General features: G+C 38.2%; 1 protein-coding gene across 1 annotated transcript; it reads left to right on the plus strand.

The window, feature by feature from the left end:
- The first annotated feature begins 27,554 nt into the window (after positions 1 to 27,554).
- Positions 27,555 to 60,197, plus strand: znf507 (zinc finger protein 507). The gene is made up of 7 exons (XM_055010771.1): positions 27,555 to 27,691; positions 35,070 to 37,466; positions 39,734 to 39,851; positions 40,009 to 40,117; positions 47,051 to 47,155; positions 49,801 to 49,935; positions 51,797 to 60,197. The coding sequence occupies exons 2-7, from the start codon at positions 35,073 to 35,075 to the stop codon at positions 52,254 to 52,256; spliced, it is 3,321 nt and encodes a 1,106-aa protein (XP_054866746.1). The 5' UTR covers positions 27,555 to 27,691; positions 35,070 to 35,072; the 3' UTR covers positions 52,257 to 60,197.
- The last annotated feature ends 3,289 nt before the right edge of the window (positions 60,198 to 63,486 follow it).

Below are 63,486 nucleotides of genomic sequence, written 5' to 3' on the forward strand. Positions count from 1 at the left end.
TTTTAGATGGCGACACAGTGAATTGATCTTGTATCTCAGCCTTGTATCGTGAAAAGGTGTGTGAATAACACGGCAAGTCACCTCACTTGTTATCAGAAGGCATTTCGTGTGTCATTGCACGCCATGTAGCTGCATCGGAGGACCCCCTCCCCCTGACCTTAACCCCAACCTTAAGCAGTTTGAACACACGAAATGTGCCTGGAGTGGCATCGTGTTTATACACAACACATTGTATTGTGTTATGTATCTTGTTTTGATATTAACAGCTATAGTGAGCCTGTCTTGACACCTTTGACACGGATATATGACGAAGAGTGACAGTAGCATGGGCTTCTATCTACACATTACTAATCTTAGTAAGAAAGAAAATGGAGTGCAGGGGTCAGAAAACACATAAACCTAACCATGGATGTCAGAGTGGTTTTATTTGGGTGCACAGCTTACCTCATTTTCTAATGTGACTTTTTTTTTTTTTTTTTTGCCACATTACATCATTGTCCAGTAGTATGAAAACCTATCAAATGAAATATATTGGTGGTAATTTGGCTTAGATAATGAATGCTTATTATAGCTACTTGCCAGTACTTCATCAAAATTTTTTCTTTAGATTTTTAGCCTATGCTTTGATTTATATTTATGTAAAAGGAAAAAAAAAGACAGAATTCAATAGCTAGTATAGTTCCTTTTCCTTAAAGACACCAATACAATTAACAAAATACACTAAACTGTCTGTTTGGACTGCTGATTGACAAATAAATAAATCCAACTGAAACAGAAATAAAGGATTTTGGAGTCTTGGATGGCAGAAGTTGGCAGCATTTACTATTATGTAACGTTAAGTAGCTCAGTATATGTTTTCAAAAATATTTACTAAAAGATAAAGGTAAAACATTATATATATATATATATATATATACACATATACATGGTTGCCATGCTAGCTATGTTTACCCAATGATGGACGTAGCCTTCAAGTCTGAAAAATGTAACCAAAACGGAAATGCTTCATAGCTCTAATAGCCAGCAGGAGGCAACTCTTCTGATTACATAAAATTGTATAGACGTCTATGAGAAAGTGACCCAAATTCTCACTTGGTGTATTACCTCAGTAAATATTTTCTTAATAAGTTTATGGTCTTAACTACTACTTTCAAGTTCAGATTGCACATTCTGTAAATGGCAGAATGCAGTCCTTGCTGTGCAGAAATCTGATGGTGCAGGTTGAAGGAAACCGGTTGCTCCTGTGTTGTCTGTGTAGAGTTAGCAACTTGGTGCAAACTTGTTTTGTTGTCCCTGTTGCTTTGTAGAGTATGCAGGTAGAATTTGTGTCATAGCTGCTAGTGCTAAGCTTACTTAGCACATCGGAAGCTTAGCTGATTATGTGGTGTGTACCTAACTAATGAGGAATCTTCATGAAGGTACTTGGGTCGCTGCAAAAAGAGTTTGGTCCATCAGCAAACCTGAGTCCTAAGAACAAGGTAAGAGCTTGTAAGCAGTAGGAGAGAATGATTGGACATCAGGGTTTTGTTGACCCACTCTGAGGGGCTGTCCAGGTGATATTAGATTACAGTTAAAGCCAGTTACTGGAGGATAGGTGTGGCTGTTTACCTTTCAAAGTTAGTCTTTCAGTTCAGCTTAAATGACACAACTGAACAAATTCTTCTGTGGAGTTCCTTATGATACCTACACCATTCAAAAATATTTTGTATGGATCAGAGTGTTTGACTGTGAGCCATACCACTATTATTCTATAAAAATTACTACAATCATAGTTTTAACTTATTTTGTCCATAAAGTCAGCCAGAGAAAAAATTGTAGAAATGATTTTTATTTATTTTTTTTTTTTGTACTCAAGAGGATGTAGGAGAATTGTTGGGAGATGGTCAGTGTGGTCTGATAAACAGTCCTAACCTGGTCTAAGTATGTGCCCAATGATTCTTCAGCTTTTGAACTTGTGACACATAATCATGCAGTCTTATTGGACCATTCATTCAAAAATTGTCATATAACCTGCAACATAAAAGCCTGGGCCCCTGACCTGCACAACTATGGGTCCATTCCCAGCTTTCACAGAAATATCAAATGCATATTTCACATTTCTGCGCTATGACCAGCTAAAAAGCAGCAACACACTACATCTAAAGCTGTTATTGCTTATACTAAATCACATTGCTGTACAGACAAATTGGTCCAACCAGGATGGACTAGAGTGTGAGGAAGAAATAGTCTACTCATTTCCATGCTCGACAAACAGGCCACACAAGAGGATATACAGTTACACACACACACACACACAAGTCTGTTTAAAATGCCAATATGAGCTGGCTGTAGAGGTGCAGAGGGTATATTTCTGAATCCTAATAGAGTGTTTACTACTATGTTTACTAGTCTTAAACCTGTCATAAACAACACTAATAGGGTCAGCTCTGCATGTCTGGGGTCAGTGCCAACATCAGCGAGCACAAGCTAGGAGGAGAATCACAGCTTGGTATGATAAAATCTTCACCACGTCAGAGCTTTTGCATTTATTGTCCTCAGTTTAAGCTTTGTACATATCGTATATCACATACAATATAAACTGTGAGGTAGAAAATATTGACTGTATGTCACCTGGTAAATGTCAAATACTGACATTTACAAGGGCAATTATGAGAATAGAGGCAGAGATATTTCTTACAAGTGTCGCACTGCAGTAACATTCAAGGTCAAGGTTCAGATCCGCAACTCTGTAGATGGAAGGCTGGTAAAAAAAAAAGGGAGAAAAAAATGGATTCCTTATTCACTTTCAAATATTACAATTGTTATACAAGCAGGGTAAGGATTATCCACATTTCTTATACACGAGATCTCAAACTTCTTTTCTTGAATTGTTATTAGTCTTACATTTGACTGTGTGTCCATGCGCTGTATGTGCATGCGTATGTCTGCACATGCATTTTCCTCTGGCTTGTGTGGTGCGTCTAGACATGAATCCAAGTGGCCAGCATGTACGTCAGCGTGCCTGACTCATTAGGACACATTAACAGTGTTTTCATTGGGGCTGACGCCAACGTCTCTGTCTCATCCCAAATGAGAAGAGACGCGATGACAGCATGCACACACACGAGAGAGGGATAGCTCCTCTGAAAGATGGAAAAAATAGTCCAAGCTGAAGAAACAAGATTGTGTGGGTGTGTGGGTGCCTTTTTTTTTCCTTTTTTCATCTCCAGATAACAGAATGGCAGTGTGACAAACTCAAAACCCCTCACTTTCTGCCCAAGGCCATGTTAATTGCATTAATTTGCTCTGACAATTGCACAACAGAAAAAGAAAAGAAAAGGGAGTGGGAGTGTGCCTGGGTCTGAGCGCGTGTATGTGTGTGTTTGTTGCAGAACACTTCTTGTCATTTTTCAGTGATGATTAAATTAGCAACAAGAGTTCTGTCTAGCTATAATCAATCATTACCCTCACTGCCGTGCCACCCAATATCACCAAAACCATATTTTCCCCACTTGAGGACAAAATGTTTCTTGATTGTGTAGCACACTTGTCTATAAATATATCAGACAGACTGGTCGCTCCCTGCAGTATTGAGTTTGAGCTTTTTTTTTTTCTCTTTCTCACAATATGATTGTGTGTGTGTTAGGAGTGTGTGTGCACAGGGGTTCTATAAAGAGTAAACATTTGTTTCTGCCTTTCCAGAGAAAGATTTGTGACCTGAATACAGTGAGGCATTGGCAGGCCAGGAGAGCATAGTTTATCACAAAAAATGATCAAGATGCACCACAGAATATTCATACAATTCACTTCAAAACAGTTTATTTTCAAAGGCCACAATCACAAGTTCATATTTATCTTCTAGCAAAGCATTTGAATAAGAAAAACTCCTGAGAATAACTGTTTAATGGAGAAAAGAGGGGGGTCCTGAGGAACAGCTACAATGTATGGGGTACAAAGGAGAGAAACAGAATTAAGTAAAAAGAAAGAAGAGAATAAACTGAAGTATAAAAATATAAAGTATAAAACATTGTGTCTTAGGCTCACTACTTGTTTCTATCCATCCCTTTTGTTGAATAATACTATATCAGTTTAAACAGACAGTTTAATTAATTTTTTCATGTTTATATTTTGGATGATTTCTCAAGGATGGCCTCAATTGAGGTATAATATGAATCTGCATGGAGCAGTAAAATGATAAACATAATCTGTAAACTGAAAAAAATAAGCAACCCTGTCTTATAGAGATTACATTTAGCTCATTTCAGCAAGTACATTTTGAAGGAAATGCACTTCTGAATGAATTATATTTCTTTTACATAATGAGGAAATTTTGTTAATTTGCATAGTTATCCAGATTAATATTTTTTTTAAAAGTTTTTTATGATCAGAGAAAATGTGAAGTCCACATTGACTTCTTTATTTGATCCTTTGTTTAGATTAACCAAAGTACTTTTGTTTGCTTGTTTTCTTTGATTTTTAAGGTCAATCATTGTTTCTCGTGTGAGAATTAAGTGCATAGTACGCCCAGCATCGACCCCAATCACCTCCCAGCAAGAGGACAACAGTACTTATTTTGTCATTCTTTACTTTTTTAATAATCTTGTGTTTGTCATGCTGTATTGGAAAAATAACTAAATATGCTGTTTGTGAGCATTAGGGAAATATGTATATTCAAATGGAATCAAATTACTTTGAAAATAAATATTTTCTGCTGCAGCATCATTTGTCAAAAACAGGATTGTGCAATCCCAGATACATGAATAAGAAAATTATCACACAGAAATTTTTTTGAGACAAAATTTTTAACAAAAATGGAGAAAATTTAACCATCAAGGAGGCTCAAATCTGAATTGTTTTGGAGCAAAGTAAATCCTTTTTGCATGTGACAACAAATCTATTACTACAGCTTATCTATTTACTGTATTTTTTTTTTAAATGTAACATTAGGACATTGAGGTTCAAACTCCTGTTTAGATCATGTACAGTGTATTCAGTCTGCTGATTTTATGATTCAAATCAATCTTTAGAGCTTCACTCTTATTTTGTCCACATGAATGCCAAATATTTAGCGCAACTAGTGCATCCCAGTCAGCTGCATGGAGCTCCTTCCTCCTGAACCTGTACATAATGTCACGTTAGAGCCTGTCTCAACTTGATTGTTGTGTTCAGGGTCATTGCTGGTGGTGATAGTCAGACAGGGGCCATTGCTCGCTGTGGTGCCGTGGTGCTTTGGTGATTTGTAAGCCGATTTGTTCCTTTATTTCCCCTGGCCATACACATGCAGTCACAGGACCCTTATACTCACAAACACACACTCACACACACATAACAAGCAAAACACACAAAGGCCCTCCCAAAGGACAATCTGTTCTGAATCGCATTACAGCCATTTCCCATTCTGTAGGTGGGGACTGGCCCCAGCAGAAATCAAATATTTATCATGTTGTATTAACCCCCACCGCTGCCCTGCACACACACGCAAACACACAACATCAGTCCTTACACTGCCTCTACACACTGTATTCATTATCCTATTAGGCCATAGCTCAGGCACTGCGGCTGGTGTGTGTGCAAACAGATGCACGTACATTAGAATGTGTGTGTTTGTGTGACCGTGGACGTGCACACACACACACATAGTCACACACAGAAATTCTCATATTGCCAGTAGCCTGCTGTTGTTGGGTCAGTTAGCTTTAATGCAGCATATGTTATAAATAATATAAATCACATCTAGTTCTTCCATTGATTCCACATTACTGTCTGTCTGCTGTACCTGTGATCATTTTTCTTCTTGTCTGTCAGTAATACTCAGAGGGATAAAGCAAGTTTCCTGGAAATTTGCCTGTTCACCTGTTAAGTGATGGGAATTCAGACACCATCACTTGGTTGCAAACTTCTGTGGTTTTAAAATGTAATTTTTGATTTTGTCTAATTTTTCCTTCCATCGAAGTGGAAAGGGATCACATATTGTTCAAAAAATACAAATTAAAACCATTTAAAGACAAAAGCAACGCATTGGCAAAACAAGAAGTGAATGATTTTACATAACAGAGAATCTAAATTTCATAGAATTTGGCTGATTTGTGTTCATTCCTTATGAATACTGTCTTACAAATGTTAAAATAAACCAAAATTAAATTCAACTGCCATTATAAGCTTTTACATGCTGTTAGAACAAGCTGTTGCTATTAAAAACTGTAATGCAGACACAGAGGAGCCAATGTTTTCCTTTATATCAGAGCATCCATTTCCTTCTTGCCCAGTATCCCAGCAATCATGTCCATATTTCAAGATTCCACATCTCATGTTTTGCATTCAGTGTCAGAGTAACTGTAAGAAATAGTGTTTGTATAGAATCATAGTCTTTATACACAGATATTACAGAAATTACAGAAAACATCCAACACCAGTGTCTAGTGATAGACTTGGCTGTCCAGTCCCCATCCCAGGCCTGATCCCAGTTATACTGCAACACTGCTAGTGGTTAAAGCTGTACTCTCATTCATAGAGCTGCAATGAACTGAGAGCACTGCTGTCACTAAGTTCAGAAGAAATTCTGTAATGTCATTAGCTTTACATGGTTAGTATTGACTTTGATCAAAAATACCTGTTTCCACTGAGTGAAATATACCTTCTGTCACTTTTTCACTCACTTTTTTTGTATCCCGTCGTAAAAGTCACCAAGAGGATTGCTCACCCCGTGATGAGTTTAACATTCTTACTGTTGCAAATTTTATAATCAGGGTTTGGAAAGAATTCTCATGGGGAAAAAAGATCAAAATCTGTCTTAAATGTAAAGAAAAAAATCAAAAGAATGTGTGTGTGTGTGTGTGTGTGTGTGTGTGTGTGTGTGTGTGTGTGTGTGTGTGTGTGTGTGTGTGTGTGTGCGCACGTGTGTAGACTGAGGTGATGCAGCATAGTGAGATAAGACTGGCTTTACAGTTTGTGTAATGTTTAATGGTGAGGTGTAAGTTCTATTTGTTTAGTTATATAAATGTGCTATGTTTTTGCTGTGCTGCTGTTTATGACCATTTATTTACATGTCTATTTTATTTGTATGTAGGGAAAATGACTGAAATAAACTCATTACTTCTTATACTTATTCACTCAGAATGCTGGAGAACTGCTTTATTATCCAAGCTAAGTTTTAGGCACAGGAACTGTAAGTCCACTGGGGACATATGGATGATTGCAGTGTCAGTGTTCTCATCAATGAAGTGATAAGTTCACCAGTGGGGCTCCACTCTGTTTTCATTTAACTTCTAAGTTACAATAAAAAGTTTGTCTGGTTTGGCTGTTGAATATATTGGAATGTCTATTGGATTTCTGCAGAGCAGACATTTATCTTCTTCTGAGGGTCCCTGTCGAGCCCAGAGAGAGAGAGAGAGTAGCCTGAGAACGACATCTGTGAGAGAAAAAGACATACAAGTTTTGCATGTGCAAACACACACAGATTGAAACACAGCTGTTCTCTTTATTGGAACTCACATCACCCTGCAGGAGCAGTATCAGCGGTAGTGGATACCTGGTCCTACCACTGTTATAATCAATAGGCCGGTTGTTATGGCGATCAAACTGCATCCGTTTTTTTGTTTTTTTCTCTTTTTGTCCCCTGTGGCAGGTCAAGACTAATGTACCTTGTCACAGCATGTGATGATAAAGTGTCTTATTACCCAACAAGCAGGAATTTTAAGATTACTATGAATATCTTAAGGAATCAATCTGACTCTGTACAGTCTTTGCTGCTTCTGACCCACTTAGGTTAATGTTGTTTGAGTGTGTGTGGCGTAGTTGTATTTTTATGCATGCTTGCACTGCACACATTTCTGTGTGTGTATTCATTTTTGCATGTGGAACATGCATGACTGTGGCTAGGCGGTCGTGTAATTGTGTTGTTCCCACCAGAGTGAAGCAAATTGAATCAGTGTATTTGTGTGCATCTCTGAATGTATTAATGTGTGTTTCTATGTGTGTTTATGTCGTTGGGAAACTTTTCCTCCTCTTTGTCCTAAACTCTCCATACTGGAGGGTAAAAAGGCAATTAGAAGCAGTGAAAAACAACAGCAGGATCTGCCACCGACATTCATCTCAGTCCTGCTGCTACAAAAACCAACTGGTCAGGCCGTCCACCCCTGTTAGCTGCGAGGTGTTAAAGACAGATTTATCGATGTAAATATTTTGACTCCTTGACTTTGGAGATAACTCCTGCTTTACGAGGTAATATTTCCACCCGTTCTTCTTTTACATTAGGTGAATATTGCACTTAAAACTCCACCATTTAATTATTTGTACCGGCCCAATAAATATGACTTTATAGTGTCCATAAATCAAGCAAACAAAAACACACTTCACACTGTTAATCTCACATATTCCACCATAAAGCACCATCTATAAAGAAAGAGTGTTTTATACCAAATGCGCATCGCTGAATACCTTAAGTAAATGTAATAAATGTGGCAAGCGTGATGTATAAATCTCACTTGCTGCATGTTGTTAATTTGATACATTAGGCAATAATTTGTTATAAATAATTGTTTATTAGCGGGCCATCCTGTACTAATGCCTAATGAGCTGTACTTTGCAAGTTTTCAGGAAGGTTCCAATAAGTGCACAACTTTCCAGCAGCGGGGTCATTAATTGAAAGGAGAGCTAAAATTATTGTCGTTATTTGTTTAATTCAAAACTCTTAAAAGAAGGGAATTAAATATTCTAATTCCTTCTTTTAAAAAAATGATTTTACCAGAGTGCAGTAGGACTTTTTAGATGTTTAACATTCAATGATATCTTCTAAAATATAACATATTTGCATGTTGACCTTCATGTAGCAGCCTTTTTTAAAAATATCATATTTTAGCAAATGAACTCTTGCTTTTCAGTGTGTGTAGGAGCCTGTTTTTGTTGTAATGAAATGGAAAACAAATTAAATCTGCCAACCATGATGTTTGTAAATGTGAACTAGTAGTCCACCTATGGCCCGCTCTCCTCTATCTATTCACTTATTTATTAATTCACTTCATTTTATTCACCCGCTCTCTTGATCAATAAGTAATTAATTTCCCTGGCTGAGGGAAAAGAGGCCCTGTAATGTCTCTAACGTTCACTTCTGCCACTGACTTTTCTTTTCTTTTCTTTCCTTTTTTTTTTGTTTTGTTTGAAAACTTCAAATTTAACTTCGAAGCAAGAGAGGGAAGGAGATAAATAGATGACTCTCACCTCGTTTTCCCAGAGAATGGAAATAGCATTTCTTTGGCTCTGTTCTGCCTAACTGATAGTGGACAACATCTCATGATAATATTGCAGTTGCTTTGCTGGAGAGGAGCCAAGGACAGAGGAGTGGAAGAGAAACTTTGAATTGAGGTACTGTACAGTTAATTTGCTGTTTACGTAGAGCCCATTTCCCCTTTTGTTCACTTTCTGCTCTTTCAACTATTTTTTTGTTGTTGTTGTTCTTCTTCTTCCACAGGTTCAGGTACAAAGTCAGCTGAACACTTTGCACTCTAAGAAAAGATGGTCATTTGACTTTATCTTTATTTTATTTCAAACCATTGCCACCATTACATTCCCCTGGAAAATTATTGTTACATAACATTACTATTCTCTAAGAAAAGGATAAAAACATGAATATAGACATAAATTATATTAACCAAAGTAGAATGGAATGAAAAAAATCAAATGTGATACAAGAACATATCAGAAACAAAACAATTTTTTTTCATGGATTTTGTGAAAAGGGTTAATAAATATCTCAGTAGAAAACAAACGAATTATCTGGTTATTTTTTGATGGGTCAAGTGTCTTCATTAAAAAAAAAGGTTTTCTTCCTAAATTAAGGACATTTCTAAGTGACCCCAAAGTTTTGAACGGTAGTGTATGTAACAGGATTACACACTGTTAACAAAAGTGATTTCAGAACATTAAGCAGCTACATGGTAGGTTCCCAGCTTGTTTGGTTCACACCCCTTTACAAAGAAGCACTGTCCACTTCTTCACCAGCTCCATACATTTTATCTACAAACCAGTAACATAGTTTTTAAGACCTGAAGAAATGAAATATATCCAGTTATTCACTAGTGATGAAAAAAAAAATTGAATAAAATTTGACAAATTAAACATAAACGTGATTTTGTTGCAGTACAAATGTTTTTATTATGCTCTGTTTTTCATATTATACTTATGGTGGAAAAAAAGACAACGTGTTACACCAACTATCAATAAGCTCTGATTTTCCAGTCTCCTGCTGAAGACAAGCATCCAATAAAAATATTTACTTTCATTTTCTTTTTTAAATAAAGGCTGAGTAATTCCCTAAACGCTGGTGACTGTACAGTAAGCAAACATTATTCAAGCATCAGTAGACTTTAGGAGCATTAGTTGGGAGCTATTTTTATTTGTGTATTAGTATACATTTGGTGTTTTAGTTAATATTTCCAGCAGCAGGATTCAGTGTGTGTGTGTCTGACTTAAAAATAACTAATTGTTTGTGTTCCATTTACTGTAATAAAGGAGCATAAAAATGCAGTGCAACAGGGTGACTCATTCTGGTCACCGCATGGAGTTCTGGGGCACAAAGAGATGTGCACACACACACACACACACACACACACACACACACACACACACACACACACACACACACACAAACTTAGAAGTACATTGTTGGCCTTTTTCTAGAAAAAAAGCAGACTACTATAAAAATTGTTTGTTTTATCACTGTGTGTGATCAGCACTTAATCAGAACACAGAACATGCAGCACCTACAAACATTTCTTAATTCATATAGTAACACCACCATCCATAGCCAGAAACCCTTGGCAAAACACACTGGCACTTGTCCCAGCAATCACCTCGGCTGCAGCCCTGGTCGCCTCCAATTCCTCTGTAATAACATGATTCATATATTTGATATGGCCCAGATAGATCATGAAGATGCATGATTTCCCATTCTTCAAGTGAAAGCATTATTATGCCATGTTGTTGCCGTTGTTAGTGCTAGTGTGTTGTTGCAGCGGTCACACGATTTTTCTTTTTCCAGGTGAACCATGGCTGAAAGATTGGCTGGGGCAACAGAAAGAGAAATCACACCGGAGAGGAAGGGAAATCGGATCAGCGAGCACAATAAAGCAGCAACTCCAAAGAAAATGACCTGCAAAGCAAAGCCACATGACCACCTCTCCCAGTGTGTGTGTGTGTGTGTGTGTGTGTACTTAGTGGAATATATTTTTAGGGGAAGAAGGACTGCGATACATATAACTACAGGCTGTCATTTTGTTTGCTCACTCTCGTGGCAAAATGGAGGACATATATCGTCTCTTATTGCCTAAAAAAGAGGAGAGAAAAGGGGGGCCCGCTATGCAATTCCAGTTGCCCTTGGGTGTGGCGTGGTGCTGGTCACTCAGGGAGTATGCTGCAGGAGTCACATGGTTCAGATGGATCACATCAATTTGCTACAAAAACAATATACCCAACCCTCCCCCACCCATCTCTCCCTTCTTCATATATTCTTCCTCCTTTCTCCGTTTTTCTCTTCTCCGACCCTTCAGTCTATCACCACATATAGAAGAGAATCAAATCCTCCGCCTGACTTCTCTTCATCCTCCACCTTCTCCTTTCACTACTTTCTGCACTGGCATTTTTCTTACACCTTTTGTATCCTTTTTTTGGTAACTTTGCCTCTTTTTCTCCCACCAGCTTCACTTTGTGTCTCTGCATAATGAAATTTCCATTTAAAGTCATATTAAAATCTATTAATTGATCTCTCTCTCACGTTAACAAAAGACATCATTCAAAGTTAGAGAGCTGATTGATATTAATTAAACAGAAAACATCAAATATTAATGTTATCAGCAATAATATCAGAACGCTCAATAACAATTTGGTTCAATTCAAATTTCTGCTGCGTGTCTGTCTTCCAGTCCCTCTGTCCCTGCTGTACGTCTCCCACTGACCTGAAAGTCACTACTCCCACCTTGTGGTGGTTTTTGGGATAGCATAAGGGAATGCATGTACACTATATTGCCAAAAGTATTCGCTCATCTGCCTTGACTCGCATATGAACGTAAGTGACATCCCATTCCTAATCTATAGGGGTCAATATGACGCCGATCCACCCTTTGCAGCTATAACAGCTTCAACTCTTCTGGGAAGGCTGTCCACAAGGTTTAGGAGTGTGTTTATGGGAATTTTTGACCATTCTTCCAGAAGCACATTTGTGAGGTCACACACTGATGTTGGACCAGAAGGCCTGGCTCTCAGTCTCCGCTCTAATTCATCCCAAAGGTGTTCTATCAGGTTGAGGTCAGGACTCTGTGCAGGCCAGTCAAGTTCATCCATACCAGACTCTGTCATCCATGTTTTTATGGACCTTGCTTTGTGCACTGGTGCACAGTCATGTTGGAAGAGGAAGGGGCCAGCTCCAAACTGTTCCCACAAAGTTGGGAGCATGGAATTGTCCAAAATGTCTTGGTATGCTGAAGCATTCAGAGTTCCTTTCACTGGAACTAAGGGGCCAAGCCCAGCTCCTGAAAAACAACCCCACACCATAATCCCCCCTCCACCAAACTTTACACTTGACACAATGCAGTCCGACAAGTATCGTTCTCCTGGCAACCACCAAACCCAGACTCGTCCATCAGATTGCCAGATGGAGAAGCGCGATTCGTCATTCCAGAGAAGGCGTCTCCACTGCTCTAGAGTCCAGTGGCAGCGTGCTTTACACCACTGCATCCCACGCTTTGCATTGCACTTGGTGATGTATGGCTTGGATGCAGCTGCTGGGCCATGGAAACCCATTCCATGAAGCTCTCTGCTGAAGCACTGTTCTTGAGCTAATCTGAAGGCCACATGAAGTTTGATGGTCTGTAGCGATTGACTCTGCAGAAAGTTGGTGACCTCTTCGCACTATGCACCTCAGCATCCGCTGACCCCGTTCCGTCAGTTTACGTGGTCTACCACTTGGTGGCTGAGTTGCTGTCATTCCCACACACTTCCACTTTCTTATAATACAGCTGACAGTTGACTGTGGAATATTTAGGAGCGAGGAAATGTCACCACTGGATTTGTTGCACAGGTGGCATCCTATCACAGTTCCACGCTGGAATTCACTGAGCTCCTGAGAGTGACCCATTCTTTCACAAATGTTTGTAAAAGCAATCTGCATGCCTAGGTGCTTGATTTTATACACCTGTGGCCATGGAAGTGATTGGAACACCTGATTCTGATTATTTGGATGGGTGAGTGAATACTTTTGGCAATATAGTGTATGTGTGCATGCTGTGAAACATATGCACGTAGACGCCATAAATTGTGGTTGTGTCTTGGCTTGACGAATATTTCATTTGATCTGAACATTTCAGAAATATTATCAGCATTATAGATGCTTAGTCATTAGCAAACTTTGCTTTCTCTGTGATAGTTTTGTCAAAGTGAAGAGAGTTGTGTGAAATCAGAGCAAAAATTAAGTTTGTTTTAACTATTCACAGCACATTACAGCTAATTTGCAGCAGCTGTTTCTAGACAAACCTTTCAATACATATGGTCAAGGTGGGCAATTCATACGTACACTCAGTGATTGAATCAATTTCATTTAAAGTGCAGAATCACCATGTACCATGTTCCCAATACACTTTACAGTTAAAGAGAATATATAAGACAAAACAAACAGCCAACAACCATGTAAAAATCATCAACTTTAAAAGAATGTTTGAAGATTTACAATAAAGAGAAACACTTTAAAACACAGTGTTCAAAGTAAGGATATAATTAAAAATTAAAATAAAGACACCAGTAACCACACATTATAGCATAAAAGAGAACCAATGCAAAACAGCATAAGGTTCAAACAATGCACTAAAAACAAACAATGTTATATAAGTTGAAGCTGTGCTCATTATTTGTTGTCTTAAGACACAGCTGACTGTGGTTAGTTATCCAAAAAATTAGGCAGTAACTCCCCACCAATCACTGCAAACAAGAGCACCTGAGAGTACAGGAGGAGAGATGAGAGATCACACAAAAACATCCTTTTGCTCAACTTCTCACAATTTTAAACATGAAGACCTTGATAACATCTTCTCTCAATTATCAGAGTTTCAATAGTACCTTTTTTTGTACCTACTTTTGCGGCTATTTCAAAGATCAGTTGCAAAGCATGATGTGGTTTCTATGCATAATCAGAATTTAATCTATCCATCTATTATCTGTATACCACTAAATCCTCATTAGGGTTGCTGGGGGGCTGCAGCCTATCCCAGCTGACTTAGGGTGAAGACAGGGGACACCCTGGACAGGTCACCAGTCTATCACAGGGCTACACATAGAGGCAAACAAGCACACTCACATTCACACCTAGAATTATCAATTAACCTCAGTATGTTTTTGGACTGTGGGAGGAAGATGGAGTACCCACAAAAAACCCATGCATGCACAGGGAGAACATGCAAACTACATGCAGAAAGATCCCAGACTCAAGTTGGGATGTGAACCAGGGACCTTCTAGCTGCAAGGCAAAAGTGTTAACCACCGAGCCATGTGTAGTACAACTGAAAACTATTTGAATCAAAGTGTCTGTTGCCAATGGCCTGTCTACATCTGAGGCAGCAAAATCTACATGCTCCTGATAAAGTCCATTTTGAAAAAGTTTTAAGTAATAAATCTTAATTACAGAGCACTAGAGTGGCCATAGAGGACCCAAATATGTTTTAAGGCCACGTTTTACTACATTGACCACTTAAAATGCTATGGTCTTGGGTGCTGGTTTCTTGAGTATGTGTTGCTAGCTGCGAAATGAGGACTATCTACAAAGTGCAATACCAAAATAATAATAATAATAATAATAATAATAATAATAATAATAATAATAATAATAATAATAATAATAATAATAATAATAATAATAATATTTTTTTTTGTGATTGCATAAACACTAAAAACAAAAGAATTGCATAATTCTCAACACCTTACACTCAAGGAGCAAAACATTGTACCAGATTTTCACCACCATAAACACTCACACTTTTTGCAGAACAATACACACAGTGATTTGCAAAACACTAAACACACTTGTATACATTAGACACAGAAGTATATCATGATGTCACTTCCTTGCAATTCCAAAGCACTGACTGACAAACCACTACACCCATGAGCCAGTAGGTTACACACACACATCAGGTGTGCAAACACATGATTACTTTATTGTAGACACACCAATCAGGTTTGAGCACTATAAAACCACCGTCCTGCCAATATGGGCCCTTACAACACAGATCACATTCTCACATTTTTGGACCGATTGCACAACCTCATCACAGTAATTAACCAAATGCACCAGATGCAACACATTGTCATCTGGGACAATGTGTCATTCCACCACTGCTCTGGTCCAGAACTGGTTTCAACACCATCCACAGTTTACAGTACTGTACCTTCCACTATATTCTCCATTTCTAAACCCCATCCAAGAGTTTTTCTTGGCATGGTGGTAGAAGGTTTATGATCTCCAGCCCCAGGCTCCAGTGCCCCTCATTCAGACCATGGAAGAGGCTTGTGACCAAATTGACACTGCAGCTGTGCAAGGATGGATCCGTCATTCAAGACGGTTCTTCCCATGTCTTGCCGATGAGGATATTGCCTGCGATGTTGATGCCAGATCCAGCCAGGTGAGGAGATGTGTAGTATTTAATTTATTTTATTCAGATTTCTTTTTTTTCTTTTTCTTTACAGTACTTTTAAATTGTACCAGTAGTACAGCATTTTTATTTGTCTATTTTCTGGGCTTACAGTTTTGGGACATGTTTTGTTGTGGTTGTCTATGTTGACTGATTTTGGTTATATGAAGAGAACTAAACCATATTTTCAATAGTCTGCAGCATTGAACTTGTGTTGTGAATGTACCATGCTGTATATTTGCACTTTCTCTGTGTACTTCACTTACAGTAATCTAATCACTGAGAGGTAGAATTGCTAAAAGTGTTTTAAGTTAAACACAGCAGTGTGTAACTGGTTCAAACAGAATTAAGCCTTATGAAATGTGTGTGTTTCATATGTTAACATAATAAAGTTTTTATAAATGTGTATATAGTTTTTACAAGAGTGTTTTATTTTGCACAGGATCTGAGGTGTTCTGCATATTGTGTGTGTGGTTGTGTTAATTGTGCGTAGTGTTTTGAAATTCTGAACCCTCTTCTCAAAATCGTGCTTAAGCAATCGTAAAAACTTGTAATAACACTATATAAATATTCTGTAACTTCTCTCTCAGACAATGCAGTGTCACCAGGAAAATATAATTACATGGTTTAAATTCTACCAATAATTTGTTTGGTAAAATAGTTTAAAAAGAGTGTGAATATGTCATGTCTTGATTGAATAAGTGAGCTAGTTCTGATCTCTCTCTTGATGCACGTAGAAATACATTATAGAAAACAGCATAGAACCACAGTGACCAAACCAAATTGGACAATAGCTGTCAAAAGTGCTTATGTACTTTTTCACTTACTGGTCATAGTTAAATAAAGAGGTTCATGAACAAATTCCTAAAAATTTGTTTCATTTTAACATAATAACTGCTGGATGGGCTCCATAACCAAAACTAATCCTTCTGGGAAGAAGTTATCAAGTACATACAACTAATAATGAATAATATAAATAATAATAAGATAACTGCGTGTTTTTAGTCCATATGTCAGATCATGAAAGATGATATATTTTCTTACATGGTTTCAATACTTAAGAGATTCAGGTTAAAATTTTAAAAAATGAAAGAAAACAAAAATCTGTGAAAACAAGTTGTTTTTGAATAACCATTACATGTTTCCACTTCATCTATAAAACTGATGATTGTGTTTTGTTCTCACCATTAACTCTGATTGTTGTTTTTCTTAGTTGTTGACATTAGTTGTTGACATTTTATGATGTTCGAAAATATTTTTTTCCTCTGCCATCTTTTCTCAGCTGGTGTGGTCACTGTCGCTCCTGATTCAGGCAACAAGAAGTTTGCCTTGTAACACGTGGTTAATGTTGTGAAATTATGTATTTTAATCCAAACTGTGATCTTTTCTGAAACTTAAGCAAGTGTTAGTGGCCAAAGGTAACCAGAATGAAAAATGTAAAATGAGTGAAAAAATGATGGCCTGACATGGGACAGTGGCCTCATTCTCAAGAGTAAAAGTCCTATAACTTATCCTATATTTATGGTGATTAAAGAGAAACTCCACTGAAAAACAAATGATTGAGCTGTATTATGGAGAAGTGTATGAACCTGCTTTTTGGAGCTTTAGTCATAAAAGAGAGCAATAGTAAGGGTTTCTCTATTTTACCATTTCAGTTAATGAATTATCAAATTTAATAGTAATACCACTCAAAGCCTGCCTACTGTCTATATTTCTGGGGCTTTTATACATATATTATGTTTTTTTTCATCCATTGGATGTCATGTGTCAGTAAGTCATGATAATAACTCAGTTGTCCTCAGGTGCCCTGAACATGGAACACTTATTGTACGTCTTGTATTTCTTTTGTTTTCACTATATTTTTTCCAGTCATGAGTCTAATGCAAAAACACACATGTAAACACAGGCAAAGTAAACCTTCAGACTGGACATAAATTGACTGACACTGTTGATTTTCCTGTAGCACATTTCTCCATTTCAATCTCCGCATGGTGTCCTTTCTTTCCTTTATTCAATCAATCCCCCACTCAGCCTTGCAGTTAGAAAAAAAACCTCTGAAATAATAGCTTAAACTGAAGTATTACTTTAATACTTCAATAGAAATAACCTGGTTCCAACATTTTGAAAGGAGCAGGCTCAGTTGCCCGAGGCTGCACTGTAATGTGTGAGTGAAAGTCTATGGGCTGTCACTTCAGATTAGAGAACAGCCTGGGTGTGCCAATGACGGAGAGGCAACAGGGGTAATAGGAGGTGGAAGGAATTACAGCTCATAAAAATCACATATGAATGGTGATAGCCAACGATGAAAGATGTCATTTTCAGCACAGGCTTGTTTTACACCAATTGGGCCTGAATTACATTAGGTGTTTTTGTGTGTTTTTGTATGTGTGTGTGACATTTTAGACAGTTAATATTTTCTTACATGCCTTTAAAGGACTGTCTGAGGGTAAAGACTTGATTTTAGGCTTTAGGATAGAATTAGGTTTAGGTTAGGGTAGGGACAGACATGCATTATGTGTGTGTGTGTGTGTGCGTGCGTGCGTGCGTGCGTGCGTGTGTGTGTGTGTCTATGTGGTGTGTGTGCGTGTGCGTGTGTGTGTGTGTGTGTGTGTGTGTGTGTGTGTGTGTGTGTGTGTGTGTGTCTATGTGTGTGTGTGCGCGTGTGTGTGTGTGTGTGTGTGTGTGTGTGTGTGTGTGTGTGTGTGTGTGTGTGTGTGTGTGTGTGTGTGTGTGTGTGTGTGTGTGTGTCTATGTGGGTGTGTGTGCGTGTGCGTGTGTGCATTTCCAAATGTGTTTAATTTACATTCCTAAAAAGTTCTAAGCTTTACACCTAAATATCAATTCAAGAAAGATACACTACCATTCAAAAGTTTGGGGTCACCCAGGCAATTTCATGTTTCCCATGAAAACTCAAACTTTCATTCATGTGCTAACATAATTGCACAAGAATTTTCTAATCATCCATTAGCCCTTCAATATGATTAACTAACACAATGTACCACTAGAACACAGGAGTGATGGTTGCAGTAAATGTTCCTCTGTACCTCTATGTAGATATTCCATTAAAAATCAGCCGCTTCCAGCTAGAATAGTCATTTACCACATTAACAATGTTACACTGGATTTCTGATTACATTAATGTTATCTTCATTGAAAAAAATGCTTTTCTTTCAAAAATAAGGACATTTCTAAGTGACCCCAAACTTTTGAACGGTCGTGTACATAGAAATACAAGTTCAGAATAGTAAATCTATAAGATAAAACATAAGACAAGAAAAGCACTCAGAGAGCGTGGTACTCCGCCAAGGCTGCTCAGTCATTGTATGATTTCCAATGGAAATCATACAATGACTGACTGACAATGTATGATAACATACAATGACTTTATAGGACTGAAGTCCTATAAAGTTCGCAACGGTCAATTTGTAGTAGGATCGCAATCATGTCAGCATTGTCAGCAGGCAGCTGTCGCAGTGTTCACTTGTAGTCATAGTTACAGTGCCGCTGTGCCGCTATTTTGTAATGATACAGACATCTTTAACAAATCCGTGGATCCAGACTATAAGCCACATCGCTCCGATGCATTCCTTGGGGGAGCAATAAAAGCTTTGAAAATAGGTCCCAGCTGTAGATTTTGAACTTCAAAAATGTAACACCCCAGCTAAAACAAAAAGGCATTTCTGTTCCAAAAAAAACATTAATCAGTACTACTGGTAACACAGAGTACAACTAAAGGAATTTCAGATTTTTAAAGGTTGGGAAATAATTGTTACAGAAGAGTCTGACAGAAAATGCATTTAGTGATATTTAAAGCTACAGACTGACAGTCTAATGAAATGTGCAAACCTTTTGTGTAAACAATATAAAATATGTTTGATGTATCAACTTTCAGGTTTTATTTCTGGAAGCTATACATGCAGAAAGTTAGAATTTTATGTTTAGGCCATTATTTTTCACCATAAATAGTACGTTTTAGTAGTTCCTCAAAGCTTCAGATTCACACTGTCACAGACTTCTTCTGCCTTTCAGTACCAAACACCTCATTGCTTCCTTCTTGCACTACAGAGTCCAGATCAGGTGGAATTATGTCAATTTAGGCTTGACCATTGATCAAATTATGGTGTATGTTTGCAAAATAATGGTTAATGATCACCCTTAAACAAACATGAGTGACTGCGACCTTTGAGCTTCCTGTGCTGCTTTACATCAGAGAGTATGTACACTTATCTAACCAATTACATAAGATAACATTCTTTTTTTAATTTGAGATATTGATTTAATTCCACAATTTATTCTGCATCCAAGTGGACTGTTCTCTCTCACATCTGTCAGTGTTAGTTTGAGAAAAAAGACAGAGATTTAGAAAGGGGAACTAAAGTTGACAACATTTACTGCAAAGATCCATATTTTATGCATGGAGAAGAATATCACATAATGAACAGAGCGGGAGGTATTTGTATTCCTCCAGGATGATCAACAGCAGAGAAGTAACCACTAGCAGCTTATAGAGTGTTCTTTAAACAGGTAATACTACACAGTGTTTATGAGCTAATACTACATGATGTTAAAGCGATAACACTACACAATGTTCTTTGGCATGTTACAGTTCAATGCAGAGAATAACCTTACAGAAGGCAGGAGTGGAGGAATGAAAATTTTGATGATCGAATGTGAGTATTTTCATTATTAAAACCAAAAAGTTTGATTTATACCTATTGATTTAATTATGTCTTTAAGTTATAAAAACAAGACAACCAAATAAACTGTGCACGTACACATTTTTATTCAAGGTCAATACTGTTTCCCTAATTCTACAATTTCATTTAGCAGATGCTTTTACCCAAAGGGACGTACATCTGAGAGTAGATACAACACAAGTAAGGATCTAGTCAGGAGAAAACAACCTGGATAAGTGCCATAAAACAAGCTCAAGTGTAACAATAGGACCTTGGTTTCTACAGACAGTGCAAATGTAATAGGATATTTTGGTTTTTTTGCAGTCAGTCAAGTGCAAGGGTATTCAGTAAAAAAAAAAAACTGGGTCTTTTTACACTTTTCTTAAAGACTGAGAGAGACTCTGCAGATCGAACAGAGTTTGGTAACTCATTCCACCACTGGGGAACCACAGAGGAGAAGAGTCTAGCTATCGACCAGCCCTGTTCAGGTGGTTGTATCAGGAGACTTTTGTTGGTCGAGCGTAGTGAGCTGGAGGAAGTGTAGACCTGAATGAGAGAGTTCAGGTAGGAAGGAGCTGTTTACATTGTAGTTTTTTTTTGTTTGTTTGTTTTTAAATAAATGTTTTTATTTAAATGTTTTTATTTTATTTAAATTTAAGATTACAGGTACAAACATACATGAGAACATAAACAACATTTCCCTCACAGACATCAAGGTACTAAGGATGAAACAGAGGCACGTGCAACATGCAGATTGCATACAACACAGGCGCAGAAGGCATTATGCAAAGTAATACCTCAAGGGGCATCAGATACATTGACCAGGTAGTGGCGAGCTAAAAGTGGATGTGCTCAGATATTTCAATCCATGCTAGTCCATATAGACCCCGCTGTAGAGCCTGGGCCCCATCTTCACCAATATAGTCCAGAAAAGGCTTCCACATATTGAAAAATTTAAATGGATTGTCTTTCACTCAGAAGCTTATTGCTTCAAGAGGGACAAGTTCCATAATGTCCCTGATCCAAAGTGAGGTAGTAGGGACAGTGTCCAATATCCAGTGGAGGAGAATACATCTCCTGGCACCAAGCAGCAACACCTGAAGCAGCTTCAGTGAGGGAGGGGTTAGGTTCACTGCGGTAAGCTGAACACCCAAAATACAGGAAATAGGTTTTAGGGATAGTTTCTTCTTGAAAATAATGTCAATTTCCTTACATACACTGCACCAGAAGTCAGTTACAAGGCGACAGTCAAAAATACAATGGAAATATGAGCTTTCATTAATTTTACATTTGTTACAGTATTTTGAAAGCAAAGGATTAAACCTGTTACGTCTCACTGGGGTAATTTGAAGCCGATGTATGATTCTGAATTGTAATTCCCTGGCTTTGTTTGTAGACAGGCAACCTGAGGAGCTCTACTAAACCCCGCTCCACTTGTCATCAGAAATAGTAACCCCAAAATCAGCCTCCCAGTGGGATCTCGTACGAGCAGTGTAAATAGCGTTCAGGATTAACAGAGCCCCATAAAACTTAATAATGAGTTTCTTAGAGTCGGAATTTTGCAATATATCCTCCATTGTTGAGAGAGAGAAACCATTAGGGTATAATTTAGTGACAGAGGTGACAAAGCTGCGCATTTGCAAATATCTAAAAAATTGGTTCTGCTGGAGATTATGTTTCTCTTTAAGCTGATCAAATGACATCACAAAGCCATTCACCACAAGATCACCTATAGTCTTAATACCCCTAGTGGCCCAGAGGGAGAAGTAGTGGTCTTCTAAACCAGGGGGGAAATCAGGGGTTTGAGTGGATAGGAGTAAGGAGAGGTAGGAAACCTTCTTGATTTTCAAATTTTCTTGCCAATCTCCAGATTTTAAGGGGGTTCTGTAGAATAAAGTTTTTTTTTAACATTAAGGCTAATCCATTACTTAGAAATATGTAAGAGATTACAGAGAGGAACAGGGGTCACTGGGAGAGCCTCCAAGGTTAGCCAGGTTGAGTCTGGGTCCTCTTTGAACCAGTGCCAAAAATAAATGCACAAACATGCAACTTGGTAGCGTTTAATGTCTGGCATCCCAAGACCCGCCTCCTCCAGAGGTCGTTGTAAAACTGCAAGTTTTAATCCGGCCCACTTATTTTTCCAAAGAAAAGATGAAAGAGAGCTGTTAAGGATAGAGAGTGATTTGCGTGTTAAGAGAGCAGGGATCATTTGAAACGAGTACAGCAAACGTGGAAGTATAGTCATCTTAAACAGATTTACTCTGCCCAAAAGGGACAGAGGCAAAGCTGTCCATCGAGCAAGATCTTCTTTAATCCTGCGAATCAGGGGTACAAAGTTTGCTTTGTACAGGCCATAAATTGATGGAGTAATTTTCATGCCTAAATAGACAAATCCAGATGGGGACCAGCAAAAAGGCAAAGAGGCAGAGCAAGTGGGAGACCAGGGGAGGTCAGGGGTCAGGCGCATCGCCTCAGATTTAGAATAATTAATCTTACAGCCTGAAAACTGACTAAAGTCACTAATTGTAATGTCCTGGCATTACAAAGAGCTTTTTTTATTATTATTATTTTTTTTTTTTTTTTATAAATTACTAGACTATTTTTCCAAGCTACATAAACTTCCTCTAAACTAGTGGAGTACCACTTCCTTTCCAGCTTTCAGGATGCCTGCTTTAAAGTCAGCAGCTGGGAATTATGCAGGGAGCAGGTCCTGTCTGAGGTGCAACACTATCAAGTGTTGTACGTAGTCAGACTGAAGCATTATTAACAAAATAATCCACTTCTGTGGGGGTAAAATTATAATATTTGCCTTCCATTTTATCAGTAAATGGTGCTGAAGTAAATAGAGAGGGTATTATTTCCTCAAATTTAGTTACCAAATTGTCAGACAGGCATCTATTACAATGATATTTATTCTAAACTCTTACACAGTCCATTGTTGTAAATTGAAATGTTATCATAAAATGGTCAGAAAGAAGAGGGTTCTGGGGAAATACTGTTAACTGTTCAGTTTCTATGCCATAAGTCAGAACAAGGTCAATGGTGTGATTAAAACTATGAGTTGATTTATTTACATGTTGAGAAAACCCAACTGAGTCTAATATTGAATTAAAAGCAGTCATAAGGCTGTCACTGTCCACGTCAACATGAATGTTAAAGTCACCCACAATAATCACTTTATCTGAACTGAGCACTAAGTCAGATAAAAAGTCTGAGAATTGAGATAAAAACTCAGAGTAAGGAGCAGGAGGATGATATACAACCACAAATAAAACTAGTTTCTGAGCTTTTAAATCTGGATGAGAGAGACTGAGAGGGATGCCTATAAAAGGCAAGGCAAGGCAGTGCTCAATGTGCTTTACACAGAAGCAAAAAAATCCCAAGAATTAAAACATACCATTTAAAATAAAATAAAACCTGATTCTGAATACTATATAAACAAAGTACATATATATATATATATATATATATATATATATATATATATATATATATATATATATATATATATATATATATATATATTTTATTTTTTTTTTTTGTTTGTTTGTTTGTTTGTTTGTTTTGTCCTGGCTTAATTGACGGAAATTTTGATTCATCCAATTATTTACTTGCTCTAGGTAGTGACACAATGAATCTATTGGTCTGTAGCCATCTGAGGACAGTGCTAGATATATCTGTGTATCGTTAGAAGAACTATGATTGTTAACATTTGAGTTCTGGAGAATTTGATATATGGTATATAGGCTGAACAGAAGGGGTCCAAGGACTGACCATTGAGGTACTCCATATGTCATAGCCACTTGATCGAATTCATGTATGTATATCATGTCAGATGTCAACAAGGTAGTCGCTTTAAATTGTGACCCAGTTATTGTTTATGCTGTAGGAAACAGAATGTCTGCATTAAAGGAACTTTAAAAAGACATAGGAAACATTGATGGACTTCATGAGGAAAAGAGCAATGATGGGAGAAATATATAAAAATAAAATATATAAACCTACGTGAAACGTTTGGAAAAACTGTATACCATCATAAGCTTGCTTTTTTGCTGTTTTGCTTTTTTTTCTTTCATTACTTTATTAATTGAACAGCATGTAATACTTTATTAATTGAACAGCATGTAATGCTTAAAAAATGCATGTAATGGTTAAAACATTTTTAGTAAATTATTGTATGAAAATTTGAATTTTAATGAAAACAGAAATAGAATACAAATAATTAAGCTTTTCTTACTAACTCTACACTTATTCAGCATTACTGAATGAGCAGTTTTACGCATTCAGTAAAACTACATTAAAATTACTTAAGCAAAGAAATAATATACTGAGACATTGTTTGAACATTTGTACAATTTTTCCCCAATTTGTCCATTTGGTTGTCCAAGTGCAATTTTTATTTGATAAATTTTCATGGCCTTGTTTTGATTTAATTAAATCTAAATCTCAGGCTTTTGTTGCATTTAACTTTATTAAAATGCATATTCTGATGGCTCATTTACATTTTACTGAAGGAAAATGTTAATTTGAATCTTCAGATTGATTGAAAGATTGTAATATGCCATTTTTACGCTGATGCCCTCATTTAAATGTGTATTTTTTGTGTTTCACTTTGAGAACAAAGGCAAAAAAGAGTCTAATTCCTTGTATGTGTGCAAATAATTGGCCTATATCATTTGCACACAAATATGTGCAAATAAAGTTAATATTGATTATTTACCTCTGAAGTAATTAATTTTGTTAAAACATTAACAAAAGAGCATGCAATAAAATTCACCAATGTGAAAAAGATCTACAACAAAATATGTGCTGGAGCCCTTTTTTTTGCAATTGTTTATAATATGGACAATTCAGTGAAAAACAATGATCAAACCAGTGATGTGTGGTTTATTTCAGCAGCAGAATAACTCCTGAGTCACTGACAGAAGCAGCCCTTAACTTATGACACACTTCCTTTTTAAGCATTTTATCTATCTGACTGTTAGTGAATTAGCTGATTGTGTGAGGCCAGCATGGTCATCTGTCATCTTACCTGACGTTGTTTAGGGGAAATTTAAGCTCAAACTGAAAGTCATCTCCATTTGTCTTTTCTTGCCAGTTCATCTTAGGTTTTGTTTTGTATTTTTAGATTTACATTCACACCTACAGACAATTTAGAGTCACTAATTAACCTCAGCATGCTTTTGGACTGTGGGAGGAAGTCGGAATACCCAGAGAAAACCCACGCATGCACAGGGAGAACATGCACACTCCATGCAGAAAGATCCCAGGCCCAGGCCTGGACGCGAACTAGGGATCTTCTAGCTGCAAGGCAACAGTGCTAACCACCGAGCCACTGGGCAATTGGTAATTCTAAATTGTCCGTATAATACATCGTTTAATAATGGATGGATGGATTTTGTACAAGTCTGGTATAAGAAGCACAATATCTCACTGTTCACACGTGTATACAGTATATAAAGTAACCACTAGATGGTGGTGCTGAGCTGCACCTGAACCAATTCTCCACTGAAATCTACAGCTGCTATGCAGAAGATGGACAATATAAAAGGTCTATTAATTTATCAGTTTCTGAAAACTTCAGTTTTGTCTTTATTGAACAGGTGGATCTGACAAACCTTGTTAAATGTTAGGAATAGTTTCCACATTCTTTGATGGCCAGAAAAAAAATAAATAAATAAAAGCAAGCACTACCACACAGAGAGTTACAGTTTATTTCTACATAGTGGATTTATTTCTGTCCTGAGATTAGTCATCTCAGGACATAGTAGGTTCATTGCTGTCTGAGATTAGTGATCTAACTAAAGGAACATTTGAGTTCTCTTTGGTGTATTTGGATGAACAAGAAGCATTAAAAGAGCAGAGTGATAATACATAAAAATCCTTAAATAAATGTTTGGACATAAGTGCAAGGCTACAGTGTACACCAAGCTGATGTCATTGTCATCATTTGCATGGCTTTAGATTTGCGGTTAGAATTAGATTAAAGTTGGAGTTACAGTGAAGGCATATATGGAATGCATTACAAGGCAATTACAAGCAGTGGTGGAGCCAAGAGGTGGTCCAGGGTGTTCACGGCCACCACAGATTAAAGTCTGGCCACAACATCGATAGTAGTAATATAATAACACACATGTACCCAGACAACTGGAGTCATCATTCCTAATTTTATCATCCAAATTTTAAAAGGTCATTCCATTGTTTCTGGTGGCCTCATTAACTTTGTATGGCTTTCCCCTCTTCATAATAGTTGGAGCTAGTATGGTGACAGAACATGTACTATTGGCACCAACACATATCACTAGATGGAGGCCACATGAAAAACAAATGTAGTTCCCAAGGGTACATAAATTCTACTGTCACATCCTGCTCCTTGTAATCTTTTTCAGTAGTCAGTCAACCTCACTTGCATTCATTCACATTGACTGCATCATTAAAAAAAAAAAAAAACAATAATAAATTAAATGTGAATCCAGGCATCAATCCAGAAATCAGTATTAATTTCCAGTAGTATGTGAACATTTGAAAAGTCAAAGTAAACTTCATATATGATGACAATATACAGACTCCTATGCACACTTGTTTTTGTGGTTCTATGAATTAACCCAATTTTAATTTGGATAATAGAAGAACCAAAAACAAACAAACAAAAAAAATCTTTGTTTGTTAGATGTTAGAGGCCTCAAAAGTTGTTGAAATGTTGACCAGGGACTATATGTATATACACACACACACATATATATATATATATATATATATATATATATATATATATATATGTGTGTGTGTGTGTGTATATACATACATATATATATATATATATATATATATATATATATATATATGTATATACATACATATATATATATATATATATATATATATATATATATATATATATATATATATATATATATATATATGTATGTATATACACACACACACACACATATATATATATATATATATGTGTGTGTGTGTGTGTGTGTGTGTGTGTGTGTGTGTGTGTGTGTTACTAGAAATTAAAACATTAAACCTTAGCATATCCTATCAATCTTTAACTCGCCGTTCCATTAACGGTAGTTGTTGGTGTTTTAATTTGTAACGTTTTCATCAAAGTGAATACATAGGGTTAGGGTTAGTCGTTTTCAGCCACGTTGTACGAGCAGCACTTGAAGGCAGCAGCACTCCATCTGTCAATCACCGGGTCGCGTTGGTCACCTGACCCAAACTCGGAGTCACGTGACTGATATTCCATCCTCGCCATTTTGCAATGTGGGAGAGAGTGAGGCCACTTTTTATGGCTAACGGATAAAACACAGCAGTTTTATGCGTTGAGGACAAAGAGCGTCGAGCCTTTCCTCGTCAGTGAGTATATTTTTATTTATATACAGCCCCGTGCTGCTCCGTCACTCATTACCCGTAACGATAATTAAAACGTCCTTGTTACACTCGTGTGTGTGAGTGCTAGCTGTGTGTCTGTCTGTGTGTGTTTGAATAGCAGGCAGCAAGCTGTGAAGCTAACTGTGAAGCTAACAGTGTGTGTCCTGCTGCCCCTGGCTCACATTTTCTTTTATGATTATTCTGAAAAGTGTCTTTGGTGTCAAAGCAGCCTCAGCACGTCAGCTTACATCAGCCAGTAAATGTGACAAAGTGGTTATTCGCAGAATCTGTGAGAGTTTGGAGGCGGCGTGCAACTTCATTCTGCTGGGGAGTGAAGTGGATGAAATATTTTTAGATCCTGACATAACAGGTGCTCATCTGAGACGGGTTAAAGCACATGATGCTTTCTACAGAGAGACTAAACGGATCACTGTCAGATTCAAACTAATGAAAGTGTTTTAAATGCATTTCAGAAAGTTGGTGGCCATTGGTCCGATATTGTGGACCAAATTATTCATCATCGAGTCTTACTAACACTGCTTCTCACAGAATTCATAATTTAGCTGGATGAAAGCCAATGACTTTTACATGTGGTATTCCTTCCCCAAATGTGAATCCTACATGTTTTGATCTGGGCATACAGAAGCAGAAGTAGAAGAAAGAGGAACGTGAATTGTGGTCAGAATTGTGGTGAGAAAGAGGAAAGTGGTGGATATATGGAGATAGGGGAAATCAGCCACATGAAGTGTGACCATTTCTTTGAAGTTTACACTGTAAACAGAAGCACATGGTGTATTCAAGGCTGCATATTGACTAGTGCAGAGGCAGACCTTATCATAAGAGAGTTAAGGTATCAGGGTGATCATGTGACTGCTTTCCTTTTTGTTTCTTTGTGTTACATATGAGACAGTACTCTGATGGCATTGTATGATGGATAAGAATTTAAACATCTGCAGCAAAAACACTTTGCTCAGTACTGCACTTCTCCTAAATTATCTTAAAAAATAGTCTTGGTTTGTTTTGTGGTTTTGGTCCTTAATAGTGTCAGTTCTAAGGATATTTTACCAAGCAATGTCTCTGCTCCACAAAGCTTTAATCGTATTGTATTTTAATTGGTTTAAATAGTGATTGATGGATTGATTGATTAGCATTGATTGTACTGTAATACACATGGAGGAAGAGAGGGCTGTGGCAAGGATGAATGGTGAGAGGGAAAATGAAGAAAAGGATGATGGCTGACAAAAGAAGAAAGAAGTGGGAAGAATCAAACATGAGCAGTAACAATGAACTTTCCAGTTCCTGTTTATGTTGATGTGTTTCTTACACAGAATTTTCTGGAAATTATTATGGAAGATTGGTCTTGTGTGAGAATTTGAAGAGGAGACAAAATGCAAATAGAGGCGGCTTGTTCACCCTGCTGCAGTGATTTTAAACACTGTTATTTTATGTGTGGTGTGGTTTTGTGGCTGAATGTGTTTTTTCTGGTCAGGTTGTGATATGTAGGGAATTCAGGTAGAAAGCACCCTCAGTCTTTTAACAGAGGTATTTCTGGGGGATCACATTATGATATGTTGAACAGCACAAAGGCAGTTTCTGGAAATATGTGCCCCTTACTGAAAACACAGAAAATATTGGAAATGAAAGTAGGCTAAACATAAGGGTTGACAAAAAAAAGTTACATTGTTTAAAAAAAAAAAAAAAAAGTCACAAAAATTATTACTGTCGATGCAATTTGCAAGATATAAAATTAGCAACTACCAAAATAAAAACAATTTTAAATGGACAAAAAGCAAATCTGTTGCTGGAAAGGATAAGTATATTTTCATATTTTCAAAATAAATTATTTTAAAAAGAAGAGCCTAAAAATTTGACTTGTCATTGTTATAGGTTTACTTTGGACCTCCAAGAGTTTTGCAGATTATCACCAATTACAGGTCAAGCCATTAACTGCAACTTAGTTGGTCAAAATCAAGCTGCAGCAGGTTACGATGTAGTTTTAGGTTTCAGATTTGAGCATGTCAGATGGTTAAGGGTATAGGTTAGTAGCAAGCATCAACCTCATGGGCTGAAATATTCAAGCAAAGTGTCAAAAGCTGAAGTTTCTTGACTTTGCTGTCTTGCTTTAAGCAGACAGTGGAAAAGATAGAAGAGCAGCCAGAATGCCAGCCTCAAGAACAGCGTCTGCCTGCAAACCCCTGGGGAAAGTTATCAGACCCCCAGGAGGCCAACCTGCCGAGCTTGGGCATTCTCAATACTGAAGATTTTTCCTGCTCTACAGAGACAACAAATAAACTTGCTTGTCTGCAGTGCAGTGGATAAGATACAAAATAATGTACCTAAGAGACACAAGACAAGTAAATAATTTTGTCTCAAAATTACATTTGGTTTGACGGTACCACTCCCCCAAGTCCACACCACATCCCCTACAACCCCTGACAGCACTGTAGAAGAGGGCACTGTAGCCTTGGAAACACAGCCCACAGCCAGAACCGAGTCAGAACCTACAGCTAGACCTGGGCTAGAACCCACAGCCAGATCTGAGCCAGAGCCCAAAGCTAGACCAAGGCCAGAACCTGCGGCCAGACCCAGGACAGGGCCCGCGGCCAGACTGAGGCCACAACCTGCAACTAGACCTGGGCCAGTGCATGCGGTCAAACCAAAGCCCCAAACCGCGGCTAGCAAGACCAATGCCAGAACCCATAGCAAGACTGGAGCTACAGCCTATAGCAAGAACCGGGCCAGAGCCTGTAGCGAGACTGGGGCCAGAGCACATGCTGGTGAAAGTCATCTGTCTGCTCAGGTGCAAATATTACATTATAAATTTATGCTAGGAGTTAAAAGGGCAGAGTCCACAAGATAGATCGCCCCTCTGTCTGTGGACCTCTATAAAGAGCAGCTAAAAAACAGAGATGCTTCAAGAACAGTTGAACAAATGGAAGCATCTCTTGAAGAACTCAAAAGACAAAAGGAGGTTAATACTTGTCTGGCCCAACAAGTGAATAAAAGATCCCAACTAAAAATGCAACTACAAAAACTTGAGCTGCAGTTTTACGAACAACCGTGCCAGTGGGAGATGGAAATGCCGCCTCACATCAGACCTAAAAATGGCACTTTCAAAAGATAAAGAGAACTTGGACCAAAAAGAAGATTTTGTACAGGAAGTGGAGGACAGAAAATGAAAAAAGAAGTCCTGATGGAAGAGGTTCCTTCCTTTCTTTAAGAGACCTGGTGGGACCAAAACTCCATCTGACTCATGATATAGGTCAACCCTCAACCTCTGCTTCTCTGTACCCATGAACCTAATATTTTTCATTACATGTAAACGTAAAACATATTATTAATTATTTGTTATAGATTTAATTGAATTATGCTTGATTATAGAACACTATTATTAATTATTGCATCCACACATTTCATTTTAATATATATTATTATATTATTACGTTAATAACATATAGTTTAAAAGAATAGAACAAAATGAAAAAATAAATAAATTTAACATATTAACTACAATAAAAACAGCTAGAGAGTTGCTGTTAAAAAAATAGTTTCTGTTTTTGTGCAGTTGTGATTATGCACTGGTTCCTGTTTTCATATATGTGTGAAGGTTATGTACAAACATGTCTCACTAATCAATGATTGTCAGAGTAGGTGAGTTCACTGCTGGGTACTGCAATTCTGATTTTGAAGTTGTCTGCATGAATGAGCAGAGGCAATTAAATAAATGTCAGACATCATTGTCAGGTTATTCCTGTAAAGCTGATGACGACTGCTCTCAATTAAGCACACTTTAAGGTTTTCTCTCATTAGTTTTTCTCCTGATACAAATATTTAGCATATGTGCAGTCATTTACATAGTCAGTGATTCAAAGGTCAAAAGGGGGAGAGCTTGTTTTTGGAGATTTCCACCAAAATTTAAGTCAAACCAGCTGCTCTCTGACACTTAAGAACAAAAACGTAGAGCTTCAATACTGCATGGAAGTTGTACTGAAGTACTTATACTTCACTGGTGTACCGTAGATCAAGGTTGGTAAACTCAAATTCATGCCACCAGGTAATGCACGGTTCAACAGATTAGAGCTATTTACTAATGAAATAAGTATTACAGTAATTTGAATTTGGTGCAAAGCACAATATAAACAGATATGATAAAGGTCTTATAATGAAAACTGTATAATACAAAACTCAAGAGTGTACTTATTAATTTTCATTTAGAATCATTAAGAAAACTATAATAGTTATTTTCTTGTACAAAATTGTAGCTAGAAATACAAGTATGCTGAGTATGGACTCACAAGAACGGGAGAACGCATCTCGGTTAATGTGCAATTCAAATGCAAGCATACTTGATGACATCACCACCTCGGTTCATGTGCTCCGATTATCTTTACCATGAAAAGCAACAAAATGGAATCAGATATAATAATACAGCCCTGCATATTTACTTACTATAAATACAGTTTGCATACACACACACACACACACACACACACACACACACACACACAGATATTTGTCTTTATAAACCTCTGTTTTCTCTAATGAGGCATTGATTTATTGACAGCTGCAGTTTTTGATGCAGTTGAATTGTCAACAGTCTTATTCTCAGTTATATCAAAACTTTTCAGAAACTGATTACTAAAAAAACAGTAAACCTTAACAAAGACACTATATAATGCAGGGCTGTTTAATAGGACCATGTGTATTTTATCTGAATACACCTCATAAACAGGGATGGATGAAGTTTACACTTTTATTATTAACATTACTAAAATAGTCTACATTGTACAAACATAGTGCTGTTTGTCCTCAATCCTCCAGAGCTTTATAGTCTGACAGATAAACAAACATCACTACACTTTAATATGATTACCAGAACTTCACCTGTATGCACTGAATATTATCACTAATTAATGAAAGAATATTTCCTGTCAGCTGTTTTACTCAGAACCTAAACACAGTTGAGCTCTTCTTCTGCCTGTCAGGTAATAAAAGAGAAACTTTTTTCAAACATAAGCAGTGTCTGATTAAACAGGTCTGATGTTAGAGAAAATTGAATTCTGGCTTCAACAATTCTTATTCATTCATATCAGACAATTCATTTTTTGAATACAGTTGAAAAATATTTAATTTCAAAAATACTTAAATAAGCTATACGTATATTTTTAATTTACTAAACATATGCCCAGATAAAAAAAACATTATGGCTCTCCTCCTCCTGATTTTCTTTAGTGGAACTGATCAGCCTTCAGTTTTCATCAACACCATCATGGTAATACAGATGCTGCTCCTGAAGGTCCTTATGGATGGAACTGCTTATGTTCTGTCTTCGGAGTCTCCCAGCAGTCAGTGGTGATCTGGGGTCTTTCTTCAGCTGTCTGACATAACCTTCAGCGACACAAAGGAGCTCTCTCAAGCTATGCACTTGTTCACTCACAGAAGAGAGACTGGTCTAGACCTGAGGGCTGTACTATGAAACCAGTTCAACATAGTCAGACTTCCTTTGTGTAAGCTGGCGCGACAAAAACTAAAACCCCAGTCAGCTTCAACAAGTCCGTTTCCAACTGTCCTTGCCCAACAAATGACATTTCTCGATGGCGCCCACTCGTTTTTAAGGTCACTGGATGTCTGAGGATGATTCCTGACACAGGAACAGATGAGCGACAGTCATCTGGTGGGTAAAAAGACGTTTCCTGCCGAGACCAGCTAGCAGTTTGGTAGAACCATGTTGGGCTTGTTTTTTCTGGGTGTACTGAATGGCTGTCTTGGAGATCTTCAGTTTTTTCGCTACCTGTCTCTCACTCATGCCAATTTCCAGCAGTGCCAAGATGGCTGCCTTTGTAGCTTCATATAACTCTTTAGTTTTGGTGTTATATGAGAGCTGACAACTTCTGAGTTGTGTTACGGCTTGAATGTAAGCAGGAAACCACTCTAGGCCTTTGCATGTGCAGTGCTACTTATGACATGAAATGGCCTCTTATATACCCTGGGAATACAATGAAGCTGAAGCATGTCAAATAGGACATAAAGTATTATGGAATCAGCTGCATTTTTAGTCATGTTCATTGTATTCTTCAGGTAATGTACCTTTAGTGGTACCAGGCATTGAAACGAACAAGACATTGAAGAAAGCAAGGATGGTTTAATAGTTTTTTTCATGACTGTATGTACTTATATGTCTAAAAAAAACCTGAAATAAAATTTTAATCCTTTACTAAGTTAACAAATAATATTATATTAGCACAATAAGAGGTTATGGGTGGATTTGTCAACTCCATCAGCTTACACGTCAACTCTGTAAGACAAAGAATCTGACGGAGTTGACGTCTGATGGAGTTGACATAAGGGCAAGTATTTTCCCTCCAAAACATGTATTGTACACTGCAGCTAGCTGTTTTTTCCTCAGTTGCTAGCTGTCTCAATAACCTCACTAAAACACTTAAATTCAACCCGCTGTGGTTTAAAAAAAACCTTAAAATAACGGAAAGACGGTGTTGACATGATCCAGCTGTGACCATAGGAATATTGGCACTGTTTGTCAAAAATATCAAAAACTTTAAAACTTACCAGAGTATGTGTGGTAATGTTGCATTCAGCACAGCCAGGAAGACGAAAAGAGGTCTTCATGGATATGCTGACCCTGCTATTGCCTGATTTAATGAGGTTTATGAAAAAATCTGATGGAGTTGACTGAAACTGTGGACACAACTTTGATCGACAGCTTTTTATGGAATATATTGTTTAACATTCAATTCATGCATTGTTTTACATATTTATAACCCTTCTGCTTAATTTGATATATATGTATTCAATATACAATGTATTCAATTTAATTTTTTGGGCAGATTACTATTGTGAACCCTTGCTGAGGACAAATACAATAACATGGACCTTCTAAAGATAGACCATACAATTAAAGAAAATTTCCCAAAAAAGATTAAAATGATTGCTAAAAACATAACAAAGGTATACACAGTTCGTTCAGATTTAACTTTGTAAGTAGAGCAATCATGATAAATTTCTTGATTTTTGATGTAAAATGAACTTTTCTACATAGGACATGTTTTGTCCCAACTCTCAAGAATGAATATATCACAAGTTCTTATGCTGTCCGTGTTAATGTCACTCAGGTAAAATTTATATTTTATCTTAAACGCACCTCTTTTTGTCATAAGAACTTGCAGTCTCATGTATGTTAATAACGTATGCGATTCTAAAGTGTCTAAATGTTTCACAGATACCTAGACATGGATAGCATTTTTAGAAATTGGATTGTGTTAAAAACATATTAGCTTCACATTTTGTTTACCATTTGGCAAAAATGAGGCTACATACTCATTTTTTGTTCTTTGCTGTTTGCCAGGTCATGGAGGAGGCCAGAAACGTAGCTGTGCTCATCACACACTCCGCCACTGCCTCTTCTTCCTCCTCCACTGCTTCAGCACTGGGATCCCACACTCAAACCAAAACCCAGGAAGCCATCAAGCGGGACACCTCCCAGCGTTTTCAGCAGAAACGAGCTGATGATTCCCTCATCCAGGTCATCGAGAAGCTCAGCAAGATCGTGGAGAAGCGACCACAGCGCCGCTGTGTCTTGGGAGGACAGAAAAGAGAACTGACCCCTTCTGCAGGGGGAGAGGGAGATGAGGAGGAGATGAGGAGAAGCCGTGAAGGCTCTCCCTATAAGAAAATTAAGAGAAACTTTAAGGAGGAGGTGGAATTAGACGGCAGCTCCCTTTCTTCACCTTTGTCAGGTGATAGTAACAACAACAACATCACCTCCATGGTAACAGAGGTAGTTGACAACCCCAACAGCAGCGACCACAAGAGGACAGTTACATGCTATCAGTGCAGCCTGTGCCCCTATCTGTCCCAAACACTGCCTCTGCTGAAAGAACACCTGAAACAGCACAATGAGCAGCATAGTGACCTCATTCTCATGTGCTCTGAGTGTCATTTTACCTCCAGAGACCAGGGTCAGCTGGAGGCACATGTCAGGCTGCACTTTGACAACGGAGGCAATCTGAAGAGGAATGCTACTCATTTAGATACTTGCAGAGAGGAAAAAGCAGAGCTTTTTAGAAAGCAGGGTGAGGAATGGACAGGGGATCAGTGTAGTATCGGAACTGATGTGATCAAAGGCTCAGTGGATGGTTCCAAGGAGCTACCACAGAAGAAGAAATGGTATAGCTATGAGGAGTATGGTTTGTACCGGTGCCTGATTTGCAGCTATGTGTGCAGCCAGCAGCGAATGCTCAAGACCCATGCCTGGAAGCATGCTGGCCTAGTGGACTGCTCTTATCCCATTTTTGAGGATGAAGATGGAGGTTCAACAAGAAAAGAGGTACAAGCTACTGCGAACAATGCTGCAACCAGAGAGGAATTAGTTGTTTTCTCCCCAGTTCTTCAAGATAAAAGCCTTCAAAAGCTCCCCACTGCCTTCAAGCTGCAGCTCTGCATGCCTGTGGCTGTTGACAGCAAACAGGATGCATTAAATCTTCCAGGTTCTGATCCCAATGGAAGTCTAAAAACAGTAGAGAAACAGGAGGAGAATGTATTCCCTATCAAAGACCTGACATCTGAGGAAGCCATGGTAGAGGTGCAGGTGACAACAGAGACAGAGACTGAGGTGGAGATAGATAGTCACCATGACAGCACCGGTGTCACAGACAGTTTACTGTCATCAGCTCAGAAGATTATCAACAGCAGTCCCAACAGTGCCGGCCATATTAATGTGATTGTAGAACGCCTTCCTTCAGCTGAGGATTCTGTTATGGCGACGAACCCACTTCTTCTCAGCCCAGATGTGGACAGGGAGAAGAGCTTACTGGAGCCAAAGAAGGAAGAGCAGGACCACATGGAAGATGTAAAGGAGGAAGCCATCCTTGGCTGCAGTCCAGATAACACTACTGACAGCCAGCCAGCAGGAGCTGATGTCATATCCTCTGTCACTAAAACTAGCGACTCTGCAAGGGATGAAAACATTCCCCCAGCTGGTCGTAAGCGGACACATTCAGAGTCTCTCCGCCTGCACTCACTGGCTGCTGAGGCCCTCGTGGCTATGCCTATGAGGACGCCCGAGCTGCCCACATCCAGCGCCAAGATAAGTCTGAAGACCATTGCAGCACAGGCACAGAGCCCACACTTGGGCCAGAAACTTTTTGAGGTGACAGCAGGTGCTCAGAAGGCCTCTGAAGGAGGGCCAGCAGCAGCTCTGTTGGACTTGGAGCTTCATAGCGAGGACAGAGAGGAGGATTTAGGACCCCTGTGCTTTGGGGAGGTAGATGAGGAAGGCCCAGCCACTAAAGCTGGCATCAGCCTTTCACTGCTTACTGTCATTGAAAGACTGAGAGAGCGCTCAGACCAGAATGCCTCAGATGAAGACATCTTGAAAGAGCTTCAAGATAATGCACAGTTCCAAAATGGAGCTGTAGCCGGAGTGGTCACAGGAAATGGAGCAGAGAGCTACATGTGTAGCATTCCAGGAGTAGATGGGTTGCTTGGCTCTCCTGATGGCGGTCTTGTGGATTACATCCCTGGCAGTGAGAGGCCCTACCGTTGCCGTCTGTGTCACTACAGTAGTGGCAATAAGGGCTACATTAAACAGCACCTGCGGGTGCACAGGCAGAGGCAGCCATATCAGTGTCCCATCTGCGAGCACATTGCCTCAGACAGCAAGGACCTGGAAAACCACATGATCCACCACTGCAAAACCAGGATGTACCAGTGCAAACAGTGTCCAGATGCCTTCCACTACAAGGTGAGAAGACATCAACATGCTGCTTTTTATACCTGTTATTTTCTATCTATTCCAATAATCATGTTGTTATTATTATTTATTATTATGTGGTATAATGTCTTAGAAACAAGTTGTGGTGGCTGTTGAGGTTTTCATCATTTTAGAGTAGGCAGAAGTGCAGGATGCACTGAGCTAGAGGCTGTGTAGGTGTAATGTTTATGTATGTATTATGTAATATAATACTGACAGTTTCATAAGGCTCAGTCATACCATTGTGTTATAATTACTTGTTATAGTTTTCCTTTACAAACAGCTCTACTTGTACATATTACATCACATTTGTGGAATCCAAAAACGACCATATCACAAGAATCTTTTTCTTTGTTTCTTTCTAAATGCATTTCTGCATTGCAAGTAATCAGTGTAAGCATGACCCTTTTCAGACATGCGATATGTAACATTAGTGGCTTCATTAGTCTGTTACAATGATTGAATTCAGTCTATTAGACATCAGTCACTTTTATATTAATGTTCCTCTTGACTTCCCATGACAGTGACAAGAGAGCCACCATATTTGTCATGTACAGAAGACTAAATCTGAACTAATGACAGCCTTTCAAAGTGTCCAAAGAACTAATGGCCTAGTTTATTTATGGTTGTCTGAACACTGAAAAATTTTTCAATGGTGATGATAATCGTGATGATAATCTACCTTTACCAACAATAAAACTATCCTGACAGTTGCGATGAAGCTCAGGACTCAACCAAAAGATGTCCTTCATGTAACCAATGATTTAATTACAGTTTGTAAATTATGACTATGAGACAGCTCACTGGGCAGAGGTGATGAAAAGTACATTATATGACTTGCTGTTAGATCTCAGTGTCAGGAATGACTTTAAGTAATTGATGAAATTAGGGTTGTTGTCATATGTGCATAAGTACATGCAGCTCACTGGCTTTGGAGACTTACTCATAGGCATCCCACTTCTTTCTGATGCTGCAAGTATGTAATAAATTCAGAGGAAAGACTCCCATAAACAAGCTGGAAGCAGCAAAGTGAACTTCAGCTCCTGGAAAAGATTTGTCAAACCCCAGATTCAGTGTTGAAGAGTCGGAATCTAATTGTTACAGTATTTGTTTTCATTACAGTAAAGTTTTATTTTTGTGGATATGTCAGTTTGTAATAGAGGTGAAATTGTACAGAAAAGTAAAAAACAAAAGTGTTTGCAATTTTGGCCCTAAGCTGTGTCTTTTGCACACTCTGCATTGTTTTTGGACAAATATCGGTGCTAAAATGTGGAAAACCTTTTCCATAAGTCACTTCACACAGCTCCAGGTACCTCACTTGTGCATGCCTCAGCGCATTTGTCAATGCCACTGCATGCAGTTCAGACTTGACAGACCTTTATGAATAAGTGACAAAGATCCTCATTCAGACACAAAGTTGACAGGTTCAGATGTAGTCAAATTAGTGAAAAAATGCACTAGTCTGAAAGAGAGTTACAAAGCTTATGATCTTTTAGTATCTTATTGATGCGACACTGAAATCAGTAAATTTGACATATGAGTAGGAGATTATGGTATTTTTTCAGCACATTGAGTCAGAGGTCACTGTGTGTTTTATGTAATATTTCAAGACTCATATCAGATATCTGTGCAGAACACGTGAACTGTATTTTAGATTATCTGTGTTGTACACTTGTTTTTGTGGAAAATAATAATACTGTAACCGTAGCTCAGAAAGGTCGCTGTAGCTATTATACACTTTGGATTTGCCCGCATCACCAACAGATAGACTTCTGTACACGTGTATAGTGGGTATGTTTTATCTTCCCTAATAGAGAATCTTGTCCACTGTCAGCATCTGTTTTTGTTTGTCAGCAAACAGAAATTGTAAGTTAAGGTCTAAAGAGATAAATAATCTGTTTGATTTACCTGTGTGTAGTGATAGAACTTCTGAGTAAAAGTTGAAAGTTGGAAGAGCATGATTCAGAACTGCTGATAAAACTATTGATTCCGCTGCCATCGTGGGACTCCACTGTCTCTCCGCAGCAGAGATTAGGTCCATCATATCACCTAACAGATAAAGGAGTTAAGCTAACAGAGTATCTAATTACGAAGGGTGAAAGGTGGCCCACTGCTATGGCATTAGTGAGTTAGAAGGCCTGTTAAACCTGCACAGTGCTTCACTAAAGATCATAGCATGGTGTTTTGAATACATATGCAATATTTTTTTTTTGTTTGTTTAGGCAACTGATGTTGTGCATGTATGTTTTCCTTAATAGAGTCAATTAAGAAGTCATGAAAGAGAGCACCATAGCTTTGGCAGTGACATGGCAGCACTCACACCACTCAGTGAAACTGTGGCCACAATGGAAGAAACTGAACGGGTAACAGATGAAGGTAAGATGCTTGTTTTTATGTCTTCATTATGTACAAAGACTGGGAAATTAGTTGTTATAACATACTTAACTGATGAGCTGACTCTCTTCTCCTTCATCAAAAGCTTTCAGTGTTGTTCTCAACAAGATGTTTCAGCTTAATTTGTCTTCAATTACAGAATGTGGTATGCAGAAAATGTACAAGTGCGATGTGTGTAATTACACCAGCGCGACATATGTTGGGGTGAGGAACCATCGACGGATTCACAACTCTGACAAACCTTATCGGTGAGTTGTTAAAAAAAAACAAATAGAATTGCACCATCATGACGTAAATGCAGGTCCTCATGCCACTCACTGACCAATCCAGAGTAATTACGCAGACATGTCCTGATTGAGGGCTGCACAGTGGCTCAGTGTTTAGCACCATTGCCTTGCAGCTAGAAGGGTCTCTGACTTGGGATCTTTCTGCATGTTCCCTGGTGCATGTGTGGGTTTTCTCCAGGATCTCTGGCTTCCTCCCACAGTCCAAAGACGTGCTGAGGTTAATCGGTAATCCTAAATTGTCCATAGCTGTGAATGCGAGTATGCTTGTTTGTCTCTACGTGTAGCCCTGACGACCTGTCCTCGCCAGCCCCCTGCGACCCTTGTGAAGATTAAGCGGTGTATAGATAATGGATGGATGTTCTGATTGAACCTTTAAAGTGGTTTAAATTTATGCGTCAGTGTGTGTTCAGTCTGTTAGAGTTGCTCCTTCTCATTTGCCAATATTGAAAAGTTTTTTTCACCTTTTTTTTTCCACACTCATTTGGATTATTGCTGGTGGCTTATTTGAGCTGCAACATCTCTGGACATGCTGGTTTGAGAACTTGTGTTCGGTTGTTTTTCGTCACATTATTCTTTCTTTTAATGATGCTGCTGTTGCCGAGCAACTCCACACTCGTGTTGTTTGCACCAGGGATCATGCTAGAAGCCGGCTGACATGGCAATCAGAACAACAACAACGGTGGACATCCCTGCAGAACTCATGAAAAGATTTAGAGGACAAATCAAGGAGAGAAAAGAGATGGAGTCCAGACAACAGATACTGGTGGACAAGAAGACCTATAAGTGGTGTCTCTCATGTATCATCATGGGAGATGTGCGATTGTTGAACAATAAGATGAATGAGTTAACAACCCCAGTATGAAATGGAGAGGACTGTGAGTGTACTGTTATGTGAGCTTACAGAGACCTGGCTATAGAAATATACTCCAGATCCTATCGATACCATCAACAGCTTGCAGACGGTTCTGCCAGACAGAAATAAATCCAAGAGTAAGAAGGAAAGAGGAGAAGGGCTTGCCACTTTTATTAACAACAGATGGTGTCATCCTGGTCTCGTTACCAGGGAGGGACATTTTGGCAGCCCAGATATTGAACTATTAGTTGTGGGGCTCTGAGGGTATGTTGGAGTCTGAATAATGAAGCGAGCATGGAAGTTCATTAAACCTGCATTCTTTCTTACTACCAGCAGGAGGCGGAATCTCTGGTTGCAAAAAGAAGTCCAGTTGAACACAAGTATTCAGAAAATGAAACAAATTCTCACTTGATTTGTTATCTTTGTAACTATTTCCTCATGGTTTATTGTCTCAGTCATTAGTTTTCATTTCTTTTTGAATACAGCACAGTGTTTATTTTGTAAATTACTGTTCCATTCAGAGTAAAATGGAGGATAAAGCAGGGTGTGTTTCAGGACCTACCTGCCTTGTGATTGATGGGTTGTTACTGTATCAGTATGCGTAATGTCCTTGAGGTCTGAGTCGGATTCACCCCTTGCTTGTTACATACGATTTCAAAAGAGTAAAACAGCGACAGCCAAATGCCAAATTCCAGGCTTAAAAATGGCACTTGTCAAACCAACAAGTCCCTGAGCAACTGTTACACAGCAATTTCTCTATAGGGATAATTCAAATTTTTCTAATTCTGATTCCTGTGACTAAATTAAAGGCATTAAAAGGTTGCTTGCAACAAGGAGAAGGAACAGGTGTAGGGTTCAGGTTAGCCTTTTCATTTTGTTATTGGAGCTTAAGATTACAGAATGGTATGGACTTTTTTTAACTACATACAAATTAAATCAAACCGCAAACATTTGTGCAGCAGAGCTTGTGCAATACACAAACATGGCCCTCATTATTATGTTTACTGGTGACTCTTCCAACCGTAAAAAATGTGAGGAAGAGCAATAGTGAGTGAGAAAGAGGTTCTTCAGCAATTAGGGGAAGAACCTCTACCATTCCTAGGTTTCACAAAATTCCACCCAGAGATGCATTACCATGTTTGTTTTGTACCTGTTGTGCTTGCGTACACGTATCATTTTTCTTTGTCACTCAGAATAAGCTCTGAAAAGTTCACCTGTGATAGTCTTGCACTGTCTAGCTCTTATCAGAAGTCACCTCCTGTCAAAACTACTCAGACTGATGACTGTCAGTCATACATCGAAGTAGGTGCCCAGGCAGAGTAGTGTTCTCTGTTTAGAGTCGTTTGTGCTTGTGTTGAAACAGAGGCAGGCAGATAGACTTACAACCCAGCTTAAGATGGTACAGTTAAGTAAAGAAGCAACATTTGCAGCAACTGGAGTAAATGGCAAAATAGTGTACATCCTTAACACACACACACTAAGGTACAAATTCCTGATTTAGTGTTTGTCATGTCTTTAAATATGTACAAGCAAAAGCTCAGAAGTGTCCATTGAGAAATTTACTTTTAGGAGCTAAATCATGACTTCCGTGATTCTTTTGTATGTTATCCCTTGCTACTAAAAATGTGTGTTGCCCCTTGCTAATAAAAGAACAGATGAAATGGAGAATGCTTTAAGTTCAGATCTTAGAGATTTTTTGTAGTTGAATAACATGAAAGGAGCTATCAAAGATCAAACCTAAATTCATGCACCGCTGTTTATAATCAGATTGTGGTTGGGTGCAGGAGAATTAAAACTATTTCAATTATTCATTGACCATGTTAAAAGTGCATGATAAAAATAAATAATTTATCAAGTGCACATGTTTCATAATTTATTGATTCAATTTGTGAAAACTATCCATCTACATGTTTTAATCATTTAATTTCATGCAAGTTTGTTTGACTGATGAGCCCTCCGAAGTTCAGTTTCATTGGTCAGTTAAAATATTTTTGGCTATTGATTTTCTTCTTTTTCACCAGAAAAAAAATTGGATATGGATCATGAGCAGTTTTGTTAATTATGACATTTTCATCAGCGATACAATTAATCTTCTTAATAACTAATAATTTTAAAGTCTCAAATGTCACAGGAGACGGTTTGCAGACATTAATTAAATTATCTTTTCTTTTTTCTATAAACAAGGATTTGTGCATTGTAACTATATTATTGTATGTTTCAGTGCAGTACTTTAATTTTGCTTTTATTACAGATGTGCGTACTGTAGCTTTGTTCTTTGTATTTTGTGTTCTATTCTTTCCACTTTGAAAATTGTTGGTTTTATTTGTTTGCAGTCACTTTGTTTGTAATATGTTAATGATAGCAGCGATAATTGCATATGACATTTGGCTATGATGATGGCACATTGATGAGGTAAAACTAAATTTCAGTATTTGTGAAGATTGGTTACTTATCTCGTATCTGTTACCAGTTGGTTAGAAGTATTACAGACCTGTGTGTATTATACTGAGCACGACACTTTGCCTTACCACAGCATTTATCAGCTTCACATGATCCCCAATTGAGATCTGCAGTCCTGGTTTTTTTTTATTGTGTGGGAAGGAAAAACTTTAATTTAAGTGAATGTTAGAAAGGCTATTGTTGCAAGTTATAAGTGAACAGAATAGCTTGCGTTCATTGCCATTTCTATGTTGTATCCTGTAGGTGTACTTGTTGTTTCAGAAAGGTCCATTAGGTGGCAGTAAATACCTTGTAATGTTCAGACCAGCACAGTACTCTCACTGTGTAGGCACGGCCACGCTCTGTCAGACAGTACCCTCACTGCGCCTCTCTCCCACATTCTATATTAGCGCCTGGATTTGTGTTAACTCAAAGTACATATGGGTGTTTGTCTCGGCTTTTTTAACAGTGCACTGATGCTTTTGCTCTAAAGTCAAATGTACAGTTAAAAGTACATGCACACACAATTTCTTTTCGCTCTGGAGAGGATCAGCCTTCATCTAACTGTGTTTCTAGCCAGAATTGTCAGCCACTGTCAAGAGAAAAACAAGAGATTGAAACTAAAGCAGCAAAGGGTGTGGATGCCTGAATAAAATGAGTCTCAGGGCTGAAAAAACACACTCGTCTGTACTCACATTGTGTCTGCATGTCTACACACTTTTGTTTGTTTGATTTTTTTCTTCTCTTATGTAAAAGCCAAACATTTGATGTTTCCAGCGTCTTCTTCCGTAGCCATATACTTTATGAAACTTAATATCTGGGTTTTGGACTGTTAGACAACACAAACCATATCAAGACATGAGCTTGGACTGTTTGAATAGGCATTTTTCATTTCTTACAAGCAGATGAAGCGAGCACTTAAGTAGAATAGCCGATGATGAGAAAAATCTTTAAAGGTGGAATCTGTGATTCTGGAGAAAGATTGTTGATATTTAACATATGTAAATAATTAGCATTTGCCAGATTATGCCAGATTAACTGCCCTCCTTGCTCCCCCTGCATTCTTGTCCTTCCCATCTTCTCTCCACTTTTCTTACCCCCTGTCTTGTACACAAGCATAAATTTACACAGGACACGCTGCAATAGTGTTGTGTGGATCTGTCTGCAAAGGTTATCTGTTTGCTATTGCGCATAAACTATGCTGGTCCGTCATACTTGACATTGATTTCTATTTCCATACAGTAATCTATCCCACAGAATTCTCATTTACTATATACTGTTGTTAAAAGGAATGCATCTGAGTGAAATCTCAAATACATCAAAACTACATGTGGTCTGTTGGTGTTAGAGCCAGTGGACATTTTCAGTTGTTTTGCCTCTGTGCTCCTGCACAGTGGATCTGAAATGAAAAGAGTTTGAGGTTAAAGTGCTGACTTTCAGCTTAAAGTGCTGTACCGGAGGATAATGACTGGGATACAGTTCTACAGCTCTACACCCCGTGTAGATGTAAACATCCTCCAATAAAAGCTGAAAGTCAGCACTTCACTGTCATAGTCACACAAAAAAATGTGTCACTGTCAAAATACATACAGATTGCACTGCATTTACAAGTTGTACAAATATTGTGCTGCAGTTTTTCAAGTTTCGAGGACAATGTTCTGCTCCTGAGCGTTGTGTCTTAAGGTATGATTACATCATTGTTAACATGTGTTCTACTCTGCTAGTTACAATCTAACCCCTAATAGTGGAATTTATCAGGAGGTACTATGTATAAGCAGTGAAAATAAAGGACAAGGTCCCAGCGTTTCATGGTCATACTGATCGGACACCAATGTCTGTTATTGCACCTGGAATCAGGCAAGACAAACCATGAAGCTAGTACATGAAACTCTCCACTATTCACATCAAATATGAAAACCTTTCCATTTAATTGCTCACTATACACTATGCACTGCAGTGTACTGAAGTAATATCATAAACCATACTCTTCTTACTGAGAGATGCCCTTTCAAAGGGTGGTAAGATCCAGCTGGTAAGTAAATTATTCTGTTGGTAGAAGACAGTGATACATTAAGATGTCTGACGCTGTTATAGACTCTTGATATTGGTTTCTAATAATTTGAATGTTCATGAAATGGCAAATACTGTTATTTCTATTGATGTATCCTGTGCAATAGTTCAGTCTTTATTTGTATAGCACTTTTCATACAATAAAATTGCACCACAAAGTGCTTTACAAAATTAAAAACATTGGATTAAGAACAAGAGTTAATAGTTTGATGTTTATATGCTAGCTGCCATTCCAGTTTTGACATCAGCCACATTTAGCGCCTACTTTGAACATTTGCCTCTAGCTAAACCTTTCTTCGGAGGTGGTATTTGTAGGTTTCCCATCATTCAACTGATCACCAGTGGCTTTAATAGCCAAGTAGTAAATTGTGATTAACGGGGGAAACGGCTAGACTGCCTGTGCCACAAGATAACGACATCTACTTCTCTGCATCTCTAAAGCAAAGTCATTTACATGCTGTATCTGGTTTGTTTAATCTGTGAAAAAAACGATGCGTATAAATGACAGTTTGCTCAGCTTTTTTGTGGCAAAATATGTACCGTGCTGTTTTCTGGCACAGAGCAGTAGATTCTACTAATGTCTACTGCTTGCCTCGCAGCTTCTACCAAGCAAATAGTAGTGACCCTTTTCAAAGAACGGTGGTTTTGGTGATCTTGGATTCAAATGAAATCCAACAGTGGTACTTATTCACAGTGAAGAAAAGGAGAAAAACTTTTGCCAAACTACTTCTGGACCACTATCCACCTCTCTAGTGTACACAGGTTTGCATTAAAACAGTCCATTTGTAACAAAAATACACTTCTTCCATGTCATACTGTTGCCCTCTCAGAATCTCCCCAACTGGAAGCAGTGAACATTTTTAAGTTTGCTTGAGTTACCTTCAGGCAAGGCCACTTAATTTTCTACCACACCACAAGCCAAAGGCACATAAATTTATTTGTTGCAATACACAGTTTGTCCTCTCCTTGAATTCCACACTATCTGGAGCACAGCATTGTTGGAATATTAATATTGAGAATAATTCCAGCCCACATACTGCAGTTATTGAAGTTACAGTTACAATAGTTAAAATATAACATATTTCTGTTTTTATATCTGCAGAGTTATCCTATTTGGTCAAAATACAATGAATCGAAACAATTGAATTCTGTTGAAACAATGTGCTGGAAGACTCAGAAATTCTTTTTTTCCCGTTACTTTGTTTTAATGCAGTGCCAGTGGCCGTAAATTGAGCGCAGCCTTTGTTTGCAGACCCTGTACATGCAGTATTTGCCTCTAAGCAGCTAAAAAAAAAAAAAGCCAGTTTCATCTTCCAACTGCAATATCCAAAGTGCAACAAAGTAGAAAACATTGTGATTTATTCTTTTTCTCAAAGTGGCGATTTCCTTTCTGTTTTGCTAGGAATCCCTTATCTCCCTTCAGGCTATAAGTGTGAAGAAGCAACACACTGACCTCAAAGTGCAGCTTGTTAAACTAGCCACTCTGTCTCCACGTTCTCTCATCTCTGATTTTTCATTTTTCTGACTGCCAGGTGCTGCAGCTGTGATTTTGCCACCACCAACATGAACAGTTTAAAGAGCCACATGAGGAGGCACCCTCAGGAGCACCAGGCTGTGCAGCTGCTGGAGCAGTACAGGTGAGAAACGTCAAACACACATCCGCTACACGGAGCGATGATAAGGATGATCAGTGGACGGCCGAAGTGAAAATCAAGAGCTGTATCTGATCAAAAGAGTCTGGGGTTGTCTGAGTCCGTGTAAGTTGGAACACATTCCTGCACTCTCATTGTGCTGACAGCCTGGAGACTTTTGAAATGGGCCTCTGATTGCATGGTTAGTGGTTGGTGGGCGGACAGCGTGAATGGCGGTGAATACTCGGTTCTCCTTAAAATGTTAAATGTCCTCAACCCTGAGCAAAGCACTGATTGCTGATTTCCACTTCACTTAGCACTTACGCTCAGTACCTGCAAAGCTTGAATTCATGTTTCCATACAGTAGTAGAAATGGCACAGACAAAGGCGTTCTTGGTCTCTGAAAGGGTCACTGAAGTTATCTAGTACAGCACTTTTCATAATGTCGAGGGACTTGAGATTGACAGATGGCTTCAAAATTGGAGCAGCAGATATCTTGACTTTTAAATGACTTTCACTCTTTTATATAGTGTAATTATAAAAGCAATATGTTGTTCCTGTTAGTTCAGATTCAGTGCAGCTCTGCAAATGTAGTAGATATGTTGGCATGTGAAAAGGCAACTCATTCACTGGACGGTTTTGGTGACTGTCATCCGCTTCACATGGGTCCACATGGAGTAACTTATATTTTCAACATAATGTGTTTAATTGCGAGCATTTGTAGTTCATGACTACAGTGTATAATTGAGGCAGCTGTAAGATTCCTGAATTTGAACCTTTGATGTTCAAGGGTTTCTTTATTAGGCATATTTAAGACACAAAGACAGTTACAAGTGCTCTATATAATGCATTAAAATATTTTTTAAAAAATTAAGAACTGCATAAAAATATTCAAATTCAATTAATAAAAATTAGGAAAAACGTAAAGATAAAATATAAATTGCATTAAAATACCTTTAGTACAAGTACAAGTTTAAAGAAATATTTACCAAATTCACAAAACTCTCACTTTAAGAAACGAGGATAACAAGACTACATTTGGGGCATAAGTTCCAAGGGGAGGTGGTTCCTACAGTGGGGAGCATCTTGTCTAAAAGCCATTTTCCCATGTTTGGTTTGAACTGTGGGCACCACAAGCAGACCAGCCCCTGTAGATCTGACAGGCCTACAAGGCTTGTACGGAGTGAACACGTCTTTTATAATTTGGACCCCGAAAGAGATTTTTAGAGAATAAGTAGGTCTTCAATTCAATTCTATGTTTCACTGAAACCACTGCAAGGATCTAAAAGTGTAAGTATTGTAACTTTTTGATGTTTTTCATTATTTTAACAGCAGCGTTTTCAGTGAGTTGAAATGTGCAGTGAGCTAATTGAAAGTGGGCTAATTGGAGTGTAATTAAGCTTTTTTTTTTTCTGTTTTTGCACAAAACATTTCTCATTTTTAAGGTGTAAAAATGATGACAACTTAATGTGGTCACTGAAGCATTTGTTTATAAAGATTAATATGAAATTAATTGGAATTCATTCTCCAAAAAGTCTGTCAACAGATTCAGATGCCTGTATTGCTGTGTGACACTGTTTGCATATTGGAATTTAGTTGTCTTTAACTTATTCCCGATCATTCAACTCAAAAGCAAAATATCACTATAAACTGCTTCTTGTGTATTTTAACAGTACACCTGTTGTTGCACCTGCACTTGTTGTATTGCCCAGGGTCTCCAGTAGCTCCAGGATCTATGACAAAGTTTAGTTCCAACAGCACCTCATGAAAACAAGTACTGTCACCAGAGTTTTTGTGTCAGCTTTGGATAGACATACCAGTCAAAGGAGCTGGGGGATGGCGTTGTTTCTAGGGCTGGACCCGAATATCTGAATATTCGGTCCCGACGGTGGTATCCGGATATTTAATTTTGAGATCCGAATATTCGCACATATCCCACCCCCCACCCCGTCGGGCGATGCTGAAAATTTGCCGCCTCCGTCGGTTAGCTCACCACCTCTGACCTTACGGACTGAAACGAATATTCGGTTCATTCCTCCGTCCGTCCGTCACGCCTAGTTCTAGTTGTGCCAAGAAGCATCTGTTTGTTCCAGAATAAACAGTCCTGATTACATCATAAAAGACAGTGATTAAACTGAAGCAGACATGCTCTTTTTCTACAAGATAAAGTGGGTAATCAGGTGGACAACAGTAACTCCATCTGTAGTCAACAGTGCACATTATGACACACCAGTCTATTACTGTATGAATTTCTTTTCACTTTCATTACAACATAGGTTGTATTATAGTCTTTTCTCACACAAACTACAGTCAGATGTTATAGCTTAAGTCAGCTTGCTGGTCTACTTTATCCTTAATAAGTTTGCAACTGAGACTATTGAATAGTGTGTCGTCCATAATTCTTTTAATTTTGACAAATGACTTCACCAGTGTGCTGTAAATCCTATTTCCTCACTCCATTCTTTGTCTGTCTCTCAAGCTCAGTGTCCCCTGTGGAGTGTTGAGTCAGGATGATTCCTCTTGATAGAAAGTAGCAGAAGGATTAGTTGAACCGCAGTACACATATTAAGTCAGCTTCCACTTGATCCACTCTCACTCTGTTGCTCATCCTCCCTCTTTTGTTCCTTTTTTTCCCCCCTCCTCTCTTACAGGTGCTCTCTGTGTGGCTATGTGTGCAGTCATCCCCCGTCACTCAAATCCCACATGTGGAAGCACGCCGGAGACCAGAACTACAACTATGAGCAAGTTAACAAGGCCATTAATGAGGCCATATCCCAGAGCACCCGGTAAGCACAGTCAAGCACAGAGATATCAGTACTTACCCTTTCAGGATTTCTCTCTGTATTTGTAAATATCAGCCTCTATCCACTGGAAGGTCACTGTAGGTCACGAAATACTATTCTAACTACAATCACTTTAGGCATCTTAAATTCAGATACAGCTGAATTATGCAATCTTTTCACTTAAATGTAGCCTTTGGATCTGTCTTTTAAAAATGATTTCATGTTTACGTTTAGTGTTACTCATCAAACGTTCTGTATCCTTAAGGCTTCACAAATGTGTTGAATGCATTTACTTGCTTATAAAACATGTGCAAAGCCAAATTTTAAGGTATTTTAAGTTTTGCATGTTCTCATCCATGTTTCCTAGATGGCAGTCTTCGTCTGCCTTTGTTAATAAATGTTAATTTCACATTTTAAACTTCACAAAACTAAGTATTTAATGTTGTGAACTGTTTCGGAGTAAAAACAAAAACTATTTCAATTCTTTAAAATCAACTTTATCATGTGTAGAACCAATTCCCAACACAACTCCCAGTTTATTACACAATTATATTATATCAACAGCAACTCAATAAATCTAATGCTTTACTTTTTGCATTTTTTTTTTTGTTGTAGATTTAATTTTCACATCTATCTACAGTCGGTAAGCTATGATGACGAGGCAAAAACATGTTTTGGAAAACCAGAAGCTTAAATATCAGATTTGTAAAGGGTCCTTTTCTGTGCCTCTAAATTGTGGTCAAAGGCTTTCTGTTTGCTTTAATAATCCTGGAAATGTGTCTAGAACTTGAAAAGAGTACAAACTTAATGGACTTGACAAGCTTAAGAAGGCACATACCTGTGAATATAAGATCTTACAATGCATTCTGCTTGTCAGACCTAAAACTAAGCTAAAAAAATCAAAGGAACTTTCTGTAGATCTCCACAGGATAACTGTGAAGAGGCACTGATAAGGGCAAGGATGTATAACCATTTCTAAAGATTTTAAGGTCTTAGTGACCTCAGTGAAGAATTTTGAAATCACCGAGCCTCTTCCTAGAGCTGGTCTTTTGACCAGCCTCAGAATCTTTCCCATGAATGCTTAAAGTTATCATGGCTGCAAAAGGTGCCCCCCTACAAAATATTGAATTAAGGGTCTGGATACATTTTCAAGTGACTGATTTCAGTCTTCCATTTCTAACTCATTTCCAAAAACACCTCAAAGCACATTTTCACTTGTCTGCATTGTTAATTAAGTGTAGATTGACTTGAAAAATGTCAGTGCTGTCAATTAGAAATTAAATGTACAACACAATAAAGTGTACAGAAAATAAAGAGGTCAACATACTTTCTGAGGTGACAGTTTGATTTTGTTACATTTTAGACTCATTTACAATTGTAAATAGTGAAAATAAATATTGTGTTGTTTTAACACAGAATGAGCCTGGTCAAATTATGGTCTGATTTCTTTGTTTCCTATTTTTCTAAGACATCTTTAGATGGTAACTGCCTGCATTTACTGCACTGAGGTATTAAGATTTTTGTGAATATGCAAATGTCTGCCTTTCTTTCTCACTATAATCATATGCTTTCTATTGAACCTTCAAGCAAATTTGATACTGCTAATAACATATTTCCTAGAAAATACACTTAATTTTGTGGTTTTCATGACTTCAGGCTAATGGCAAATCCGATCGTTCTTCTTTTCAGACTTCTGTTCATGTTTTTAGGAATGTAATGCAACATAGTGATAGTGGAATATGGGCAGCACTTAACTCTATTCATTTGTCATTCTTCAACTGTCAAAAAATGTGTGTGTATTTTTTAGTCTTACTCCATTTTTTGTTCTCTTCTTCTCCATACTTGTATCCTCTACTTCGCCCAGAGCTCCTCAGAAGTTGTCTGCGGTGCTGGAGTCAGTGTCAGAGCGCCCGATAGTGACCCCACGTTCAAAGGACAAAATAAAGGGCCCAGTTGAAGCACTGCAAGCGCCCATATCAGCATCAAAGGCTGCTCTCTCTGTTGATAGCTCAGCAGGCCTCTCTACACCTCCCACAGACCCTTCACAGTGGTCAAGCGAATCCCTGAGTCCCCAGGGGAAGGAACCTGCACAGCTCCAGTCCCAGAGCCATCCACGCACGGGCCAGCTCCACCTCACAGGCCCTGGCATGGAATATTGTGTGCTCTTGTTCTGCTGCTGTATCTGTGGCTTTGAGTCCACAAGTAAAGAGCGACTGATGGAGCACATGAAGGAGCACGAGGGCGACATCATCAGCATCATACTCAATAAGGAACAGCAGCAGCAGCAACCGGAAGCACAACCCGGCCTCCAAACTGCAGAGTGAGACATGCCCTTCCCTCCCTCTCCTCATATTATCACCCACCCCGTGCTTTCACAGTGCTGTCCACAAAAGCATTTCATTAAGTTTCCTTACCTCTAGGAGGTTGTAGAGGATACTGAGGCGTAACAGTTTCACATCTACTGTACCATAGTCGTTAATTGTCATTTTTTTGAAGGTTCTCTGGTTAAGGTTGGTCATAGCATCAGAACTGTGAGGCTGCAGTAACTACTATCCAATGCAGACACCTTGAAAAGGTTTCAGGACAAGTGATTAAAGGATTTTCTGAGTGGCATGTCATTTGAAGCAAATGTTTAAAACATGAAACAACATGATAATAAGCCATTAATATTTGTGTCAAGCAATTTCACATGAAGAAGACATAAAATGTCTCTGTAGGGAAGTGATTTTGATTTCAAGGGAAAGGCCAGACCTCTGACCCATGTTAGATTTTTCAATATACAGGGACAAGTTCATACCTCAGAAAACCACACAATCCCTCACCAGAAATGGAAAAAGATTCACATATTTTCCAGTCTAATTCATATATTATTGAGTACAAGGCAGCTCTTTTATTGCTACTGTAATATTTAATGTATTTAATCACACACAGTCAAGGCTCTAGCCTAGTAAAGGAGGTACATGTGCAAATTCAGCATCGCCTAAAGGCATTTTTCACTGCTCGAATATCTTTTAATATTTATCCATTTATTTTTATGCATGTTAGTTTCCGTTATGCCAATTTAAAGAGGAATATCTTCAATATTGTTTCCTTTTTTTGGTTTTGTTTGGGTTTTTTTTGTTTGTTTGTGGGACTTGTAATTGTACTTGTTAAATCATTTAAAAATTAGATTCTTTAGAAGTGAAAGATGTAGATGTCAAAGGAGGACTGGAAGTTGACTAGAACAAAGCAGAAATTGGCCTTTGAGGATTGTCATCTGCTGGTGGTTTAATGAATGTTGACAGAATGAAAAACAGAAAGGGATGTTAGCAAAGGTAGAGCTGTTATTTTAATTGAACGGTGCCTAGGTATTTGAAAAAAGGATTATGTTTTAATGAATGAAACACAATTATCACGTGATTGTGGTGCTAGGCTTACTTTCAGAGTTATTGAAGGTATAGTGCATTTTTTTTATAGCCCATGCCAATTATCTTGTATATAATAACGTTTTTATAATAACCTTTCCACTTTTTGTCAGTGTTTTTAAAATACAAACTTTCTAGTGTCAAGCGCAACTTGAAATGATTGCTGTCCCAGCTAACAAATGCCTCAAATAGGAAGACCTGGATGTGAAAATAAAGTTTTTAAGGACACATATTTTTGAGATTTTTGTCACATAGGCAGCCCATGTCCATTCACCGACATGTGATTGACTGGAAGCAAAAGTGTTTTATAATTACTTCAGAACTGATAGGAGAACTAGTGGTTGACTGATAAGGGTTTTTCAATGGCCAGCGCCAATATTTAGAGAGCAGGGTGGCTGATGGGCAGTATATAATGCCAAGTGAATGTTATATTGTTGGTGGGTTTTTTTTTGTTATTTTGTAAAACGCAACAATTTAATAATTGTTACAAATGCTGAACTTGAATTAGCATCTACTTTTTGTCCAGTAAGTATATCTGCAATCTGCAAAAAAGAATATATCAAATAAATCAGTGTCCCAAGGTCATCAGAAAACTAAGCTCTTTCACAAAAAAAAAAAAAAAAAATAATGCATGATTGAAAAACAAAGTTCTGGTGCTCTTAACAGCTTTTATCAGCAAATAACTTCATCATCTGACGTTGCCGTTAGCAAATTGTATTACACTCTGTTGCCAAAGCACTGGGTGGCTGTTTAGGGATTTATCGTAGCTCATCTAAGGACACTAATTCTGTCTGTACAGTAGCTAATCTTGAATTGTAAGTTCTGCTGAAGGACCTGTTATGGAAAGTTCTCTCCTAATTATAGATTTACTCTATCCTTAACATGCTATATGTTTACTCACTTAAGAGATTGCAATGGCCTGTGTGTTCCTTCTGCTTCGCCTTCCCTCTCCTGCTCTGTGTGCCACATTTTTAGGTTTTTCTGTACCTCTTTTAGTAATGATATTTGTAATACCGGTCACTTGTTCGCAGCATTGAAGGCAAGGCTGGACACAGTGTGGAAATTGACCCATTAACTGTGGTACCTAATCAGGCCATAGCAGAAGGTGCAAACTGACCCAGCATAGCCCCTGTCAGCTGTCCCCTGGCAGGTCCTTTAGTTCTGAGCCAATTCCCAACTAAAGATATTCACATTTTTTCTCTCAAAGATAGGGTTTAATCTAATTATACAGACAGTAAACATTTAATGCGTATGTTGCTACATGTGGCCAATGGCATTTACACTAGAAGTCACAACTTCAGGTAATGCAATTAGCAAATTTAAAAGCTGTAATTTACGATACAAACTATGTCCCCTTGTGTGACAGTCACACCTTTCATGGTATCTCATGTGGTAATGCTTAGTCACATGTTTAAATCTGTTAAGCAGTGATTATTAAATTGAAGCTTGATTTAAAAACTAATAATAATATTGCAGCCTTGGCTTTTTTTTTGGCGCAGATAAACTAAACTGTTTAGTGCCTCTAAAGGTGGCGGTGTAGGCCTTGTTACACATAGCTATATTTAACAATTACTAGAAGAAGCCAGAAGCAAAGCTAGTGGTTTGCCAACAGCCCAAGAACAATGAAGAAGAAAAAACAAACAAAATTTGGGCAATCTCCAACACAAAATTGGAGAAATTCTGGTTTTTTTTTTCCAGTCCTGAAAGTTAAGGATTCTTTCATGTCGGCTAATAATGGGCTGCCTTTTTTGCTATATGGAGGCAAAGACAATGAAAGAAGCAGCAACAGCTGATCAGTCATGTGAGTGACATGGTCATCACGTCAGAACTCATTTGAAAAGGGATTCTTCATATACAGTGAATCACATGAAGTCTTTATTCAAAAATGTCAACAACCCCTCGAGTGAGCGTAAAAACTTTTGCACAACTAGGATGTTTTTTCAAATCTTGCCATCTCCGATAACTTCTTTTAATGTGGATAAAAATGCATTATAGAAATACTGCTACTGCCTGCAGATTTGTCTAATTTTGGAAAGTATGAAAGGCACTAAATGTTTTTTCTTATTTTGTGGCTAGGGGAAAATGTAGTTGTCCTGGCTATATTAAAGAAAAAAAAAAAAACAACTAATACTGACCTGGATGTAACTCTTTTGTGGTGCCACCACAACACGTCTACCTTTTGAACTCAGTAAATGGAGCAGGGGATGTGTGCTTGTGGTTAGAGGGATAGATACATCTTCAGAGAAATGGGGTTACAGCCAAGCCACTGCTATTTTGATTCTGTACATGCTCCACCCTTTAACAGGCTTCACTATTGGTAACTACTGAAGGCGAAGGCTGTTAACGATGAGATGTGCTCCCAGCTGGGCTTGAACTGTACCGCAAACAATCCAGACCCGACTGCTTACTGAGGGAGAAAAGTCAAGCTACCAGGTCATTGAGCACCACCCTCCTAGGGATCCCACAACTGAACTAAACATTCCAGGTTAGGAGCTGAACATGACCAGGAGGAATCATCAGTCTGACCCAGGCAGGACCTCCACAGACATACACCAAACACAATGTGAAACACAGTCAGACATCATATCCATGAGATATGACTGCACACATGTGGGAGCTGCAGGGAACTTGGGGGAAATGTGGGAGTCCAGCTGTTCAGAGGCTTACTTCAACATTTCACGCTGGTCAGTCATGACCTGGATATCTGGGCCAAACAGAGAACCTGTGGATACTGACATGTTAGGAAGATATCTCCACTTCAAGCTGGACAAGCCCAGCCAGATGTGACTGTGCCCTATTTGAGCAGCGCAATGGTTGCTCAAATAGCCATTGTGCCTATGACATCTGAAGGAGACTTGTGGTCTGGTTCTCCATCAGCAGCCACGTTGCTCCATGTTTTACCTAGCTTGTGGCCCCAGTGTAGCACTGGTCAAACATGCCAGCCATCACACTGTCCCCTTGCACGTTAGCAACAGCCACAAGATGATGTCATGTGCAGGTGGAGTAATGAAAGTATGACTTTTACCTGAAAATGAAAGACCACAACAGAGTTCACGGGAAGAAAGAAGGAACGTGAAAAACAACAACAGACAGTGGTAGCAATGGACCATTCTGAAGAACAGTTTACTCCACTACAAAGAAGATTTTGTCCACTGTGACTTGTCCTTTCCAGGAAAGGAGCAAAACAAAAGGACCAGCAACTGTATAGACAGGATCAAGAGTAGCTGTCATGTCTAGGCTTTTGACATGTTTATGTCATGCAAATGTCAGCAGACGGCTACATTAGGTAGACATGTATGTGTAGTGCCAATAGAGTATCGGTGCAGTAGTTACACCTGTAAGTGGGAAATGAGGTCAAGGATCTTTGTTGGAGTACCAAGTGAAGCCCGTTAGAGGTTGAAGCATGTACAAAATTCAATGTAAGGAAACATTTAGATTCCTATACAACTAAACTGCATGCTTAACAATTCTAAAGAAAACAAATTTTCTTTTTGTTAATCTGTCATTGCCATTTGTTTCATTGCTCTTCAATTGTTGCCGCTTTTCAGCCAACCAACAACTTGTTATCCTGGTAACCGAGAAAGTACATAATGAGCTTCAGACATGTTGAAAAAGGTCGTATAATAGCAAAAACCATGATATTTTCCTAAACCCAACAATACAACAAATTGAAATTAGGTCTAAAATGAATGGTTTGTCATGGGACAAACTCCAGTCTCCTGGGTGAAAGTCCTGTGTCAAACTTATGCCGCCACCACTTCACCAGCCTGTTAATGTGTACTTTGGGGCTCTTTAAAAATGGAAAAGGTTCCTATAATATTGTACTGTTACTGTACGAAGAGAAAATATGTGTCTTTCAAAACATAAGTGAGAATGCAGTTTAGTTGTATAAGAACATAACTTTTTAGAGAAAGGTCTGCACCAGCCCACACAGATGCATGTTATATATCTTAGACTGTGACAGGAGTTCATATCAGACAAAGTGTGAAGTTCAATTTGGGACACAAAGTCTGGAAAAACTAATTTTGCTGATGCTTTGGTGTTGATTACCAGAGAGCCAGTAACAATGTCTCAACCCATCCAATGGATCATCCAGTCCCATCACGCAGGACGCACTATCATGTTAATTCATCGGTATGCCTCCACTTTTTTACGATGACATAGACTGAGGCTGAGGAAATTAAGATGAAATAGAATATACATAATTCATCCCCACGCCCACCGTACATAACGGCTTAAAATTGTGCCTATGCGTGTGTGTGTAGCAGGGTGGATGAAGCAAAATTAAAACTCTATCTCAAAGACCTTTTACCTGGCCTAGAATTCTCATTATAATAGTAGATAATTGTTGTCAGACTTTTAATTTACTATTCTGCATGGCAGGATTAAAGATGACGGTGGCATATAAATTTAAAAAATTAAATAAAAGTGAGAATTTACTGTCCCCGTGTTTGACGACTTTAAATGAGGAATAAGAATTGAAAAACCGCACCGACACACACACACACACACACACACACACACACACACACACTCACACACACACACACACACATACACACACACACATAACACTATTATTTCAGTTAGATGACAAATGTTTATTATTTAAGCCCCAAAAACGAATAAAGGAACACAGCTTTAAAAGATCGTTCTGGTCTATTCTGATTTTATTTTCATACTTTTTGCTACCATTTCTATGGGCTATAAAAAGTTTTCACACCCCTTTTGTTGCTTTTCAAACATTAAATCATGGTTAATTTGTTTCACAAAAATGATTCTTTCGCTTTAAGGTGACAGCAGGTTTCTACAAAGTAATATTTGATTACAAATATAAAATAAGCGATTGCATAAATATTGACCACCTTCAAGTCAGTATTTAGTAGATGCTCCTTTTGCTACATTGAGCCAATGTGAACAGGTCTCAGTCAGCCTTACACTTCTAAACACTGCAGTTTTATCCAATTCATCTTTGCAAAGCTGCTCAAGCTGCTGTCAGGTTGCACAGAGCTCTTTTCAAGACAAGTTTCACAATATGGGGATGCTAGCAAGGTAAAAAAAATAAATAAAATAAAAAATAAAAACAGCAAAACTATTGATTTTCACTGGGGATAATCTTTAAAATGTCATAAACTCAGATGAATCTAAAGACAGCCCATATCTGTAGCTATTATGTAAAACATGCTGCTGCCTTGTTCGCATGACGCAACACATTAATACCACTGTAGGGCTGTTGTGAATGCAAAAAGTTTAACCTTTAGCCGTTTTTTTCCCATCAGTGGTGTGAAATCTAAAATGTCTCCCACATTGCTTCTCACATAGCCTGACTATCTGTGCAGCATTGCAAAGTTCTATTCATCTTGCTAAAAATAAAATTCTAGCCTACACACAGTCAGATTATCCCCAAGGCTGGAGAAATGTATTTGGATATAAATGCGAAGGTAAAAAGTAACTGTCCACTGACGGCATCCATCACAGATTACAGCCCCACTCAGTCCAGCTGGCCATCATTCATTCATGTCATCATCGAGGGGTTGAGGAAATTATTAATATTATCAGTCTGACCCTTTAAAGTTAGTGTGTGTATAAGAAGATATGATCACAATTGATCACAAAAATTAACAAGAAAAGCTCTCAGAGCGCAGTACTCTGCCAAGGCTGCTCAGTCATTGTATCATTTCCAACGCTAAAGTCCAGATGTCAGATTTTATGTAGGATCACAATCATGTGATCGTCTGCAGGCAGCTGACGTACAGTATATCCTGTTCCTCCATCATATGGAGTTGCGATTACAAAGTAGCTCATGATGACACTTTGAGTAGAATATGGAAGAAAATTATATTTTTGCAATGTTGATTGCTAACAAATGAAGACAAAAAACAGGTTAAAATCAAATTGTGTCCAAATTACTGCAAGGTTGAGATAACAGCTGGGAAATTCATCTTTGGTTGTTCCCTTGGTGGTGAATACATGTAGGCTAAAGGGGATTTAGCAAGTAGTGATATATCCCATTTGCTGTCACAAATTGCAGAAGTGTGTTAGCACAGGCAGCAGACACTGCGAGTATGAAACCAAGTGTATGTTAGAGCGTACACATGCTCTCCTTTCACTACAGTTGCAATTCCCACAGCCAGCTTTAACTTACACCACATTAATCTATGCCATGTTGATAATTGTAAGCAATGACCTCTTTGTGGCAAAGAAAGAATTGTCTTTTTATTCTGAAACTTCATTTTAATACCTAAATGTGCTTGCATTTGATCTATGTTTTGATTTGGCCTCTAAATGGTCAGTTAGTGACACTGAAGTGGCAGCAAAACTCTTGTGTCAGCACTGATCAGGTTAACACCTCAGTGTGTTTTCCATGCAGGCTTTTTATTCAGCAATTTGTGGAGACAAAAACAACAACAGCCCATGTAAACCAGCACTTTCATGTATCACTAGCTAGAGCTTAAATACTTGGGACTGTATTTTAAGTGTGTATATACTGCAGAACCTCAAAACTGACTTTTAAAAAAAAAGACAATATATATATTTTTAATTATCTTGGCAAAAAAAAGAATTTAAACCAAAAAAATCCATTTAATTTCAGGCCTGTTCCTATTCACTACCCGTCTTTTTAAGAGAACTGATGGTTGTAAGCTAAAAACAGCAAAATGAGCTGCATGAATTTAAACCAAAGGAGATGGGTGAGATTCTGGTTAGTGTTTTGTAATTGAGGTTTAACATGGAGTTATCACCAACAATGATGCAACACTTGCTTTGTGTTTATTTATTTTTAGCACTTCATGGGCAGTATTATGTCACTTTGCTATTGTATTTTTGCTAATAAAAACTGAGAAATAAATGAATAAGAAATGACTCTTTGTCTTTGGTCATGTTTGTAAGATTATAGAAGCTGCAGTCAAAATGTTTCACTATAAACTGAAAAACAAAGCAATTCACAATATATATTTTATCATTTAATTCCACAGATGTTATTTTTCATGTCTTTATAATGGAGGAATCAGAGACCACTTTATTGGTATTTGGACACATAAAAGAAATGCGTGACCAGTTCTTTTAACTGAAGCTGACGTTCAAGTGAAAGCACTGAAAAGAGTTGAAATGTCATCCTGAATGTAAGTTATAAATTGAGCTGGAAGTGTCAGTTGAAGTCCTGAAAGGAGTTCTTCTCAGCTCAAGTGTATGAACTTAGAGGAAATACCAGTTGAAGGATTGACTGAAGGGTCAGCATTGAATGCAGATCTACTGAGAATGAATCAAATCAGTGGATCTGTCAGTTTACATGTGAGCGCTGATTGGCAGATGAAACCAGCGGCAAATTCTTTGCTCTGTGCGCTAGTTAAAAAGTAAGATCAGGAACATTCATTACAATATAAAACCTTCTTTGAATCACATCCATGGAGTACATGGATTACTAAGGAAGCCTTTCGGTTATTGACCCGGGGTCCATTGCTTATAATCCTTATATGCATGTTGGGTTTTTCCTCTCTGTTCCATCCCAGCCCTGGAGGAAGCATACATGCATTAGAGGAGGACATGCAGAGAGCTTGGTCTCTGCCAGACAGAGACATTGTGTGTTTTCATTTAACCTTATGAGCTGTGAAAGGTTTGGGTTCAATGATAATATAAGGTAACTCATTTATCATGCAGGATGCACTACACAGCCTTATTCTGGCCACTTCATCTTGACCTGAGTGGATAAAAGGTATGAGACACATGGTGTGTTGCAGATCTCCACAAATATCACATTGAATCATATTTAAAAAACTGTCTTGTATAACTACAATGTATGAATGTAAACATCATTCTCCTTCGTGTTTCTTTACTCAACATTACCACAGGAATGAGAGTAGGTTTTGTCTTTCTACAAGGCCTTGCATTTTGCTTGAACATTTCTTAAAGAAGTTCAGAGAACACATCATTACACTTTATGCAGGGCTGTGTGCTAGGTTAAGATTTAATTAAATCAGTTGGATACTCAGGGAAAATAATTCAACTGCAGTCAAAGCAGACCTTTCACAAACCTTCTTGAAAGAAAGTTAGGAATCAATAGAGGTATGCATCCCCTACTGTATTCATAGCAAAAATAAATCTCTCACATATATATGCATGTACGTATAAATATACACTGTGAAACACTGAAATACAATGAACTCAAGGTTCAGCGGTACAGTGATAAGCCCAGCTAGTGCCTCCCATTACTTTGCACACATACACACATCGCCTCCTTTTGAAGGAGAAAAAAGTCTGTTTCTGTAATTCCTTTCACTTTTACATGAAACCCTGACCATACAGCAGCAAAAAAGAAAAAGAAAAAAATTATCCCAGTCTATTCATTTCTTTACAGGATAAAGTTTTCTACCTAAACCTTTTAAGGGCCCACCATGAAAGTGGAGATCAAGGGGAAAAAAAACGAAATGAGGCAAAGAAAGAATCGAGGGTAAAGACAGGGCGGGGAGTTGGAGATGCACTAGAATCAGTTCTATGGACTCTCATGCCAGTCTGCTTTTCAACTTGTTTAATGGTTAATTCTCAAAATTCTCTGCTCTACAAACCTTGTTTTGTGTTACAGTGGGTAAAAAAGAAAGAGGATTTTCAGATCCCATGCTGGCGAAAGGGAGTCCGATTAGGCACAGTGAGACAGAGACCAGGGTTATCTCTAATGGGCCATCTTCCTGCAGTCTCACTCCCCTGCTTGGGATGACAAGACTGTACCCACAAGGAAATGATCCAAGAGCTAAAGGGTCACAGTCAGGGAGTATGGTCATTAAACAATCTGTTTTCTTCTCCAATAATCCTACTTTCCCACAAGAGTCCAGCCAATTTATTTTCTTAAATCTCTTTGATAATCGTCAGGTCTTTCATGTCGGCCCATGCATACACCCACTTTCCTTTCAGTCTGAATACCCTCACAATTCTCCCACTTGATTTCTGTCTTAAGGGCACTCAAGACAGTACAGTTTGTGAACGTTGAGTAATTTACTTGATTTTGTTGTGCCGCTGAGAGGCTTATTATCTGATGAATGAGTAGATATATACGAAAAAAAAGGCATATTTAAAGAATAATTCACACACTCTAATGTGAACTCTTAAAGTAGGGACCACAGGAATCATGTCAGTGCATGTGATGGCTCTTAAAAATACCACATAACAATCCTGGCTGCTGTGCCATGACGCCTCTAATCTCACAACATCAAAACCATCCCTTTACTTTTGAAGGTACAGTAGGCAAGACTTGAACATAGATATAGTGTACAGTCACACACCAATGGTGGCAGAGCTGCAATGCTAGGCACTAGTCTCCCATTGTGAGAAACTTGGGGTTCAGTGTCTTGCCCAAGCACAATTTGGCATGTTACCATGGTTACCCATGGTGGGACACATGGATAGTGGTACATATATGGTAAGAAGGTGTTCGCATTAAAATGTTTATCTGTAACAAGCCCAAGTGAGATTTGTTGAAGCACTAATAAGTAGAAGCTAAAATTTCTTAATGATTCCTTTGTAATCATCTAAAACTGGTTCTTGATGCCCAACAGAAACTCTCTTTGCTGTTCTTCCTCACCACTCTGTATGTGTCTGTTTCCGCACTTGTGTCTGCTCCAGTCTATGCGTGTTCACATCAGTGCACACAGTTCAGTCTGCAGGGTGGTCCGTGTGAAAACACAACGGGATTAGAGACTCTTCATGACCATTTCGTCTTTTTTACAATGCTACCATGACGAATGATTGTAACTGGATCATAATTTGTGTGTGCTCATATACACAATCTTTCTGGTTGTAAATAAAACATAAAGACAGGAAGGGGGTATGACCAAATATACCTATTTGTTTTAGCCAGAGTTGCCAGTGCTCTAGCAACCTGGATCTCTTCAATTTCACTGACATCAACATGATGAGTGAATTAACCTTGTTGAATTCAAACCTTTATGGTTACAACGCAGAGGTCAAAACTTCTCCTACTAAAACAGGAATCAAGTTCAAGTCAAAAAGTTAAAATCTAGTTTATTTGTGTGGGGACACAAATAAATTAGACAGTGTTAAGGGATTGAGTTCCGCTCCTGGACCAACCTCTTTAACTAGGAGAGAAAACTGCAGACACCTCAACAGATGTAGGAAAGCTTTGGAGAGTCAATTTTAAAAG

This window comes from Amphiprion ocellaris, chromosome 1 (genome assembly GCF_022539595.1).
Source record: "Amphiprion ocellaris isolate individual 3 ecotype Okinawa chromosome 1, ASM2253959v1, whole genome shotgun sequence".
In the NCBI taxonomy this organism is placed as follows: Eukaryota; Metazoa; Chordata; class Actinopteri; family Pomacentridae; genus Amphiprion; species Amphiprion ocellaris.

What these genes read in the sequence shown, in the direction of transcription:
- znf507 (XM_055010771.1), top strand. Translation starts at nt 35,073, where the DNA reads ATGGAGGAGGCCAGAAACGTAGCTGTGCTCATCACACACTCCGCCACT. An exon ending in TGAACGGGTAACAGATGAAG is followed by an intron (nt 39,852 to 40,008) that starts GTAAGATGCTTG and finishes CTTCAATTACAG; the next exon opens with AATGTGGTATGCAGAAAATG. An exon ending in CAGCTGCTGGAGCAGTACAG is followed by an intron (nt 47,156 to 49,800) that starts GTGAGAAACGTC and finishes CCTCTCTTACAG; the next exon opens with GTGCTCTCTGTGTGGCTATG.